This window comes from Puccinia triticina, chromosome 16A (genome assembly GCF_026914185.1).
Source record: "Puccinia triticina chromosome 16A, complete sequence".
Taxonomy (NCBI): domain Eukaryota; kingdom Fungi; phylum Basidiomycota; class Pucciniomycetes; order Pucciniales; family Pucciniaceae; genus Puccinia; species Puccinia triticina.
The window spans coordinates 4,167,463-4,238,910 of record NC_070573.1 but is presented as its reverse complement, the minus strand read 5'-3'; the positions used below and the strand labels follow the sequence as shown (position 1 = coordinate 4,238,910).

The 71,448-nt window shown below is 45.9% G+C and overlaps 8 protein-coding genes across 8 annotated transcripts; 6 read left to right on the top strand and 2 right to left on the bottom strand.

Annotated features, from left to right (window-relative positions):
- Positions 1 to 7,532: 7,532 nt before the first annotated feature.
- On the bottom strand, positions 7,533 to 9,786 carry PtA15_16A400 (uncharacterized protein; the record flags this gene model as incomplete). The annotated part of the gene is made up of 6 exons (XM_053164087.1): positions 7,533 to 8,421; positions 8,503 to 8,647; positions 8,752 to 8,988; positions 9,140 to 9,247; positions 9,351 to 9,522; positions 9,592 to 9,786. The coding sequence occupies 6 exons, from the start codon at positions 9,784 to 9,786 to the stop codon at positions 7,533 to 7,535; spliced, it is 1,746 nt and encodes a 581-aa protein (XP_053028047.1).
- Positions 9,787 to 9,848: 62 nt separating this feature from the next.
- PtA15_16A399 (uncharacterized protein) lies at positions 9,849 to 11,950 on the top strand (the record flags this gene model as incomplete). The annotated part of the gene is made up of 4 exons (XM_053164084.1): positions 9,849 to 10,140; positions 10,214 to 10,407; positions 10,471 to 10,546; positions 10,629 to 11,950. 4 exons carry the CDS (start codon positions 9,849 to 9,851, stop codon positions 11,948 to 11,950), a joined length of 1,884 nt encoding a protein of 627 aa, XP_053028046.1.
- Positions 11,951 to 21,548: 9,598 nt separating this feature from the next.
- On the top strand, positions 21,549 to 22,623 carry PtA15_16A398 (uncharacterized protein; the record flags this gene model as incomplete). Its single annotated transcript, XM_053164083.1, has 2 exons — positions 21,549 to 21,569; positions 22,474 to 22,623. 2 exons carry the CDS (start codon positions 21,549 to 21,551, stop codon positions 22,621 to 22,623), a joined length of 171 nt encoding a protein of 56 aa, XP_053028045.1.
- A 6,180-nt stretch (positions 22,624 to 28,803) lies between these two features.
- Positions 28,804 to 29,508, top strand: PtA15_16A397 (uncharacterized protein; the record flags this gene model as incomplete). The annotated part of the gene is made up of 1 exon (XM_053164082.1): positions 28,804 to 29,508. The coding sequence occupies one exon, from the start codon at positions 28,804 to 28,806 to the stop codon at positions 29,506 to 29,508; it is 705 nt and encodes a 234-aa protein (XP_053028044.1).
- Positions 29,509 to 31,945: 2,437 nt separating this feature from the next.
- Positions 31,946 to 54,379, top strand: PtA15_16A396 (uncharacterized protein; the record flags this gene model as incomplete). Its single annotated transcript, XM_053164081.1, has 6 exons — positions 31,946 to 32,314; positions 53,416 to 53,460; positions 53,531 to 53,651; positions 53,725 to 53,909; positions 53,987 to 54,196; positions 54,263 to 54,379. 6 exons carry the CDS (start codon positions 31,946 to 31,948, stop codon positions 54,377 to 54,379), a joined length of 1,047 nt encoding a protein of 348 aa, XP_053028043.1.
- A 1,258-nt stretch (positions 54,380 to 55,637) lies between these two features.
- PtA15_16A395 (uncharacterized protein) lies at positions 55,638 to 56,965 on the bottom strand (the record flags this gene model as incomplete). The annotated part of the gene is made up of 4 exons (XM_053164080.1): positions 55,638 to 55,772; positions 55,841 to 56,269; positions 56,357 to 56,800; positions 56,918 to 56,965. The coding sequence occupies 4 exons, from the start codon at positions 56,963 to 56,965 to the stop codon at positions 55,638 to 55,640; spliced, it is 1,056 nt and encodes a 351-aa protein (XP_053028042.1).
- A 287-nt stretch (positions 56,966 to 57,252) lies between these two features.
- PtA15_16A394 (uncharacterized protein) lies at positions 57,253 to 57,658 on the top strand (the record flags this gene model as incomplete). Its single annotated transcript, XM_053164079.1, has 3 exons — positions 57,253 to 57,277; positions 57,397 to 57,492; positions 57,627 to 57,658. 3 exons carry the CDS (start codon positions 57,253 to 57,255, stop codon positions 57,656 to 57,658), a joined length of 153 nt encoding a protein of 50 aa, XP_053028041.1.
- A 2,786-nt stretch (positions 57,659 to 60,444) lies between these two features.
- PtA15_16A393 (uncharacterized protein) lies at positions 60,445 to 62,148 on the top strand (the record flags this gene model as incomplete). Its single annotated transcript, XM_053164078.1, has 6 exons — positions 60,445 to 60,550; positions 60,619 to 60,701; positions 60,799 to 60,947; positions 61,039 to 61,911; positions 61,989 to 62,053; positions 62,126 to 62,148. The coding sequence occupies 6 exons, from the start codon at positions 60,445 to 60,447 to the stop codon at positions 62,146 to 62,148; spliced, it is 1,299 nt and encodes a 432-aa protein (XP_053028040.1).
- Between the last annotated feature and the right edge of the window lie 9,300 nt (positions 62,149 to 71,448).

The following is a 71,448-nucleotide window of genomic DNA, read 5'->3' as shown; positions in this document are numbered from 1 at the left end:
ATGCCATCTTATTTGCAAAAGTCATTTGGCATACTTATAGCAAGATTTCAACCTTAATACCCTCTGTGTTTATGAAATTCTTCCTACCATTACATGACTGAAGACTGGAGATCCATCAGGGATTTCAAGATGATGCACTCATGACAAATCAGATGATTGAAGTAATCCATCCAATCCTTTTACAAAATGGTCTTCAATGTGTGGATATCTCATATTGACAATGCAAATCATTTGAACAATCAGCAGAGATCAGGCTTTGATCAGATCATCAATGCATGCTATTCAGAACAACCTGCTTGCTCCTTTAATGATGGTCCAGGGGGATCTGGAAAGACTTTCTGATACAACTGCTTACTGGAAAATGTCAGATCAACCCAAAGAGTTGCTATCACAGGTGCAAGAAGTGGTGAGGTCTCATTTTCCCAGCCATACCATCTTGATTTTTATTCTCTCTGAACCCACAGGAATTGTAGCTATGAACATGCCATATGGCAGGACTGCTCAGTTGAATTTTGGAATTCCTCCAAAGCTTCTGCAAAATTCAGTTTCTTCAATCACAAAACATTCTCAAAAGGCTGATGTGTTGAGGCAATCAAAGCTTATCATTTGGGATGAAGCCCCAATGACACATAGACATGCCCTTGAATTGGGAAACACTGAGACAGATTACTCCAAGACTTGATGGATTCAGATCAACCCTTTGGTGGCAAGGTAATTGTACTTGGAGGTTATTTACATCAGGTTTTACCAGTGGTGTGGAAGGGAACATGTCCCTAGATTTTTGATGCAAGCATTGTCAACTCTTACTGCTGATGATACTTTCAACAAAATATCATCCAACTTCCAGACAACATGTGTGCAGCATGTGATCCTCAATTTCAGCAGTTTCTCTTATCCATTGGAGATGTGAAGTTATCACTCAATCAAACAACAAAATCAACCCACCTGCTTCTATGGTCATTCATGGGGGTTCTCAGGAGCAAAATTTGAATCATCTCATAAGACTGCAAGAATATTTCTTCAAAACAAATAAACTCTAGAATTCTAGAATCCATTCCATCTCAGGGGAGAACTTGCACAAGCTTTGATTCTGTGGAAGATGATCCCCAAAACCTATATTTTCAAGAGTATATCTAAGGGTTGAACATCTCAGGGTTCCCACCTCATATTATTCAACTAAAATGTGGAGTGCCAATAATAATGCTCAGGAACCTTGATCGGACAATGGGAATTTGTAATGGAACCAGGTTGATTGTGGAAAACTTGGGTCCAAATGTGATTCACACAAGAGTCATATCAGGTAACAGAGTTAATGATTCTGTGGCTATCCCTCACATTCCTTTCATATCTGACCCAGACAAGTCTGGACTGCCTTTCAAGCTCATTTGAAAGCAATTTCCTGTCAATCTGGCTTTCTCCCTGAAAATTAATAAATCTCAAGGTCAAAGAATTGGAAATGTTGGTATTGTGCTTCATGAACCTGTTTTTAGTCATTGTCAGCTCTATGTTGCACTTTCAAAAATCAAGTCAAGCTAAACTACAAATGTAGTGATTCCTCACCCTGAAATTGGCCAGGCTTCATATGAAACTTAAAAACATTTTTTACAAGGAATTTCTTTCTCATGTTCAGAGTTTATGAATTAATTACCTCATCAATATTTCCCCAACAATTGTCTTTCCAGCACAACTTTTGTGTCTTCTTCAAAAAACTTGAATTTATTTCACCAGTTTGCACTAATTTTGGTTTCTTACCAAGTTTTCATTTCAAATTTTCTTTCCTTTGACTGAATGCCTGTTATGTAGATAGTCACCCAGGAATTGCAACATCAAAGTTTTGAAAAATTTAATCTGTTTCCTTTGAGCTGTCACATTACCCTTTTACCTTTCACCTCCTGTGATTGACAAACCCCTATGACTTTAACACCCCCTGTAACCCCAGATTTGGGGGCTTCCCCTTGTAGTTACATAAAGAGGGGCCTGATAAAATCAGGGGTGTTTAATCCCTCAAAAGTACACACTGGGGCCTGTGAACAGGGGTGGTTTAAATCCCAGTAAGGAATGGCGGAGAATCTCAAGAGAAGGGGTTTAAACTTACTAGTAAAAAGCCCTTAAAGTCTTGAGGTTCTTCAGGGTAGAAAATGGGCAGTTGAAAGCGCTTGAAGAGGTTGATTCTGAAGGCTGGATGGAAACTGGGCAGTTTCTGGAGAAAGAATGAGGCTAAAAACAACTACTAAAGGTCTTACCAGGCTGGAAACAGGCTATTGAGCACATGTTGAAGGCGGGTAAAATATAATAGTGTAAATAAGCATGCAGAATCTCCTTTTGGGCGGAGAAAGAGCCCTTTTTATAGACTAGGCAGGCCTCTATGGGCGCCCAGGGGACATGGGGACATTTGTGGGCGTCGTCTGAGGCAAATTAGCTGCGCAGGAGGGCGCTGATGATTGTGGAACCCTGGGGCTTGGATACAAGGGATGCCAAGGACCAATTACAGAGGTTCTGCGTGATTTTATACCATCTTTACCACATCATAGGGGCTGGTTGGGGGGTTGTGTGACACTTATTTCCGTGGCAATGTGCCACAGAATGTGCTAGAACTGGATTCTGTGGAGTTGTACATGTGTAAGCAGTGCTTTATACATGCTCTGGAGGCGCTCATTGAATGCTGCAGTTCATTTGAACCATTCTATACATTCATTACATGTGTAGGTCATGTGTGCTGAGGCATAGGAGGAGGCTAGGGCGCCTTCTATGCTCTCCTGCACACACTACAAGGGGTATTCTGGTCTGGTGAGACGTGTAAGGTGTCTATGTTTTATGACATGGTTATTATACTTTATCAAGCTGTAAATCACATGTGTGTGGTACATGTAACACATGTAATATTCCTATTGGGGCGCATTCTGGCCCATTCTTGGGTACTGGTAACCCAGGCGCTTTGGTTGCGGGCTGGTTTATGCATTATGCATATGTGTACACCACGCGTGGGGGCTTGAGCTCCAGGCGACAGGGCTCTACTGTTGTCAGGTGCGCCTGGCTACAGAGCACGCGGGCTTGGCTGCGCCACACAACATTATTACTATCTTCTAAACTATACACAACACCTCAGTTTTGTCACTGAAACTGGGGTAAAAGCATATGTGGTTATGTTTACAAGCATACAGGTGGATTCACGCGGGACGTGGTACCCCTGTTAAACTCTTGAAGTCAATTTACACAAGGAAGGAATAACAATTAAGGGTACCTTGAAGTGAGGTACCCTAGGTTAAATTAGGCTTAGATTCAGAATATGGAGTAATATTCCAGGTTTTATATGTCTAATTATAAGTAATAGCAGTACTAGTGTATCTTTCTTACGTAATAATATTTCATGTTTGCTTTTGAGATTATGTCATGGTGGCTCTGACATAGTAGCCAGCTGACATTGATAAACGCATGCCCCCCTCCCAGGGCCGCGCCCACACCTACACCCTTTGAAAAGTGCGTGCGGGGCCATACACCTGCCCCCACGCCCTATTTTAGCCCTTTGTGTGGGACCCAAAGGGTGTGCAAGGGTGTCCATGTCCCTGCATGGGCGTGTGAGGGTGTGCACCCACATTCCCATTTCTATGTACACACACCAGGGGAGACTTTGACGCACTCTCCAGAGAGTGCCAGAGTCTAATTTTATGTTGTTCTGGGTCTGATGTGAGTCAGATGTGGATTAGGAAATGATTGAAAATTCTTCAGAGGTCAATGGGAAGTGTGTCAGAAGTGATGCGGAATTATCACAGGACCTTGTGCAATGTTGTATAGAACCATTGAATCTTCTAAGTATAACTGATTTAATCTTTCATGAAATCATAGTTAATTAATGCCCAATTATTACTCATTTATGGTGAATTTCTGTTGATCAATTTCTCTATGTCAAAGGGGTTCCAAACAACGTAAATGTGACCTGTGGGGGCTTTCATGTCTTTCTGACCAGTTTTTACTTGTAATGGAGCTGTGAAAGGCGCCTCCAGTGATCTGTCACTCTAATGTACGCGTGTACACAAAGGTGACATTGGCAAAGTGGAAAAAACTCACATGCATGTGCATGGAGACATTGGAAAAAAACAAACACACAAAAACAACTCACAAGCTTATATATTTTAAGAAGCCAGGATGTCTATCTGAAATCTGGGACCACACACCTCCAAGCTTGACTTGACTCATATTTTCACCCTACTTTCATCCTTTTTTGGCTCAATTCTAGATGATACTGGCCTTCTTTAGGGAAATATGCCAATTCAGATGGGCCTTTCACATCATTCTAACAGGGATGTCCATGTTGTTGATCTGCGGGAGGCCCGACCTGTGATTTTTAACAAACTTACACACACGCACATGACAGTTACATTAGAAAAGTGAAAACAATTACCACCTTCATGTGCATATAAATAATATGAATTGAAACCCAATAATTCATCTTAATTACCAAACAATTCAAATTGAATTATGCTTTGATTGTGGCCATTGCTTTGTAGTGGTTTCAACTGCATTCCAGTTGTGTTCCAGTTGACTTCTGCATGACTTCTGGATGGTTTATGCATGAATTTAGGATCAGTTTCAGATCATTTGTGGATTAGTTCCAGAATTTTTCATTAATTCTTACACTACTTTCATCAAAGGCATCCAGCACAGTTACAGAAAAAGGGTACAGTATGGTACTTTCTGGAGAGTGCGTCAAAATATCCCCTGGTGACAATGTAAATAGTACATATGTACTAATATAATGTAATATCTACATTATGTCCATAGTACAGCCCCTCCTGGCCAAAGAGGGCCAGGAGGGGCAATCTCTCTGCCCCTTTGGCCCTCCCTCCCCTTCTACTGGTGGGAAGTGGGGGCTTGGGGGGAGGGGAGGGGAGTTGGACTCCCGAGTCCCCACCTCCCTTCAATCGGCAAGCGTAAAGCCCCTCCTGGCGAAAGAGGGCCGGGAGGGGCAAGCTCTCTGCCCCTTTTGACCTCCTTCTCCTTTGACCAGCTGTGAGTGGGGGCCTGGGGGGGGAGTAGGACTCCCCAGCCCCCCCCTCCCTCTACCTTCCTTTGATTGGCAAGCGAGCCAATCAAAGGTGATTGTGGGGGGCTTACATAAGCCAACCTGGATTCCAGGTTGGCTTATGTGAGCCTATGTAAATGTTGTCTCCCTTCAATTGGCTTGCTTGTCAATTGAAGGGAGGTAGAGGGAGGTGGGGACTTGGGAGTCCTACTCCCCTCCCCTCCCCTCCCCCCCCCCAGGCCCCCACTCCCAGCCGGTCAAAGGGGCAGAGAGCTCGCCCCTCCCAGCCCTCTTTGGCTGGGAGGGGCGAGGTACGCTTGCCACAGGAGGGGCAAGGTACACTTGCCAATCAAAGGGAGGTGGTGACTCAGAAGTTCTACTGCCCTCCCCTCCCCTCCCCCCCAGGCCTTCACTCCCCACCGGTCAAAGGGGCAGAGAGCTCGCCCCTCCTGGCCCTCTTTGGCTGGGATGGGCTGTACTATTTACATTATGTTAGTACATAACGTACTATGTACATTATGTTAGTACATAATGTACTATGTACATTATGTTAGCACATAATTTAACTAACATAATGTACTATGTACATTATGTTAGTATATAATGTAACTAACATAATGTACTATGTACATAGACATGGGCCTGTTGGTGCACGCCCATGCAAGGCTTTACATGCCCTTGCATGCCTCTGCAGGGCCGTGCACACCCTTGCACACCCTTTGGGTCCCACACCAAGGGCTAAAATAGGCCGTGGATGCGGGTGTGTGGCCCCACATGCCCTTTTTGAAGGGCCTGGGTGTGGGTGTGCCCCAAGGAGGGGGGTGTGCGTTTATCAACACCCCACATGGAGGGAAGTTCCTCCTGGCGAGCTGGTATACACATACCAGCTTGCCAAGAGGGACTCACTCTCCTTCCAGCAAGCTGGTATGCGTATACCAGCTTGCCGCCTCCCTCACCCTCCTGTACAAAGCCTGTACATCCCTGACAATGGGCATTTACGGGAAAAAAGGGTGTGTCCCTCCACACACCCTTCTTTGAAGGGTGTGGGTGTGGGTGTGCCGTTGGCAGGGGGGAGTGCGTTTATCAACGCCCTGCTGAGGCGCACTCCTATTCTGCTATTATGGAGTGTGCTTTGGCACACTCCTCTTACCAAGTGCATGGGCACACTCCTATTACAGAGTGTACTTGGGCAAACTCCTATTACAGAGTGTGCTTGGGCACACTCCTATCACGGAGTGTGCTTGGGCACACTCCTATCACGGAGTGTGCTTGGGCACACTCCTATCACGGAGTGTGCTTGGGCACACTCCTATCACGGAGTGTGCTTGGGCACACTCCTATCACGGAGTGTGCTTGGGCACACTCCTATCACGGAGTGTGCTTGGGCACACTCCTATCACGGAGTGTGCTTGGGCACACTCCTATCACGGAGTGTGCTTGGGCACACTCCTATCACGGAGTGTGCTTGGGCACACTCCTATCACGGAGTGTGCTTGGGCACACTCCTATCACGGAGTGTGCTTGGGCACACTCCTATCACGGAGTGTGCTTGGGCACACTCCTATCACGGAGTGTGCTTGGGCACACTCCTATCACGGAGTGTGCTTGGGCACACTCCTATCACGGTTGGGTTTGGTTGTGTGTCTGTTCTGTGGAATTGCTTAGATTGTTGCCCACCTCAGTTTGCCGTTGCCATTAAGACCCGTGTCACACCACATAATTGACTGCCACTTGGAAAACTGAGATCAAACAAACACTTAGTGTCTTTGGCTTCCTCTTGACTATGTACTCCACACAATGACATCATAGACCCCCACGTAAAAATTCAATAGGGGGCCCCATGGGGTGTCACAGACCTCTACTATAGTCTTAGATGCTCTTCACAAGGCTGTATCAATGGTGGGCTGATGTGATGCATTACAACATATGGGCCAATTTTTGTAACACATCAGCTGTTATTTTTAGGGAAAAACTGTTAATTCTAATGAAAAATTGTCAAATTTTCAATACTCTACAAAAGATTATGATACATTTTTGGCTGTATCAATGAAAAATGGCCTGTATTGGCTGTTATAAAGGGTATTTTATGTTGTCTTTCAAGCTCTCACAGTTGCTGCCAACTTTAGTTAGCAAAATCAATAACCATATTTCTGGTATTGTAACTTATTTTTTGATAATTTACAATACTTAAAGTTAGCAGGTAACTGTAACGGCCAACCATTGGCTGCATCCAACACCAGGTAAATTTCCCGCCTGTAGAATGTACTTGTATTTTATGAGGCTCAAAGGAAAAGAGTGGATCTGTTGACGCAGATGTGTTGCAGCAAAAATATATCATTACATCTTTCTATCTAGAACTATTAATTTATTCAAACAGATCTACCCAACCAACAACAGAAAATCCAACAAACTTCAGTTTTGAAAAGTAATCGATACACAGAAGAAAACAGGAATTGCATACTGACTGAGGAATACATATGAGAAGCAGAAGAGGAAGTGGGGGACAAGGAAACTAGAGTTTGAAGGAGTTCTTAAAGCTTTCTTTGACACCCAACTTAGTGAACTTAGACCATTGTGTTGAGTGCGTGGGGTAAGAGGAGGAAGGCGGAGGAGGAAAGGGGTTCTTTGAATGGGCTTCGGAGGAGAGGAGGGAGATAGGGTGGAGGAAGTTCTGGGAGACGATCAAGCCGCGGATCACAGCCTCAAACTCCTCGTCGCTCTCGTTCTCCGAGGCTTCGTCCTCGGAGTCCTCCTTGGTCGCGACGAATGGGGGGCGGGGGTCGGCAGGGGCCTCAGGGCCCGGCGCGGCCATCGGCGTGTCCCCGTCGCGGTCCACCGGCCCCTGCCGAGGACCGGCTACCACCGGCGTCTTCGTCGTCTTCGCCGCCGATTTTGGCGGCACAACCAGATAGAAATCCGCGTCCACCTCGCCCAGTAGCTTGGCCTCGTTGGCTGCTGACAGCTTCGCAGAAGTCGTCCGTCCGTGCTCGCCCTTCGTCGGCTGGCCTGACTGGCCGCCCGACTTCTTCGTCGAGCCCGATCCGTGCCCTCCTTGGTTCCCACCACCAGCCGAGGACTTCGACGCCCCAGTGCCCGATTTTGAGGGATGATTGGCCGAGCTGGTCGCCTTATCCTTATCCTTGGCTTGCCCCGATTTGTTGTTGCCATTACCGCTCGATCCATTCCCTGATTGGTTCCTATTGGTGTGATTGGTACTCGAGCCGTTGGAGGCGTCATTCTGACCGCTTGTGCTGCCTCCATTATTCCCATTCTTGTTCACTTGAGTGGCGAGCTCTTTCTTCTTCTTCTTCGACAGCCCCGGCTCAATTCCGGGTCCTACTCGGGGTGTCACCACCTTACGATCGCCCCAGTTCGGATTATTCTTCTTTTGCCATTCATTTCTACATATTGTTTTCGAAGTTGGCACGTTGAGCCCATCGAACATGATTTTTTTTTCTTTTTTGATAAGTTTACGGACTTACAGTAAAACATCATAAGGAGCGCTTCGGCCGGGTACACTTCGCTTGGCCCCCATCGAATGAGTCTTACAGGTCAACGACCGAGCACAAGGGGTATTGTTGGGAGGCACCAATACTCCACATTGCTCGTTGACGTTGACCGGACCTCCTAGATCAACCAGCGGAAGACACCAAAAATCAGAACATCCGCTTCTTGTGCAAGCCAGCGCACGTGGACAGCGGCACAAAAAAAGATAATAATGAGCAGCGGACCTTTGGCCCGGCTGAGTTTCTTGGCTTTGCGGGCTTCCTCTTCCAGCCTCTTCTTCTCCTTCCGCTCGTTCTCTCGCTCTAAACGTTCGGCAGCCGCCAGGGCTTTCTTGATTTGCTTCTGCGTCATCGGCACTCCGTTGATAACGTTCGGGCCGTCAGGGTCGATCCCGCCTGCTTGGGTATGGTCAATGATCGTCGTCTTCTTTTTCTTCTTCATCGGTATCGAATCTAATGATACTTTTGTTGGTACACAGTTTGGAAAAGAAGAAAATAATTATGGAAATTAGCTTTCGCTCCTGCTAATTAGGAACGGTCAGGTTTGACATTGGTGAGCACAGTTTGGTATACTGTAAATGTTGATGTGTGACTGAGAGAAATCGAGCATTACCTTCCGAAGAAGCCCTCTTTTTGGAGTTGGACTCGAGATTTGAAAAGTGACTAAATTTCTTGCTGATGATCCCAATCGAGCCTGATTTTCTCAATATTTCGCAATTCACTGTCTCCGACCGGGATATTTTTCAGTATTGTAAATGGATAAAAAATAAGCGTGCGATTAATTGAGGAAGAAGAACAAGAGGATCTTAGAGAGTTGTACAGACGTTTGTGAGTGACACCGACTTTGGAGTTGGTCTCTCGCGTTAAGATTCCGCAATTGTCGCACTTGATCAATCTGAGTTGGTCGTTGAAGGGCCCGAACAAAGTTTCCATGCGTTGAGTCCACACAGGAATGGCCGGATGGTCACGCTGATGGTCGGCTTCGTTTGCTGCATTCTGTGAAGGTTTGGAAAGAGAGAAGAGAGTGATCAGAATCAGTACGCGGTTCGATAGTCTCACTCGTACTTGTTGGGTTTGCTGATGCTTCGTCAGTTGCTTGATCGTTTTCCATCGATCCCCCGGGTTCTGTTTCAGAGCATCTATCGCCGTGTTGATGGTCTTGAGTTTCGCCTCCACTTTGCTCGAGTTTGGTTTTAGCTGCATCTTGCCAATTGTGATGATTGTTTTGGACCTCGGCTTTTTCTTGATGCGAATATGCATGTTTCTGTGTTCGCAATCTGGGCGGAACTTCCTTCGGTCGTCTTGTCGCTGTCAGGAACAGGATGGTCATCAAAGCATTAAACACGGAAAACTTGAGAAAACTCGAACGAGAAAACACCACAAAGGTAAACGGGTCGAAGGACGGCAGGACCAGCATCATCAACAGATTCCTCAGCAACCAAACCCAACCCCCGCAAGAACATGATCAACAGCCAAGGGAGAATGTAAGATCCGTCGCCAATCGATCGACCGGCTCATCCGTCCCTTTGGAACCGCGAGTATCCCACTACTACCACCATCCCAAGGCACCAGCTCAGCAAGACCATCAATCCTCAGTCGTCGATCGAGCCGAATGCAAGTCTCTTCTTATTTTCTAAAAAAAATACATATTTACGCATTCGACATGATCTAATTTATAACACTTTAGTGCTGAGGTCGAGGGCGGAAATACGATTGGCAACGAAGAAGGATAAGAGAAAAAATAAAAAATCGGATATTCAATCCCAGAAATCGTCTCAACCAAAGAAAACCAAGAAGAAAGTCAGCGCACTCTCTTGGAGCATCAAGCGTCTACCGGATAGTCTTCCCAACCCAGGCAGATCTAAAAACCCACGACTGACGGTACGGTTCGGGCATCTTGAAAGGAGACTAGCTGTGGTGCTGATCAGTTTGGATCTGCCCCAGATCGACCGCCAGCTCCCCTCGCATGGAATCTTCCAAAAGGCTGTCTTTGGTTCGGCGGCTAGGCGTAACACTTGGGGTCAGTCTCGTCAATTCAAAATATCTGTTTTCATGCTTATTATTAGTTCTTTAATTGTCAAAAATGTCTCTTCAACTTCCAGGAGGGGATTTGACGTTCAACAAGCTGAGTTTCTTGGACAAGGAGTGGAAATCTCAGCGGAAAACAAAGGAGAAAGGCGCCTCCCTCTCGATCAGTTCTCAGAAAAAGAAAAGCACCATCGCCCAAGAAACGTCAAAATCGCCCGTCCGTTCCTCGGCTATCGATCCTTGCAAGATCCGCCCAGAAAACGCCCGGCCGAAATCTACCAGTCGGTCTACGCGCCATTCTAATTTGCCGTCTTCGGGCCACTCAGCTTACTCATTACTGATGCGGGCGAAAGCGGCGAGGCAATCTGGCCAACCTGTCCCCTCTACTTCTCATGAACCACATCCAGACAGACAGAAGTCCTCCTCTTCATCAAAACACCAAGCCAGCCCTGATAAAAACTCACAGGATGGACAGCCAACTTATCGTGTAGAGCAACCACCCGTTGAGGAAAGTCAATCGTGTGATAATCACCATCAGGGAGACCCAGATCAACCACCTCATCAGAGCACTTCGAGTCATACGCGCTTGATCATCAATCAGCCGGTCTCTTCTCGTTCGAGCTTGGTATATTCGGCGATCGGATATGGAAACAACTCGTTTACCCATGCAAACTCGTCTATCGGCGCTCTCAATCCAAACGATCATATATCTTCACGAACGTTCGCAGACGATTATCAGGGGATATCTAACAGTAATGATTACATGGACGAGGAGAATGAAGAGCTTGGGGGTCTTGATCGGTTATCTCTCTTACTCGAAGGCTCTGAGCTGGACCAAAGTAATGAAATGATGTACTATCCTTCGGCGCCTCATCCAGCGTATCTCAGTTCTCGACAGTTTCGATCCGGCGGAGCTGTTGGCTCGACAGAGGCTTACAATGAGTCGGAGGATCTGTATGGCGAGTGGGCAGAAAGCGACGGCTACCAGGAGGACGGCGGGGACGGCCGTCCAGACCTCGTATACGACCACTACGAGGACGAGGAGGTCGACGGATATTACGATGAAGATACTCTGCGTTTCGATGGTCGCGATCATCGCTTTTCTTCCTTAGACGAAAAAAGCCCGCTGTATCCACCCTATCGAGAATACACAGACTACGACGAGGAGGAGGAGGAGGACGTTGAGTGGCCGCAGCCGCAAGATCCGCCGATCGTCGAGCAATGGTATCCAGAAGACGGCCGTGGCGTGGCTGAGCTCGACTACGCCGAGATGATCTGCAGTCCCGTTCTTCGAGGCACCCAGCACGACAGGCTTCGACGCACCCAGCACGGCTGGTACTTTGGCGAGCCGGTCGCAAATTATTATCGGCCCAGTTGGGAAGCTGAGGATGATTGACATGTCTGCTCTCGGGGCTGGTACGAGTGAATTCTCTCTCTCTCCAAGTATGTCCCTCCTCAATTCATTTCGGGATATTTCTTTATAATTAATGCAAGCAAGCACATGAGAATGGAAAATGTTTGGTATCGGCGACCGGTGGTTGTTTGAAGGAGAGATAGACACAGAAAGGGAAACAATGGTTGAGAACAAGCTAAAAAGTATCAGGAACTGCGCTGTTTTTCATTTTCACAGTTGTCAGTAGGATGTTAGCAATGGTGAGCAGCAAGATTGGGAATTAACGGGCAGCGCGAATGATCCTAGATGGACACGCAAAGGCACTATACTGTATCAGTCAGAGCTACGACAAAAAGGCAACATAGATTGAATCAATGGTGCAACAAATGCAATATGTGTATTGTATGTACACCCGTTGGGTGAGAATGTTCGATGACTGTTGGGTGAGAATTTTTGATGACCATTGGGTGAGAATGGTGTACGCAGGCGGCGGTTTGGGGGAGGGGATGGCGGTGCGTGGGATGGATGGGCATGAAAAGGCTGCTTTGGGCGGAGGTACATATCATGTAAATTTTCCTAACTAGGTTGGAAAATTGCATGTATCGGGGCAAGCTGGGGGATTTACACCCCCTTGTAACATGGTTGTGAGCAGACAGGGTGTGAAACTACCGGATGTGGATGCGCAGGGGTGATTTTGCAGTCTGCTATTTACATGCTTCGACTTTACGTCCTGTGGTTTTGAGGCAAGTGACTGTAAAATTACGTGCGCGTGGGATTTTCAGTATTTTTACATGTGGTGGGCTTTACATGCTCGTGTCACTGTAAATGTGTACCATGTAAAATTCACCCACCCCGTATTGTATAGGCCTATACATTGTATTGTATTTATTTTTGAATACAGCCATTCTTGAAAAGCTTGCGGTTGGGTAATTTTGGACCACTATTTTCAGCCTCCAAGCCTGTATAGCCCCTGTATGACAGGCTGCATACAGTAATGTGATTGTAAGAAAATCACTACTTTCTTTGTTTTTAACTTTGGGGCCTCAAGGGTTGGACCATCGGAACAGTGAAGCTGTACAGGCCTGTGGCTGAAATAAAAAAAATCTTTTTTTGGCCTCGAGCCCGCAAGCTTTTCGAGAATGGCTGTACAAAATGTCTGGGTGTATTTGTATTACATTGGTCACCCAATACAATACAATACATTTCAAAAAAAGTGTATTGACTGTGCCAATCCACAAAATATTACATTTGGGGAGGGCAATACATTATGCAAAGAATACATTGTATTGTATTGGATAAAAAATACAATACAAATACAATCCAAGTTTATTGAATCCACACAATTGTGGAACTCAAGATCATGGTTTTGGCCTATTTGTTTCTCAAAAATCTGTGAAATTTACCCCCCAAACACTCCGGAGAGCACCTTGGAATCACCCTCCAGCCCATGCCGCAGCAACACACAAAAAAGGGTGGGTCAAATTAAAAATCAAGGAGGGCCTAATCAAGTGATGAGGGGGCTCCAGGGAGGGGGTAAGGGGGTAGGACAAAACCGGATCCCCTGGGGGGACAAACAGCTGTCCTTGCCCCTTCTTTACATAAACCTCTCCACACACCTGCTGCTTATCCGCTGACACTGTTGCCAGTCCTCCGCCTCACGTCTCCCTTGCCGCGCTTGGTCATGTCATCACCACGTTCACCGCCTACAGTATAACTGGACCCTGCCCCGCCCCTCACCCAACCATACCACATTTCCAACTCTGACGCTTGTCCCATTGGCCCCCGCTGGAATTAATCCTCAGTTCTGGAAGCTACACTACCAAAAAACAGTCACTGATGGTATCTTTCAACCTCCACTCTCCCCAGGGATTCGTTGGGACTGGTGCAAGTTGACACAAGCCTGACCCTGGCCTTGGCCTTTCTTGGAGCAGTATTTTTTGATGCCTAAGCCACCTCTGAATATCTGATTGGCAACTTCTTCTTGGATGTGTGAGTACCTTGTGAAGGCTTGGGCCGTTAACTCATTTATAATCCAGTTAGACCTGCTCCTTATCGAATTCCTCGGCTGATTCTTTTCTGTCTGCAACACTCGGAAACTCAGGCGGATGGATCAGCTGTTCTGCCTCAATGCGGAATGCAACACTATCAGTTTGAGCTAAGCAAATTGTTGCGGACAGTCTAGGCATCAGTCAAGCTATTGAAGTGAATTTATAAAAGGAGATGAATATGAACAGCCAAAAGAATTCCATATGGCTCTGTCTGCCAATTGAGCCGGCAAACGAGCCAAAGGAGGTGCAGGTAACCCTGTTGGGCAATATATTGATTTCAGCAGCTTGGCCTTTTTCCCTTCCTGAAACAGACACCAAATTCTGGTCTCAGCGCAGCACTCCTGTTGGCTTTCCCTCCATTTGCGGTACTGTTTTCTGGTCAGACAATCAACAAGCAGGAAAAAAACAAGTACGGATTGAATTCCGGCAACAACCACACCCTGAATTGGGTTGAAGTGGAGGGGGTGTGACCTTCAACAATGATCTGATGGGCAATGTTTCTCAAGTAGGAATTTCCGACGCACATGAGACGGTTGCGCTTGAGCCAACGGCCACGCTTGGGCTAACGGCCACTGGTGACGGGGAAAAATTTTCAAATTGCCACAGCGCCTGTATGCTTTGATGTTTCTCCAGGATTGGTTGGAAGGCTTTTTGATAGGGTCAGCCTAAATGCACTCCAAAAAAATCCCAAAAGCACTCAAAAAGTGAGTGTATGGAGTGTGCACTCCAATGATTGTTGGAGTACAGACTAGAGTACTCCAAGTCAATTGGAGTGCAGAACCGGGGACTCAAGACTCTTTGGAGTGCACCACAAAGAAATCCAGTGGCCAGGAAATGTAATGAGTGCCCATGAGTCTCACTCCATCAGATTGGAGTGCATTCCCCCAGCACTCCATTCCTGATACTTCTCATCCTCAAAAGGGGAGTGCAGTACTGTGCACTCCAGCCAGAGCTGGAGTGCCTACAACTTCAACCGGGCTATGTACAAACACACCCCACTCAATCCTCCTGATATCCATGACCGGTACAGACTGGCATTGAGCGGATTAACATCTTGTCTCAATGACCGGTCTGTACCGGACCGCCGGTCATTGAGGGAAATAACACCTCTCAATGACCGGTCTGTGCCGGTCACCAAGTGATTGCTGTGGGCACTCCAAAAAAAAGGAGACTTGGAGTGCACCCCAATGCACTCCATTTGGTATTTTCCAGCTGGAGTGCAAAGCCAAAATTCTTCACTGAAAAGGTGGAGTGCTTGGGCTTGCACTCCATTTTTTTTGGAGTGCATCTAGCTGCACTCCCCTATTTTTGTCAATTTTGGAGTACCCAGTTGTGTACTCCAATAAAAATGGAGTGCCCATCTGGGGACTCCATGTTTTGGGAGTACAAAATCAAGGCACTCCAACTTTTTTGGAGTGCTGGCCCCCCAAAGCCAAAAATGTGGAGTGCACGAAGTAAAAGTTTGGAGTGCATTTAGGCTGACCCTTTTGATATGAGTGCAGCCAAGTCAATGATGCCCGGGGGTGAGGTGATTGTTGTCGCGTCAATGTCCTTCTTTGTGCTCCAAATTGGTTGTTGAAATCACGAAGCATACCTGCTGGGCCCAGGTATGACTAGACTTGAATTTAAGTTCTTTCTGTCAAGACAAGAGGTTGTACATGCAGTATGCAGCATTCTTGTTGAGGAGCAATTATGGACCTCAAGGCTTATCTTTCTGTCACACCAGGAATAATCTATTACCATTACTGTTAAGCCATCCACATCAAGCGGGGATCTATTTGCACGCACAAAAACTGGATGCAAAGATGCTGTAGAGTTTTCAGACTGAGAGAAATAGTGACCATCCCATGACGAACGGTATGTACAACATAGGATAATCCAGTTACTGTTGTAGAATTTTCTGCGTGGGGCTGTATCTTAGAGCCGCAAGAATCCCGGTTCAGGGCCAGCTAACATGACCTCCATGCTCCCAATTTGGGAGGTGAGGGGCTACAATAAGATTAGACCTCACTGTTGAAAGAACATCAAAAATCATGAGCGTCCTGGGCAGTTTACCACAACAAAAAATTTTCTATAGGATAGAATTGATCACATTGAGTAACGTACAGAGGATGGGAAGCTAAATTCTACTCCAGATCGCACCAGTTTTTGACAAACCATGAATTTTACTCCTTTAAGGAAACTGCAGAGATTTATCAAATGAACCAATTGATTGCCTTGGGCATGACTTTCCATTCTTTTTCAAAAACTTTATCTATGTTTGTGGTGAGCTAATCAGTGTTTATTGTCCAATTGTCAATAAAACCTGAAAGCAATGTTGTTTGACAATACTTATAAGCCTCCAATCTGAAAGACGCTTTGCAAGTCAAGTATCATCTACAGGGTCAACTAATTTCTGCCTACAGCCAATTAAAACTCCACTTGGGCATTAAAGTGGCAAGAGGGGATAATTTTTCCATTGCAGGGTGCGGTTCCAGGAAATATTCTCTTGCTAATATATGATCATTTGGCCTTCAGCTGATTGCCCATCTGACGACACATCCTGGTGTTTAAATATTGCTAATGGGGGGCAAATATATTTAGGCTGTGTGGCATACCAGGAAAAATTATGCAGGAGTTCAATTATTTAGTTGGTTGGTCAAATTGGTTATCAACAAGACACAGAATTATTGATGCGTTCTCAAGACACTACAAGTTGTTTCTCACCTGAGATAAATGTCTTGATAGTCATAGCTTAGTCTGTCCTGGCTGTGTGTTCCCATTATCCTAATTAAGTCTGCTTTACTCACCAGATAAAATTCTGAGTGTTTGAGGGGTCAAATCTTCCTAGACCACACGCTGACAGATTTCAAAGCATTTTAGAATTTGCCTCCACACTGGTGTGAATGATCAAGTATGTGGAAAAAAAGGTGTACCCTGGGAGGTGAATCCAAGACGTGAGACATTCATTGATATTGGCGAAGCCAAAAAACTACCAATTCCTCCAAGGAGCTATTGAACCACACATGAGTGCTTCCAAGTTCCCTTACGCTTTGTTGGACACTTATTGATTTTACTGCCGCACTCTTGCAACAAACTATGTGCAATGTGAAATTTCAAGTATCTTTGGTTTCATGGTAGTACTTTTGCCCTAATTGGCAACATGCACGGGAAAAAATCCCAAGCTCCTCTTGAGATTGATCCTGCTTGGTGCACAGGGCAGATAAGCCCCATTTGACCTGCAGATTTTCATGTCAGATGGATTGCTGAAGTGTGGTGGTGATGGAGCTGAGGGCGCGTGGGAGGGGATGAGGCAGGTTTTTGGTGGGGGGGAGTGCCTTCCCCCTGCAGCGGCGAAGCCGCTTTGGACTCTAGTGTATATGCTATACAAAACAATACAATACGTGCCATATACAAATAAATGTATAGTATCTGTTGCACCGTTGATTGAATGCAATGGCAGGTGCATTTTGCGCCGGTCCTACTACAATATCAGTAGAAATATATGTATCTTTTGCTTAGCTGTTAATTAATTCAGTCCCTCAACACCATCTTGTGCAGATTAGCATCCAACCATTGACCTCCCCGCACCATTCCTGCTGCACAGATTCACTTCACATTCTGATCTTTGGGCATTCCACTACCATTTTTCCCATCTGATGTTAAGATTGTCCTTTCTCATCTAGAGTGAGAAGGTGTCAGACATGATTTTTCTCATGAGCTCTGCAATGTACTGGTTCTGGATTGCAGATTTGGGTGAGCATTCTCTGTCTGACAGCCTGTAGAGTCTAATTGGACAATCCTGTGTTTGCTCAAAATCCCACCAGAGAAGAAAACAAATCAGCATTATAAACAGTTAAAAAATCCTTTACATTATTAATTCTAACTACAATAAAATAGGGGGTTACTAAACGTACCTGGTTTTTCCATGTTCATACCCGGTTTTTGCGTACCCCCTTTTCCGCATCCGTACCCAGTTTTTTTCTGCATATTTTCACCATCAGTGGGCAGCTACGCTACACTAATCTATTTCAGTGCTACATGTTAGCGTAGCAGCAAAAAGCACCTACCGATTTTGAATAGCGTTAGCGCACTGTTAGCGCCGCTACGCTGCACTCATTTTCAACGGCGCTAACAGAGCACAAATTCTTTGTTAGCGTTAGCGCGCCGCTACATTCACTCCTACGCTGCGCTACAGAGTCTTTAGCGAAAAAAAAGGCCTTTTTTCCGCTAGAAGAGCTGTAGCGCAGCGTAGCGCGCGCTCTTTGGCGCCCTCTGTGTGTAGTTTTAGCGCAATTTCTCAAATCTGCGCTAACGCTACGCTAACAGCTAAATTAGCTACGCACCCTGTGCGCGTAGCGTTAGCACAGAGATGGTGCAATTCCGCTAACGCTACGCTAAAAGTTAGCGGAATTCCGCTACGCTAACGCTACGGTTAGCGTAGCTGGCCCACCGTTGTTTTTACACAACGCAAATTATATTAAAATCTATCTAAGTTTATCAAAACCACAGTTTCACCAAAAAAAAATTCAAGGGTTTCCCCTGTTTATAAAAAATCACTAAAAAATAACAAAGGTTCAATGCTAACAAATTAAAAATGAGCAATAACAATACAACAATATTCTACACATCTAACATACAAGAGGTTTGACTTATAACGATCCCCCAGCCTGTGACATGCCACAGGTAAAAAGGTCCCGGAGTTAACCCGCTCAGCCTGGCGCAAGTGCGTGGGGCAAAAGTCAGGGCTGGAAACCCCTCAGCCAATTGCAAGTGCAATTGGGAAGGGGGAGGATCTCCGCCGGTCCTCTGCAAATGCAGGGGAGGGCAAATCACCTGGGGCATAACTCTTGATGCAGATGATGCCCCCTTATATATTATCAACAGGTCATGATTGCAGAGCGCTTCAGCGTTGCCTTGGCCCAGGATGGCCCGCCAAGCCACAATATTTTTGTGACGCCCGCCGCTGTGGTTGCTAGACACTAGCTGTGATATGTGATACATTTCTCCAAGTCAACCAGCCTCCGCCAGGCCAACAAAAAAGCCGTCCACCCTCACAACCAAGCCATCACAACAACTGTTCACGATGAACTATTGATGGCCAGTTGGGAAGGTGCATATGTATGTATTCTTGATGGTCTCGATTCTGTCCCGGGTCAGGATACAGCGCTGGATATATTCATGTTGTGAGGATAGTCGGAGCAAGTGCGGGATCCATTGCGGCCAAATCAGCGATCATCAATCCCCACGGGCCAAGATACATTCGTCGGTGTATTCAGAATTAATGAGTCCGGCCGTAATCCAGCAGATTATGTCTTTGTTGACCCTGACTGGTGGGCTCAAGTAGTCTGAGCCGACGCCGAGTCCCGAGGATCCCGCGGGGGGGACGACGATGGCTGTGGAGCGGCCAATGGTACATATAACCCGAAGGCGGCCAGGAACGGCTCCGCAGACTCGCCTTCAATGCCCGCTATCTCTTCTTGGGGCTCCGCAAACTCAGGTTCATCGTCTACGGAGACCGGGACTCGCAGATCATTCCCTTGTTGATCTTCCATCGAAGGTAAGCACTCACCTTTTTCTCAACTTCCAAGGAGAGGAAGAAGCAAGACTAATAGAGAAGGATATATATGAAAAATGCTGCAATTCTCAAGGATGATGGTAGAGCGCTACGCAATTGTCGTCGTCATTGTTGCCTACCCGACGACCCGTCCCAGGTTAGCGCATAGCCTCTTTCACAAATCCCTTGCAGCCGAAAGCTTCAATGAAAGCTCACATCTGCTCAAAGGTATTTCTACTTGCAGTCCCGTACTCGTAGGAGCATCGGCGGTGTTCAACATGGAAGTTGGTGAGCCATTCCATATGAAACCCAGTGTGAAGCCTCAAACAGACACTGGAACTGATGGGTTAGAGCATAGCCTGGCTCTAGACAATTTTCCCACCTCTCTGCCAGCTGATACACCACCTCAGCTATCCGGTGACGCTGTGACCGTTGGTCTGGACAGGGGGAAGTTACACGGAGCAACGTTCTTGTTGTTTGGCTCGGTGGCACTCAAGCCCTGGCCGCTGGCCTCCCTCGCACTTCGTCGGCCCTCCTTCCCGCTCATCTCACCCGTCTGGCTCGCCAGTAATTCTCTGTCTTCCTCCTCACCCACCACCCACTCGCCAGCCTCTTCTCCCGCCCCAAAGACCACACCCCTACTGCCGCCCCAAAGACCACACCCCTACTGCCGCCTCCACCTCCCTTGAAGAGGTTTGTTTTGCTAGGCTGGATTGCTGTATCCTCAGCTCTCTCCACCTCTCTGACCTCACACAATTTTTGCTGTTTCTGAAGCTGTTGCCATGGCATGTCCTCTTCAACTCTGTACACAACTCAATCTACAATTTTAGATTAAAAAAACTGTAACTTGTGATTTTTGACTAAAAAAAGAAGGTCAAGTGACTCAGCTCAATCAGTTTATAGCCAATTAAACATAGATCATTATCCAAAAAGGAAACACAATGATATCAGACTGGGAGGGAGGCTCAATCTTATGAGTTTGTGCATTTTTTGATCAATGTGCATCACAACTGGTTCTACTGAGCATAATGAAGATATGTTTCTACAACTCTTGATCAACATGACCATTGTGGCTGTGGCACATCTCAAATTTTGGGGCAATAGAACGATGAAAAATTGATGCTTGTATTTACCTTGATATTTGACAAGAGCAGTGTGAAATTTTTAATGTAACATGGCCATTTCTTTGGGAGGTTCAATTGACATTAGTGGTCTTCAAAATTGAATCATATGTTGAAAATGGCTGGGATGATGAGAAGTGATGAGGAAAATTTTGATGACCCTCATGACTTCCCAAATCTGCTAAACATGCAAGTGATGTAATATGGGCCTTGGTGAGTCCCAGTTGTGCAAAATGGGCAGGTATGATATAAAATAACCACTGCCAAACAGGGCCTTATGGCAGGCCCCTTTGGGGGACACATGTGCCTCTTTGATGATAATGGCAAGAGCCCTGAAAGTGCAGCGGCGTAGCCGCCTTGGACTCTAGTACAACAATATTCTACACATCTAATATACAAGAGTTTTGACTTATAACAATCCCCCAGCCTGTGACATGCCACAGGTAAAAAGGTCCTGGAATTAACCCGCTCAGAGCATCTCCAGCAGAGCAGGGATGGTACCCGCGAGCTATAGCCGGCTGAGACCACCTTTCACACCACTTTCTCAGCTGTTTTACAGCAGCTCCACAGCAGACTGGCGATCACTCTGGGGGTGGATAGCCAGATTGCCTTGCAAAACGGCACGACTACCGGTATCTCCAGGATGAATTTGGTCAAGTTACTCAACTTCATGGACAACAACAACGGCTACCACATGGTTGATCAGATTATCTCAGGCAAGCATGATCAACCCCAAAGGGGAGGAGACTGGTGGCTTGATAAGTCTCCCAGCCGCATTGAGACTCCTTGTTTTTATCTCTCTCTCAGTTGTTGTTCTCTTTGTTTGTTTTTGTTTTTTCTCCCACTTGCAATCAATCAACTTGATTGTTAAATAACATAAAATGCACTTAAATACTATGTCTACAGAAGTGACAAGAGTACTAATAGGAGCTGGAGGGAAGCAAACCATTACATTTGGCAATCTCTTCTTTTCTTGCAGTGTAGAAAGCACGATAGATAGGATCCAGGTCATATCTTTAGACATTCTGGGTCATGAATAGCCAAGTGACTCAAATTCATTCTCATTTTCCTAGTCATCAGCATCTCTGCCTTTGACACTAGTTGCGGCGGAGGTTGGGAGAGAGCTCGGGGGTTGTTTTTCTTTCTTCAATCATACCGCGAGTTTTTCCATAGTGTCTTGCCACTTTGGCAAGTGATGAAGAATCAGGCAGCATTGATTGAGGTTGAACCCAAAACCCATCTCAACTTTGAACATCTCTTTAGCGTCAACGGCCTGAGATCAAAAAATACAGATGCATTATAAATGATCAGATCAGTGAGGAATGTAAAAAACTCACAATCTTGTCACAGGTCTTGCCACTTCCAATTCACCAGTAGAGGTAGCAGTTGCAGTGGACTTTTTTTTGGTCTTCCGTGTTTTTTTTGAAGGCTTGTTGGCTTTCTTTCCTTGGGTGGTTTGATGTTCTTCAACTTGTGGAGATGGTGTTCCTGGTGGAGGACTAGGAGCAAGATCTTCAAGAATTGGATTGATTGTGCTGTTGGTACAGTGGTGAGGAGTGGCGACTAGGCAATGTGTGGTGTATAGCAGCCTGTATTGCGGGTGGCAATAGAGAATAACAATTTGGACCCGTTGCTAGGTACCCGGCACCCGCCGCGCACCCGCCGGGCGGTGCCGGGTGCGGTGCCGAGTGCCTGTTTTTTCGAGAAAAGTTGGGCGGTACCCGCCCATTTGGCTCTATGGCGGGGGCGGGAGCAAGTACCCTGTGCCAGCCCCTCTAGTTGGGTCCCTCGGAGACTGGAGTCGGGTCCCCCCATTCTTAGTCACCAAGCAGGTTGCCGGATATCAACCAATCCCTTCTCCGACAACACCAGAGAAGTCACCATGGCTCGTGGGCGCAACCGATTGAAAAATCCCATCGTCAAATCTTTGCCGCCGCAAGAGGATATTCAAGATACAAGCAAAGCCGATGAAAATAACACTCCAACCAGCACCCAGCCCTTGTGTGGAGGCCGAGCATTGACCGATGAGGAGGAGTTATGTGGGTTTTCTATCTTTTGTTTACATGTTTTTTTTTTAAAAAAAAAATTGGTTATTCATTTACTGATTCTGTTTCTGCATCCAGTAAGGGCTCAGAAAGTCGCCTCAAACGCCGTCAATTTGAGCTATCAATCATATAAGCCACCACAGCTATCAAATCAGAAGGATAAGTTCGGCAGGCAAATGATTGCTTATGAATGCAAATTGTTAGTCAAGTTTCAGGCTCTGCAAACTGTTATGACCGGTATATATAGCTGATTCTCATTCCCTATTCCCGCTCAGATGTAGTACCAAGATCAACCGACCGACCTCCGACTCCTCTTGTAGTAATCTTAACAAACACGTGTCCATCTGCCTCCGCAAACACAACCAATCTCGAACTAGTAAATCTTTGGCATCTCTTGGAATAACAGGAACAGGAGAAATAGATCCGAAAGAAGTGAGTTCTTTTTGGTATTTGATTTTGATATAAACGATCTGACAGATACAGCCTCAGGTTCCTCAGCTATGCGCTGTATGGTGCGCTGAAGCTGCGAGGCCTTTTTCTGCACTTGTCGATGCCAGCCACAAGGCCATACTCCACCCTACGGTTGTCAAGCATTTACCCAATCCGCAAGTGGTTTCAAAGGACATTCACCTCCTTTACTCGGCTATCCAACATGAATACCGGGCTGCTTTGAATGTAAGAAATTACAGATTTGATTTTCTTTTCCTTTGTTTGTTTTTATCACTGACTTCCTTCTATTCTTAGGCACACAACGGTGCATTATGTCTAGGAATTGACACATGGCAGTCACCAAATGGATACAACATCTTAGGAATTGTCATGTATCAATTAGCAGAAGATCAAACTGGTGATATCAAACTCGAGTCCTTGCCTCTTGACTTTGTTTGCCTTTCAAAAAGCCACACGGGTGTCTACTTGGCCGACACAGTCTGCTTAGTAGTTGAGAAATTTGGCATTCAAAATAAAGTGTGCCCATTCATTATGTTTTTGTCTTGCTTCCGACGCTGATCAATAATCCTTTTGTTTGTTTAGATTTGTGGTATAGTGAGAGATAATGCAAAGAACAACAAAGTGATGGTACGTGAGATCAAGAAACTCAAGTGGCCTCGATTTCAAGGGGAGCCACATTGGATACAATGCTTCGCGCACATCCTAAACCTCATCGTCCAGGCTATTCTCCGTCCATTTGGAAGTAAGAATCATGCTAACAACAATCACGGCCCAACAGGTGCGGAGGAACATTCGGACGGGTCGGATTCTGATGATGGCAATGCTGAAGAGCAGATTAGAGTGTAAGTTGCCCAAGAATATATAGCTACTGTAGTGTTTAATTGTCTTATTTCTTTATTTGATCCATGCTAGGGTTCCACGTGGAGAGAAAGCCCCGTCAGAAGATGAAGATTCAAGCGACAGCAACAACTCATGTTCTCAACGCGATGTAGATGATGAATCACTTGATGAGGCTGACATAGAAAATGCGAGTGAAGAAGAGGATGCCAATACGTACACAACCAATTCTTGTAGACTCACATTGGCAAAGGTAAGGCCAAACGTTATTCAGGATTGAAAACAGTTTGATGGGATCTGACCCTTTTTGGTATAGTTTTGAGTGATTGCAAAGAAACTAAGGTACTCGCCAAATTCCAAGGCTGAATTCATCAAGATTTGCGCCGAGAAAGAGTGTGAAACTCCTCATAATATCGAAAGAGATGTAAGTACACAATGGAACTCCACCTGTGCGCAACTCAACAGCATCATTAGGTGTCAAGCTGCTGTGTAAGTATTCCTTGAGTTCAGATGATCCTTCCTGAATCAAATTTCTGACTCAATTGCTTTACTGTAAGGTTTGAGTGGCAGCGCCATAAACGGCATGGTGTAGACCGCAAGCATCAATTGAACAAATCCGACTTGGAACTGGCTTGTGATTTGGCGACGGTATTGAACACTTTTAACGATATCACTCTTCAAGCATCAACCGCAGGCTCAGCTCGCTTAGCAAACATAGTAGTGTACATTGACCAAATCACCAACCACCTATCCACCGTTATTAGCAACCTTAAATACCCGCCAGCATTGAGGAATGCCTGCCGGGTTGGAATCAAGATAACAAATAAATACTATAGCCTGACTGACAATTCACCTCTTTACAGGATTGCAATATGTATGTATTTTTTTCCTTTCATGATCGTCTAGAAGTCAACCTGCTTACATACCTTGTTTCAGTGCTGCACCCGTCGTTTAAGGACAAGTACTTCAAGCTGGCAAACTGGGATCCATCATGGACAGCTGAAGCCATATGCCTCGCCCGAGAGATGTGGGTATCACATTATAAGCCCCAACCAATCACCCCTGCCTCATCTGCACGAACTGCTAGCTCAAAGGTGAGTACACTTATTTAATACTATCCGAAGTACCTTGGCTCCTCTGGTTGACCAATTGAATGTATTTCGTCTTGTTTTTTCACAGCCCAAGACCGGAATGCTTGCCGGCCTTGGAAATGCCGCTGCTGCCCGAGGTGGTGACTTATCATCCGACCCATTGAACGAGTGGCTTTGTGGAAGACTTGTGCTCAACGGCGACGAACCTGTGGATCCTCTCCAGTGGTGGATCCAACAGAAACGGTCTGGCAACACCCATGGCGGCCTGGTACACATGGCGCTGGATGTTCTATCCTGCCCAGGTGAGCTGAATCTTTACCTACCAAATCCTAGGTTCAATTTTATCTGATTGATCTACATATTTTTAGCCACATCGGTTGATGTGGAGCGATCATTTAGTTTTGGTTGGGATTATGTTTCGGCGAAGAGACACCAACTTGCACCTCAATCTTTGAGTAGAGGTATGACTGTTGCCTTCTACTCAAAGAACAACAAGATCAAACCGGGTACCTTGGCCGATTGGAAACAGGCACTTAAGAACGGCAACAGGACTAATCTGAAGGCCAAGAGAAAGTTAATAGCTTTGGATGAAGAGGAATAGTTGTCATCAGCTTTGTAGATAGTTAGTCAATACTATTACATAGCTTTTTTTTATTAAAACAATATTTATTAAAAAAAAGCGCGCAAAGTACCGCCGGTACCTGCCCCAAGTACTGCTGGTACCCGCCAGGCGGTGCCGGGTGCGGTACTTGGTCCCTACTTTGGGCAAAAAACGCAACCAGTACCCGGGTCCAAATCGTTATTCTCTAGGTGGCAATGGGATGGGGAAAATAGCCAGCCGCAGTCTGCAATGGGATCAACTTGGATCAATGAAAGGCTGTTTAGGGGACCCCGGAAATGTTGAGCAACCTGCAGTGCCAAACAAGTCCAAAACTTGTGTGGTCCAAGGTCTGCTGGAGATGCTCTCAGCATGGCGCAAGTGCATGGGGCAAAATTTGGGGCTGGAAACCCCTCAGCCAATTGCAAGTGCAATTGGGGAGGATTTCCACCGGTCCTCTGCATCTGCAGGGGAGGGCAAATCACCTGGGGCATAACTCTTGATGCAGATTAAGCCCCCTTATATGTATATGATTCACAGGTTGTGATTTCAGAGCGCTTCATCATTGCCTTGGCCCAGGATGGCCCGGAAAGCCACAACATTTTTGTGACACATGCCACTGTGAAAGTTTCTATATAGACATCAGCTGTGATAATCCATCTGAATTTGGTGATACATATTATGAAGTACAAATTGGGTCCCTTGCAATGTTTTCAGTGTCTTGAACTCGTACACCTCAGAGTAAGGTTTATGAATGGCAGATTGCTTCCAAAGGGAAGCTGCCCAGCCAAACCTTTTTGCTTTCTCAGGATTTTCAAAAGCTGAATCTGCTGGTTTTAGTGGCTGATTTACAAAATCAGCCTTACGTGAACCCCCCTATTAGATATAAACACTCACCTTTTAGCATTACTTATTGTCTATTTCAAGAAGCTTGGACAAAATTCCAATTTTTTTGGTTTCATTATGGACATAAATGTGTGAAAATCCAGATCTGGCTCAAGGATCCAATTTGGCCGGCTTGCCTATGGATCTTCAGGGTGATGCAGATCCCACACCGGTCATGCAAATGAAATACCACACAACATTGCACCCAGCAGCAATAAGGTTGGCATGTGGGCCTGAAAACCTTACTGCACTACATCATCACATTCACAGCCCCTGGCCCCCTACCGCCGCCACTACCCATCCGCCCGCACGCCACCACCAGCCATCTTTCTGCCCGCCTACCACAACCACCCACCCAACCACCTGCCAGAGAAAATGGGATTCCAAAAGAATGTCCACCCCAAAGACTCATGAGGTGGGGCCCTCTCCCTTGGCATCCAACGCGACTGCCCCACATCAAAAGCAGTGAATCCAGCAAATTGTGAAACACCTTAAACTTATCTCCACATGCAATTCATGATTTTGTCTTACTTTTTTCTTCTCTCTTTCTCTATGTGGCATAGACCAAATGTATTTTACACAAGATTCAGTTGTGATGCTCTTTCTTTCTTGCTGATTTTCAACCATTTTCTACATATCATCAACCAGAATTTTTTTTCTCATCATAAGGAAGTTGTATACAACTAACAATTTTAGTAGATCATAGTGTGATATGTGAAATCAATAACACTTTAAATAAAAAAACAAAAAGTGGTGTATGGACGGACTTCGCAGTAGCCTTTTGGCTGTGGCGCAGACTTGTCCGGAAAAGTGTGCATGTGAGAAACAAGCGTAGACGGCTTGGATCAGGCCGGGGTTCATGTCACTCTGTCGCCGACGACGCAGGTGATGTACCTAAGTCTGGGCAAGAGCCACTAGAAAAAAGGCAACCAGCAATACTCAATTTGATAACATAATTCCAGTGTGCCACATCAGCAAGTCAAAGACTCAAACCAGTTGGCTGTTAGAATACACCAAGATGACAGTAAAGATGAAACACATCAAATGAAACACGTAACAAGAATCAATAATGAACAACTGAAACAAGTAGCAAAGATGAAGATACTCACACAATTTTTACTCGCAGCAAAGCCCAAAGACCTAACCCAAGCTACCGCCGACATCAAAAGCTGCCGCCAGAACCAACCAGTCTCTTTTCTTCACACGCTCAAATCAAAATGAAAACAAGTGAAGAAAAGAGACTGGTAAGCAAATCTCAAGTCATCAAAGCACGCGACTGTGTCAGGGCTAATTTCGTTTTTCTCTTTCTCCTTCCACTTTTATGTCAGATCAATTCCCTCTTCGCGTATCCTTCACTCAAATCTAATTATCCTCGCTGCGCTCGTCCACCGTGCAGGTATGCACAAGTTGTCCTCTCCCATATTCTTATGTTTATTCCTTACTTATTCTCTACTGTTTATATCTCATTACATTCTTGTCGCGGGTCAGGTGTGTGTGTGCTAGGTGTGGTCTAAGGTCTTGTCGGTGCTGTTGCTCAAACAGGATCTCATATTATCTTCATCAGGTTCGATCTATATTTTCAAATCTTGTCTCTTCCTTATTGTTCTTTTTCCTATTTCTATCATGATAAAAATAAACACGCTCAAATCAAAATAAAAACAAGTGAAGAAAAGAGACTGATCAATTCCCTCTTCGCGTGTCCTTCACTCAAATCTAATTATCCTCGCTGCGCTCGTCCACCGTGCAGGTGTGTGTGTGCTAGGTGTGGTCTAAGGTCTCGTCGGTGCTGTTGCTCGAACAGGATCTCATATTATCTTCATCAGGTGTGTGTGTGCTAGGTGTGGTCTAAGGTCTCGTCGGTGCTGTTGCTCAAACAGGATCTCATATTATCTTCATCAGGTTGTGTTTGCGGAAATTACTCCAATATTTACATTGGCTAGCTATGAAAATTTTCACCTTGAGTCTAGTTGAGTTCAAGTAGCTTTGTGGCCACTGACTAATGTGCGTCAAATAAACCAACGAACTGACTATGCAAAGAACGTTTTCCTTGGAATTTTTGCTCACCTAGGCTTCTCATATCCTAGTAGCCTTGGCCGTGCGCCCGCAGCTACCAGATCTTTCTCTAGAAAATGACGAAGATTTAACAGAGCAGGTTCAACAGTCCTTTAGACAGCAAATGAGCGCGCGGGCCACGGAGAGAAGCAGGTTTCCTTCTCCAGCAAGAGAAATTGTGCCCGATCCCACAATGACCCATACTGACCAATCGTCTGTGGACGAAGAAACCGATGAAGATTTATATGCTGCTTATCTGTGGCTAACCGAAAGCAAGAAAAAGGGAACTGTCTGGGATTTCGCGAACATGGATGAAGGCACGTTGATGGCACGATACCGCCATGCCCGAGAGCTTGAAGGCAAAGTTGCTTTCGACAGGGATACCATCATTTTGGGACATATGCCTTATAGCGACGAATACCAGGTACACCTCAAACCTGGACAGGATACAGTCTCATTAGATCAAGCTCTTAACTTGCTAGCCACCACGGCTGTCCAACCTGGTGAAAGCAGTGGCCCTGGTACTTCTCATCATGCCGGAACCGGCCGTGAACTTGGAAAAACCAGTAGTAAATTGATGAAGCTTAAGGGCAAGCAAACCAAAGACTACAGTCGCGAGGCTCAGCCTACCAATCATCGAAAAAATACCGAGAGTCACGACGGTAGCTCAAATCCCATTCCCTCCGAACATGAGATTTCGCATGTCCTATTAGGCCAGCAGGAAAGATGTTTCTGTTTGAAAAAATTCAAGTTGCATATACCAGACGAAGAGAATAGGTGGACATTCTCTAAAGTTGCACAATTCAAGAAGTGCCGACATTACTTCCACGTCAATTGTCTTCAAAGATGGATGGTCAAGCACTGGGGCAATAGCTGTCCATATTGTCGCGGTGCGTAGCCCAATCATTAAGAGCCAAGATTGCTACTGGTACTCTTGATAGCAATAAGAACTCCCTCTTGAATTATCCTGATCATCTGATGAACGTCACACTCCTTCCTGCAAAATAAGTAGAATTTGATTGCAATTTATCCTCATTTCACCTTTGCACTTACGCTGTGGTGCTCCATTGGCGTGACAATGCCAAAAGCACATTGCAGAGGTATTGAGACAGCATAGATACAGCTATCATTCATTATAAGAGGAGGAAGTTATATATAATACAAGCAGTGTATGTGTTGATGGGAGGAATGGATTCATTACAGATACAGACAGATGGATGAGGGATAGTGTTAGCACGGACGGAACGGCAGACTAGGATCATGTAGGATGGACGGCGTGATCAGGGATGGAATGGAGGACCATGACTAGGTAGGATGGCAGGGAGGTGGAAGGATGTTATCAATAGAAGAGGTGGAAGGTATTGGGAGCACATGTCTCAACCAGGAATGGAAGGGAGGATGGTGTGGTGTATCAAGTAAGGCAGTGTTATAAGGGTATATTACTTGTGTAAGGGTATATTATCTTTATAAGGGTGGTATATTACTTTATAAGGGTCTAGGATTCAGTATGATGGGATATGGATGTAAGTATTAATTAGGGAGGAGGAAGAAGGAAGGATGGAGCAAGGTGGGAGGAGAGGCTTTGACCCCCAATATTCTGGATGGAAGAAGGCAACAGCTGGACATGCAGGCATATGGTAGGTTACGGAAGGTTGTTTGGGTCACCTAGCAACACATGATATCATGCAGTGCAGCATATGCAGGCAGATAAGGTGTTCAAGGAGCCTGCCTGCAGAATCAATTACATCATTCTTTGGCAGGCAGTGCAACACATGCATATATTGCTGTGCAACTGATATCCCCTCCTGCAGAATTCATTACCTAATTGTTTGGCAGGCAGTGCAACACATGCATATCTTGCTGTGCAACTGATATCCCCTGCAGAAAATAGCCCTCACAAGGAGTTCCCCTGGAGCTAAATTCCCTCACCCTTCAATATATAAGGAGGCCTCTTTCCCCCCCTCATCAGATCTTTTCCCCATCAGCCTACAGAGGTTTGGTCACAGTGGTTAGTTTAGTTACAGTGGTAGTTTAGTGGTATTTTAGTGGTAGTGGTAGTGGTAGTGGTAGTGTTAAGTTTGAGTCAGTAGTAGTAGTAGTAGTCAGGAGCTCTAGTAGTAATTAAAGTGCCTTATCAAGAGATTGTTAAGGAAGAGATTATTACCAACTTCATCAACAACAATTATAACAAGTAGTAGTAGTGTAGTAGCAACCAGGAGCTCTAGTATTGATTAAAGTGCCTTATCAAGAGATTGCTTAAGGAAGAGATCATTACCAACCTTCTCATCAACAACCCAACATCAACAACAATTGTATTTTACATAATTGATCCCACTGGATTACATTATCCCTCCAGCATCAGAAGTTGTAACAGATCTGCAAGAATAGTGATTTGAGGAATCTAGGTCTGATAGAGATTACTATACAAAAGTAAGATCTATCTTGGAATCAGCCACATCTTTATAAATATTGATTACAAGACTCTTAGTTATTTGCATAGTACCATTAGAGGGGCAGGTCTTTCAAACCACCCGTAAGTTGTAATAGCCTTTCAACCTATTAGCAATTTATTTCCCCCTCAGAGGATATTTTCACCAAATAAACATTTAAGTGTCCCACAAGAGTCCCTACAACGCCCATTACAATACCAGCAACAAAAATAACCCAACGGCTGCAGTTTTCTGGCCACAAACAATTGGCCTCCACATCTACGAAAGATTGTATTGGGAAAAATAATAAGAAGAAAAGGGTTTTTACATTCTAGAACGCAGAAGGCAGGGCTTTCACCCTCATGGCCCTCAGTGACATGCAAGTCATGTGTGCTGGTCAGGGAAATAATCCTAGGCCTCAGCATACATGGTAAACAGACTCCCAGACTCCAGTTCATAGTGGTAGCACAGCTAATCATCGTATTATCTTGAAAAAAATTCCCACTTCTGTAGAGTGTAGAAGCTCAAGCCTCTTTCTGGAGTCTGGAGGAGGTTTTTTTACCCTATCATTTGTCATTGCCTGGTGTTAAACCTGTCCGGGGGAGAGCAGTCGCCCACTATATACAATTGTTTATTTGGGTGGTTCTCCTTGCAGACGTAAATTGATATGTTGAATAACCTAGCTGCGCTTGTAAAAAAAGTTAAACTGCAATGTTAATCTCCTATGGAGAGCCCTCGTTCGAGAGGCTTATAGATGTCACCTGTGAGATGGGAGTGGTGGACTGGGGCGAGTTCGAGAATACACATGGTATATGAGGTGTGATCGAAACCCAACCATCGCAACGGGAGCAACTTCGTCGTCAACACACAAAAAAAACTGGCCGCAAGAATCTCATTTCAAAGGAGATGGCCGAGCGGAAGCCAAGCCAAGCCGGACCTCAGAGCGACCAGTACCCATCAAGAACGGGAGGGCCATCGCAGGGAGGTACGAGTCGATCGGAGACCGAAGAGCTAGAGAAGATTGACTATGTGGACCCACAGCAATGTCTGAGGCTACGCCAGATCAACGGCACATCAAGGGACGGGGGAAGAAAGACGGCCGACGGGGAAGATGCGCCCGGCCAAGTCGATGAGGGTGTGCCGGTCAAGAGGATCACTGGCCCCGCCGACCTAGACACGTTCTTTAACTCGATCGCTCTCGACCGGATCCTTCAAGTCCTCCTCAACTTATCCAACCGGCTCACCAGGTTCGGCATCCTCGAAAATGACGCTCAGGTGGCCTATCTGAAAACCTCACTCGAGAAGGTCTGGAACAGCTGTCTTCCCCTGTCATCTTCATGCTCCCATCAAATTAATCTTTCCTTCTTGGCTCATGTGCTCCCAGAGCAAGACAATTAGGGCCGTCATCGCCATATTTGACCGTCTCGATCAATGGATAACGGAGATTCCATTGGACCCAAGTCCACAGAGGTTCGGCAACAAGTCGTTCAAGATTTGGGGCCAACGCTTAGAATCAGTTTCGTCTACTCTCCCTTGACTATCATTGGGTCGATATCAAATCGTTAATCGCCAAACGATGTACTTTATTTCGGATAGGAAGCTCTTCATTTACACACTCAAGCTAACCTCATCACCGATCATCACAAGCCAATCGAAGCCGAACTTTTACATCATTTCAAAACGTCTTTCGGCTCGTTTGGACGACTGGATTATGGAACGGGACATGAAGTAAGCCCCCAAGCGTTTACTTCTCCTCGATTTTCAAATCAAGATATTGATGTTCAACAACACAACAAGAGTAGTTATCATTCTTAGGATATCTATCGATTTTGCATTTGACGAGGATCCTGGAGCACAAAGACTTATTATTGACTGGATTGATAGTCTATCAAAAGTACTTCAACTTATGTCGACGATTACAACGGGTATATAATCTAGAGCCGGCAGGTTCCAAGGGCGTCTATGGCCTAGACGACTTCTTCCACGTGGTCTACATCTTTGGGAGTGCCCAACTATTGAGTTAAGTTGCGCTCATTACGCACCCGATCTGTGGGATCTGTTCTAACGTGGGAAGATGAATGGACAGACCATCCGACGATCCGGCCCAGCTCGATCCTGGACGAGAAGTTGATGGGCAGGATCAACGATACGAGTTCCGAGTCGGGAGGGCTGAGCGAAGCCTCGCGGGAGTTCCTGCGGCGCGAGGGGATCATCCCGAGTCTTTTCTTCGGGGCGGTCCAGAACACGCTTTCGCTCAAGACCCAGCCCAAGAGGACGACGGGGCCGGGGGACCCTGCGGGGCGCGAGGAGAAGGACAGCCGCCAGGGCATCCTCGACCATTCTCCGATCCTCTTGAATCTTGCTACGAACGTCAAGGGCTGGCCGAAGATCTACTCTGGCTTGATCAAGATGATGAAGGGCGAGATCTTTGCTAAGGTGCCCGTCATGCAGCACTTCTGGATCGCTGGCCCCTCCGCCGTTCTTCCTTGGCTTCCCCGAACCCCTCCTGCCTCTCTGCCCCTTGATGAGGATACACATGTAGACGAGCCCGACATTGACTACATCGATCATTATCGGCATCTTTCATCATGATTTCAAGCTTTCTCTTTTGTCCCTTGACTCCCATTTCCCTCATCTCTTCATGTATTCATTCTGTGTGCTTCATCCTATCCGGTAGTTTTGCCTTAACCAACATCGTTAAATGATCGCTTGATAAATCCTTTGTTTCATCCATTTGCATGTCTTAATCCGAGCTTGACGTTACACAGCCTTGGATTGATCGAGCCTTAGTGGCCACCTCCCATCTGCAGGCGCCCCTGAGGTAACAACGATCGTGAGGGCGACTGGTGAGAAAATCAGGCTAAAAGAAACAGGAACAAGGGTGATATGAGAACACTAGAGAGAACCAAACAACCACCACACACTAGGCCTTTTAAAGCTATTGAAGAGCACAGATACGCGCAATTGAGCTAACACTAAGCACGCAGGGCACAAAAGAGCGTGCGCTAAGCTGCGTCCGCCACTATCAAAAGTGTGTCTGCCACTATGAAAAGTGCGTCTGCCACTATCAAAAGTGCGTCCACCACTATCAAAAGTGTGTCCGGCACTCTGAATAGTGCGTCCGCCATTATGAGATATGCCTCCGGCAATATTGTAAGTGTCTTTGGCACCATGGTATTTTTGAAGGATGACCTCCTCAAAAAAGTATGGGCCAGAAATGAGCCAAAAGCAGTCAAAAACACAAAAAATGTAATTTTTTGGTGTTTTTAATGTATTTTGAAGGTTTTTCCGTTGAATATCTCCACATACTTGAATATTTGATGAATCAGTATTTGACGGGCCCAAAAGACGCGTTGAATACTACCGTGCTATGGTCTGCCAGGCTCATATCACAGCTATCTCTGGGTCAAAACCACAGGAATAGTTGGGTTGGTTTCTCAACAGGGGAAATCACAATGCTGCCTTATATTAAGAAGAGAGGAGGACAAAAATCAGGATGTGTTGCTCCAGACCTGAGTAAATGCATTGTGGAGGTTATGCTTGTTAAATACGGGAGTCAAGCGTGTAGGGGGATATTTAAACAAGCGAAGCATGAAAGGGAGTGGGTGTATTGGGGACATAATTTGATCTGATGGCAAAATAACTACATGTAAAGTGTTTAATGATGGAAGACAACTGCTGTAGGATCAGGCCAACATTTACTGTTATTCTTTGGGGCTGGAAAGGTAGTAGGTGTCCTGGCAGCCAGGTTGCCAATACTTGCACGTGCTTTGGCATCAACCATCTGCAGCAGGTGGGTTGTGAACACAAGCAAACAAGAAATAGCTCAGCGATCTTCTTCATGATAACAATCAAGAGTCTGCCGGGATGGACTTCACTTACGGTAGTCAAACAGATCGACATAGCCACCAAAGTCACCATGAGACTGCGTCTGACTGAAAACATTCTGGGGGCTGTTAGAGCTATAATCAGAGGTCAGTAGTAGTAGTTATGACACAAAGAACAAGCTGTGAGCCAGGGTAACAATCTAATGGAAGCTCACTTTGTGTGCGGAGGCTGATGAAGCAGTTGCTAAGTAAGATCTTGCAAGTGTTGGGGAGCTGATGATGGTGCTTGAAGGAATGTGTGATGATGTGGCTGGGTTCACTACCGGCTAACGCTTGGAGGATATGGGTTTTTATAGACGTCCCCAATGGGCTTCATGAGCAATTTGTTTATGTATTTATGTGCCTTTATCCCTTTTGTTTGCCTGTCTCAGACTTGTATTTATTTACTGTACGTATTTCTTTGTCATTCTCTGGCAATTTCTTTGAGGCCGGGGTCACATGCCAGGGTTTGAGGTTATCCTTGGCTGGCCATTGATGGAATTGGTGCAAGCTCAACCAATCCACTCGCATGCCAACTCCGGGGCGCTGAGCACTCATGATGTTGAATAATATGTATGATCTTTCCGGCGGGGGTGACATGCCGGCAGGCCTTAATTGTGGGCTGGCCATTAGGGTTAACGGCACCACAGGTAGTGGCGCGCCGAAGTGTGCGCCCCTGGCGCTCCTCATTTGGGAAAAAAGGGGGGTGGCGCGCCCTTTTAAACCTAATTTTCCAAAAATGTTATGAGTGAGTGTTCCAAGTCTTGGAGTGGCCACGGGGCTTGTGTCGCATGTCAAGGAGGACATTATGCAACTCTCAATGACACACATGAGATCCCAGAAATAGACCTTTATGGACAGCCTGGGGATAGTAGATGATGACAAAAGTGTTACCGTGGCACTGTGTCAGTGTGACTCAATCAAGACTGTGAGACCAAGTATAGGGTCAAGTCTACGGACTTTGGCTCTGGAGTCTTGAGTCAGAGTGTCAGCCGGGCTACTAGACTACGTTAGAGCCCAGCTAACTACTCTACATGCTATGCATACTATTAGCGGCGCAGAGCGCCAAGTAGTCGCGAAACCTACACAGCTTCAGCGACTACGACTTTCGGAGCATTGAGTGCGGCGCAGAGCGCCGCAAATAAGAATATGAATATGCAAAAAAGCCTCCCCTTGATCGATTGATAGAATCAAGGAGAGAGCGTACAAACTCCGGCCGCAGGTATCGGCCAGAGAAAGAATAGTAGCCATGATCCAACAACCCGTTCTCAGGCCAAGAGAACGGGTTTGCTATTGTTGAACTAACAAAAAACCCGTAGAACATTCTACAGGAAACGGCCGGAGGAGAGTAGCGAAGAAGTAAACTGCTGCGTCTCCCCCGGCCAAAGATGAACTACCACGAAAGCGTCATCAAGAGTGGAACTCTTCCTCGGACCGAGGAAGAGTAATACCTGCTGTTGAGTAAAGAGGACAGGAGCTATGCAAGCAATAGAACGCTCTACTACTCCTGTCCTAACTAGTTCTTCCCGCGGCTGAGAAGCCGCGATGAATTTGGAAATAGACCAGCGACCCTACCGGTCGCCGCAAGGATATATAAAGGGAGGCTTCTGAGCGAGAAGGGGCCTCCCCAGCTTCAGACCAACCACCTTGTCGCCGTACCAGCCCCGCCCTGTCTATCCGACCGGTCGCTCGCCTGTATTGTCACAATCTTGGTTTGTTGAGTCGTTTGCCGTCCTTTTCCGCGGACCCTCTTCACGAGTAAGTCCGCCGTTTTCATTTCTTTATTGGGATCTCTATCCCCTAGCCTGGGAACAATTATTTGTTTGAAAAACACCCTTAGTCGGGCCCCAGAAGTCACAGGTCTCATAACCACCCCTGCGCATCTATTGCGCAGGCCCTGTAAGACCATCGGAGGGCACTTAAATACCCCAGGCGCTCCTGGCCCCTCCGTTACAACCCTTTTGGGTTTCCTCTTAAAAATAACTTTAAGTTATTTTTGCCTTTCCACCGCGCTCCTATTGCGCTTACCACCGCACTGCGGCGCAGTCACCGGTGTAGCTAGAAGAGTTCACCTACTCTTGGCATCACCGCGCCTGACAATTGGGGGTCTGGCCGGGAACAAAACCTTTTTTACCCATAACCCCATAATCTACATAGTTTTTTTTGTTTATCCAACGAAATAAACCGAACCAAACCCACTCCTAAGCTTACTTAAGCTTACTTAACTCTTACGTCAATTCTAAAACTCCGCGCTCTGAGCGCAGTAGGCAATATTGCCCCTTTAAACTTAATTTATTAAGTTTAGTGCCGCTCCCTACCCGCTCTCAATCGCGTACTACCCGCGCTACCTAGCGCAACCTACTCATAGCACTCGTGCTCTCTACCTGCTCTCCGCAGCTCGCCACCTGCGCTACCTAGCGCAGAACTATCCTCGCGCTCTTTCGCGCTATCCAACCGCTCTCCATAGAGCAACCTAAACCGCGATCTCTTCGCGCGTATCTTCAGAAGCCTTTAACCCTTCTGTACCATCCTCTTTACCGCAGAAAAATAACTCCTTTTTCTGACAAAAGATTTCTTTTTTTTTCATTCTTTTTCAGTGGAATTACAGAGAAACGCTGAACTGATTCAGTATTATCTCCGTTATCTCAAAGAACAGAGAGAAGAACGTGCCCGGAATTACGTCCCTACCGCCTGGGAGAAGCTTTCGTACGCCAAGCAGCTCAAGATCGCCACCGACCGAATTGAACGCGAACAAAAAGAAAGTATCAAAGGAAAACTTCGATTTCAGCTTTTTTTACGTGAACACCGCGCTCGCAAAGCCAAAGCTCGTCTAGAACGCAAAAGTGAGCTCGAAATTCCTACCTTTTTTTAACTACCCTTGTTAAAATAAGCGCTAACCCTCAATCTCTTTTCTCTACAGTGGTTCGGAAAACCCAATCCGAAAAGAATCTCGCAGCCGCTGCTGCCCCGAAGCTCGAAGTAGAAGTTCCGTTGAAGAAACCTACTAGTACGTTTTATCTCGCTTCTATTCCGCACCGCCGGTAGAGCTAACAATCGTTCTTGCTCTGGTAACATTAGTGCCTGCTCCGAAACCGACCTATATCGCCGGTACTATACGCCACCCGAGAGATACTCGTAAGTAACTACCTCCTGCGAAATCACTCGCCCATCACCCCCTTTTACTGACTCCTCTTCTGTATTGTCGCAGCGGAAATCGAACCTGCTCCCGCTGAGAATTTAGAGGACATTGAAGTCAGCGACTCAGAACCGGAAGTCGAAAGTTAGTCCATTTCTTTTTACTAAAAAGACTGACTATTTGAAAATAAACACTAACTACCAAAATGTCTACCCGCTCTTCCAGACCTGACCTCGAAGGACCCCTTGCCACTCCGAAGAGAGGCAGCCGCAAAGGGTCCGCCATCGGAGGCTCCGTCGTCGGAGGATCTGTTGGAGGAGGATCCAGCGGACTTCGAGGTCCCGCTTCGGTTCAAGAAGAACACGGACCCAGCTCCGAGCACCTTGAAAGCCAAAGATCCGGTGAGAACGGCCAAGGAGCTGGAGGAAGAGCAAGTCAAGATGATCCAGAACTTGGTGTACGTCCACCGAGCCAACTGGAGACAATGCATCGCTCTCCAAGCTCAAGGATCTCCGGAGAAGCTCAAAGCCGCTCTACGCGCAGCTCAAGAGAGCCAAAAAGCGGCTCAAAAGTTCCTCTCCCAAAAGGAGTTAGAGGCCTTCGTGGAGGGTTGGAACCCCTGGACGGTGAAGAAACAGATCGCCCCTCCAGCGAGGACTTTGAAAAAACGAAAAGCTCCTCCAACGGATCAAACCAACCAGCTCCGCAGAGACCGCGCCAGATGGGCTCAAGTCATGAAGGCAGCGAACACCTTAGAACAAGCTTACGACCAGATGTAGTTGATAGAGATTTTATTTTCCATATGTTTGATAACTTGTATGGAAATTTGTCTACATTGCATAGTAACTCTAGCAACCAGTATAAGTTTACAAACAAGAAAATTGTGGAATGTCATACTTCTATTATTAACACTCTTGAATCTGCTGTCAGTCGTGCAATAAACATGTCTCAAGAACATTTTGTTAAAATCCCTGAGTTTCGCCAAGATATTGGAGAGATTAAGAGTAAAATGAGTGAGATAACAAAAAGCCTTGAGAATATGACTGGTACAAATCAAAGTCTACAAGACAAACTTACGGACATTGACATTGATATGGCAGATTTTAAAAGCCAAATGTTGTCTACCTTGAAAACTGAGGTTATCAAAGTAAACAGAGAGCGTGAGGAACATCAATCCGCCCAGTTACAAATTTTGATAGACCTAGTGAGTCATCAAGAAGATAACATGAAAGAGATGGTGAATAAAATTAACATCTCCACAGCAGAGCAAATCAGCTCTCTGAAACAAGAGATAAAAACTCTTAAACAAAATGTAGCAGGAATACAGACCCCCCCGCATCTGAGTCATAACCCCGAATTTGCTCAGACGGAGGAAGTTAGGTTTAACAATCCTTTACTAAATAATAGGAACAGAGTGTTCCAATACCAAGAAAGGTCTCCACCTCCTAAGGAAGAGGAACCAACCAGGTCATCACGCCCAAACGCGGCCAGTGATTCCCAACCTTACCAGGACCAACCAAGACAGACTACTTCTTTCATGAATAGTTTAGATCCAGTGACCAAATGCAAACTGATGCCGCCAATGAAAGAATGGCCTAAATTCTCTGGAGAAGGAGAATATGATCATATCCACTTCATAGATTACGTAGATCATCTCCTTGAATGTTACGAAGCTACTGACGAAGTAGTAACGGCCAGATTACCAAGGTTATTTGAAGGCGTAGCTTTAGACTGGTTCGTCAGAAAAAAGAAATCTGTCGGAAAAATAAGCTGGGAAGAGTGGAAAAAACTGATCCACAAACAGTTTGGTACAGACGTCTGGGAGGACAAAATGCTAGCCGCATATGAGAATGATTTCTTTGATCCTACCAAAGATGACCCATATAAATGGTGTCTGAGTCAGAAGAAAAGGATTGATTGTATCTATAACCAACCTGCTCAGAAATTTGTCACTAAGAAAATCTTGAAAAAGTGCCCTAATTACTTAGAACATGATGTAATGTGCAGGTTGAAAGATGCAGACGTAGACTTGTCTGAATTAGTAGCCACCATAGAAATAATTATTGTGGCTAAGAAATTGGACAGGAAACCCAAGACATACGACGAAAGGTGTAATCTAGCTCCTAGAGAAAACACGGCTGCAGAAAGAAAAAATGCAGAGGTACCTACTAGAAAACCAAATAGTATTGAGTGTTATAATTGTGGAGAGAAAGGCCATAAGAGACCTGATTGCCCTAAACCCCGTAAACGCATCAACAATATAGAAGTAAAGTCAGATGAAGATGACCTATCTTATACGGGATCCCAATTCGACATCATCAGTATAGAGCCTGAAGTTGGAGATTGCCTTGATGAACCAGAAATTAATGCCAAATGCAACGTAATACAAGCTGATCTAGGCGATCCATTGTGTATTACGGTAATCCAAGGAGATTCCAATTTGCCACAGAAATGGAACTCTTCACTGGGAGTTGGGCACGTATCAGACGCCAAACTGATGACAAATAAACCAGAAGAAGGCATGAGTTATACTTTGGGAAAAACTAGCTATACAACAGTTATCTTCGATGAGAGAGAAGTCAGAGCTCTTTTAGACATTGGAGCATTTTGTTCTTGCACTAGCACCAATTTACTAGACTCTTGTTACCCTGACTGGAAAAATAACCTTCTCCCTACGCCCAAGGCTAAATTTAGCAGTTGTAACTCAGCCCTCAAACCAATAGGGATAATTAAGTTACCTCTTATTTTTCCGCACACAAAAGGTTCTTTGAGATTACACATAGAATTTGTAGTCCTAGAAGATGCTGTGTGTGATTATCTCATTATAGGTAATGATGCATTCTGCTTATATGGAATAGATGTAATTCAAAGCAAAAACAGATACTACACTATAGGTGGTGATTGGAAAAGAAAGTTTGAGATATGTAACATTAGCTTTCAGAACCCTCCGGGTAAAAGTCATGAGAATAAAGAACTGATCAAGTTCAGTCAAAATTATATGTCTCAAGCTGCTATTAGTAGTAATTTAACCGCAGAACAACAATCAGATGTATTGCAATTCTGCTTTGAGCATGAAGAAGCTTTTTGCACGAAGGAGGAATCCATAGGGAATATCTCAGGCCATGATATTGAGATAGAACTTACGTGTCAGCCCCCCTACCCTCCAGCGTTACGGAGAGCCGCCTATCCTTCCAGCCCTAAGTCTAGGGAAGCCTTAGAGATCCACATCAAGGAACTTTTAGAGCTTAAGGTTTTGAGGAAAGTAGGCCATAATGAACAAGTGGAAATAACTACGCCCGTAATTATAGCATGGCATAATGATAAATCCCGTATGGTAGGAGATTTTAGAGCCCTCAATAATTACACCAAGGCAGACAATTATCCTATTCCAAGGATAGATCATTCACTGCATAATTTGGCGAAAGCTAAATACATCACGACAATGGATGTTCTTAAAGGGTTCCATCAAATACCTATTAAAGAAGAGAGCAGAAAATTTATGAGAATAATCTGCCATCTAGGAGTATATGAATATTTAAGGATGCCATTTGGTATAAAAAATGCTCCGTCACACTTTCAGCGTATGATGGACACGATATTTGGATCTTTTATTAGACAAAGTTGGATGATGATTTACATAGATGACATTATCATATATTCTATAAACTGGGAGGATCATTTAGAAAAAATAAGATTGGTCCTCCGTACAGCTATTACAGCGGGTTTGAAAATGTCAATCAAGAAATGCAACTTTGGTTTTCAAGAGCTCAAGGCTTTAGGTCATATAGTCTCCGGATTATCTCTAGCCATAGATCAAAACAGAGTAGCAGCAGTTCTGCTTAAACCTATGCCGCAGACAATGACAGAAATGCAGTCATTCTTGGGATTTTGTAGTTATTACAGACAACATATCCCTAAATTTGCAAACATCTCGAAAAGTTTATACGAGTTGTGTAGCAAAGATGTCTTCTTTGAGATGACGTACGGGAGAGTAGAGCAATACGAGCAACTAAAAAGGCTTATTACTACAGCTCCCGTACTGGCGCAACCAGATTACTCTTTGCCATTTATACTGTACATAGACGCTTGCTTCGAAGGTATAGGAGCAGCTTTACATCAAGAATTCATAATTGATAGTATTCCTGTAGAAAAACCTGTGCTGTTCATTTCTCGACAAGTCCGTAAGACAGAAATGAGGTATGGAGCCAGTCAGATGGAATGTTTATGTCTTGTATGGGCTTTAGAGAAACTACATTACTATCTAGAAGGTTGTAAGATCATTGTAGTTACAGATTGCATAGCAGTAAGAACCCTAATGAACATGAAGACACCCAACCGTCACATGCTCAGATGGCAGATTGCAATACAACAGTATAGGGGACACATGACCATTATCCATAGGGCGGGAGCTAAGCATACTAATGCAGATGGACTAAGTAGATGGGCCTTGCCTAATACTCCAGATAATCCTGCCTATGATCCGGAAGATGAGGATGTATTCCCCATTTTAGGAATTCACGTATGTGACATTGACGACGCATTTTTTGAAGAAGTCAGAATCAGCTATAGTGAAGATTTAGAACTTCTCAAGTTAATCAATATCCTGGATAATGAAAACAGTGCTCCAGAATTGATTGCTAGCTTACCGGATTGTCTATTGATCCCATACAAAGCAGGACAGTTTACTCTGCTAGATGGCATAATATATTTTAGACATAGACATTCCAGTGTGATAGTTCTGAATAAAGAAATTCACATCAAAAATATGTTGTATGAATGCCATGATAATGCTGGCGCAGGACACTTTTCTGAAGATAGAACTTTGGAAAGGGTTAAACAGACAGCCTGGTGGGTTGATTGGAAAAACCAAACTAAAGCATATGTTAAATCTTGCGAAACATGTCAAAAAGCCAATAAACAGACTGGAAAGAGGTTTGGATTATTGCAGACCATTGCAGAACCCAAAACTCGGTGGGAAATCATTAACATGGACTTTGTGACAGGATTACCACTGGGAGGAGCCTTCTCTTATAATTCAGTCCTAGTAGTGGTAGATAGATTTTCCAAAAGAGCCAGGTTCATTCCGCATCACAAAGATGACACAGCTATGGAAGTAGCTATGCCATTTTGGAACAGAATTATGGCTGATGTGGGTATCCCAAAAATAATTATCAGTGACAGAGACCCAAAATTCACGTCAGAATTTTGGAGAAATCTTCACGATATGTTGGGCACCAAATTAGCTTTTTCAACCGCGTATCACCTGCAGACTGATGGATTAGCAGAAAGGATGATCCAGACATTAGAGGATCTTCTCCGAAGGTTTTGCGCCTTTGGACTAGAATTCAAAAATAGTGACGGGTATACACATGACTGGGTTAATTTACTACCTGCCCTAGAAATGGCCTACAATAGTAGTAAGCACTCTACTACTAAAGAAGCGCTGTATATCTTAGAGAGGGGTTGGATTCCCAGACTACCAAAAGATACTATTAATGACAAATTACCACTAGCACATCCTACAGCTTTAGACTTTAAACAGATGCTGGAAGCTGCAAATAAACATGCGGCTAAATGCGTTCAAGAAGCAGCTGAGTACAGTAAGATGCGGTGGGACAAGAGTCATAAAGAACCAGAATTCCGTATAGGAGAGAAAGTCCTTCTTTCAACGGTAAATTTTAACAATCTGGGTGGATGTAGAAAACTTAAACCCGCCTTTGTAGGACCATTTGTAATCAAAAACCTGCATGGTAAAAATGCGGTAGAAGTAATCCTCACTGAAGAATTCAGTAGGAAGCACCCAGTATTTCCAGTGAGCTTAATAAAAAGATATGTTCAGAGAGAGAATGAACCAACTCCCAAACCTATACCCGTACCTATAGAAGAGCTGCCACCTAAGGAGCAACTTAAAGTACATAAGATCCTTAAAGACAAAAAAGAAAGGGTTTTAGGTAAAGACACTAGGTTGTACCTTGTAAGATATAGAAACCAATCAGCAGATAAAGATGAATGGCTCCCGGAAAATAATATCCCGGATGGAGCAATTCACCTACGCAATTACAGAGTTTCTAAGTGTAAGTAGTTCAGCTAAGTTACGAGTAACTTATCTTGGTGGGAGGGAATGTCAGCCGGGCTACTAGACTACGTTAGAGCCCAGCTAACTACTCTACATGCTATGCATACTATTAGCGGCGCAGAGCGCCAAGTAGTCGCGAAACCTACACAGCTTCAGCGACTACGACTTTCGGAGCATTGAGTGCGGCGCAGAGCGCCGCAAATAAGAATATGAATATGCAAAAAAGCCTCCCCTTGATCGATTGATAGAATCAAGGAGAGAGCGTACAAACTCTGGCCGCAGGTATTGGCCAGAGAAAGAATAGTAGCCATGATCCAACAACCCGTTCTCAGGCCAAGAGAACGGGTTTTCTATTGTTGAACTAACAAAAAACCCGTAGAACATTCTACAGGAAACGGCCGGAGGAGAGTAGCGAAGAAGTAAACTGCTGCGTCTCCCCCGGCCAAAGATGAACTACCACGAAAGCGTCATCAAGAGTGGAACTCTTCCTCGGACCGAGGAAGAGTAATACCTGCTGTTGAGTAAAGAGGACAGGAGCTATGCGAGCAATAGAACGCTCTACTACTCCTGTCCTAACTAGTTCTTCCCGCGGCTGAGAAGCCGCGATGAATTTGGAAATAGACCAGCGACCCTACCGGTCGCCGCAAGGATATATAAAGGGAGGCTTCTGAGCGAGAAGGGGCCTCCCCAGATTCAGACCAACCACCTCGTCGCCGTACCAGCCCCGCCCTGTCTATCCGACCGGTCGCTCGCCTGTATTGTCACGATCTCGGTTTGTTGAGTCGTTTGCCGTCCTTTTCCGCGGACCCTCTTCACGAGTAAGTCCGCCGTTTTCATTTCTTTATCGGGATCTCTATCCCCTAGCCTGGGAACGATTATTCGTTTGAAAAACACCCTTAGTCGGGCCCCAGAAGTCACAGGTCTCATAATCACCCCTGCGCATCTATTGCGCAGGCCCTGTAAGACCATCGGAGGGCACTTAAATACCCCAGGCGCTCCTGGCCCCTCCGTTACAACCCTTTTGGGTTTCCTCTTAAAAATAACTTTAAGTTATTTTTGCCTTTCCACCGCGCTCCTATTGCGCTTACCACCGCACTGCGGCGCAGTCACCGGTGTAGCTAGAAGAGTTCACCTACTCTTGGCATCACTGCGCCTGACACAGAGATTGAACAAACACTGAGACTTGAGTTCTAAGATCCATCCTTAATCTGTTCTAATTATCAATCAACATAGTGAAATTAACAATGACACCAATCAGAAATACTCCTACCACCTTGCAGGAATGGCTTGACCCAACAGAAAAACATGGCGCAAGGTGGATTGGTTTTAAAATGTCAAATCTACAAAACAATGAATCCAGACGACAAGAGGCAAAATGTACTCACTGCCATACAATTTTTCCTCATGGGAAGCCTCACATCATCTTCTTGCATATTAAAGATTCCTGCAAAGACATTTCTCCGGAGCAAAGATCTTCCTATCTTTGTAATGCTCTACCTGAATCTGAGGGAAATCAAAATGATACGGAATCCAATAATCAGAACAACGGTCGCATTATATCTGTTTCCATTCCCCAGAACAAAAAAAAAACCAATCTGTTTCTCCATAATTTCATCCAATGTCCAATGAAAAACCCATCACCTCTATGAGTTACTTTTGAAATCCCTGAGGCACCTTGAACAATTTTCTATTTGTCTTGATATCTCCTTGTACATATTTTTCTCCTTTTATACATGTGGAATCAATCTTTGAACCACAATCAAGCCTAATTTTTTTTTTTGGTGGTGCCGCCTGCCAAAGGCGCCATGCTCCGCCTAATGGGAAGGCGCCCCTGTCCCAAACATGGCGCCGTCAACCCTACTGGCCATCGTGCAAGCTTAACTAAGCCACTCCCATGTCAGTTATGTAAATACATCTTTTGTCGGTGATGGCCTCATGATGACCATCAGGTCTTTATCCGACACCCTTGTACACCACAGAGGCGCTGGGGCTCCCTCGGACCAACAACCCGACAACAGAGATCCGCCTGTCGGGCTGCATTGCAAGTGGAGCACGCCGTTGGGGCCAGTCACTCAAAAAGGTATTGAACAGCTCTCTTCCCCTGTTGTCTTCACGCTCCCATCAAACTAACCTTTCCTTCTTGGCTCATGTGCTCCCAGAGCAAGGCAATTAGGGCGGTCATCGCCATATTTGACCGTCTCGATCAATGGATAACGGAGATTCCATTGGACCCAAGTCCACAGAGGTCCGGAGACAAATTGTTCCATTTGGGGCCAACACTTAGAATCAGTTTTGTCTACTCTCCCTTGACTTTGCTGGATCAATATCAAAGCGTTAATTGGCAAAAGGATGTAATTTATTTCGGATAGAAAGCTCTTCATTTGCACACTCAAGCTAACCTCATCACTGATCATCTGCCCCACCGGGCATGTCCATACGGAAAGAGCCAACAGTCATCATTGACGAATTGAATTGATGTTACATTTTGCCAAGTGAGCGCCCTGCAGCTGGCGTGCGAGGGGCTTGGTTGAGCTTGCCCCATTGATGGCCAGCCCACCACCCAGCCCACCATTGTTGGAAGCATGGACAAGCAAGCATCCGACCCCGGCCGGAAAGCAATGTGGTCTGAGGCCCGAGAATGACGAGACAATCATACATTGAAGCCTGAAACAAGCAAACACAGGGCGCCGATAGGACCCTGGAAAGCGCGGCCAGAGACTAGTAACCAAAATCAATTCAAAACCGTGGGATTCATACATTTTTGAAAGAGGTTTTTTTGCTCTTGCCAACTTTTGCAACATGTTGGGGAGGATATGGCAGTACATTAGGGGGTTTCAAACAAACTTAACTAAGTCCCTCCTGGGCGCGAAGCGCCCGCCTCTGAAGGAGGGGCTTATGAAACAGTGGACTTTTTGGCATGACAAGTTTTTCAGATTTTGCAGAGAAAAATTTATTTCTGCAATAACTTTTTCAAAACAATAGATTTTGTGGCACCGTAAAGACCATGATGAAGGTCTACACTTGGCCTACAACCTCCCAAAAATTTGGGGCTGTACCACCCCTCCTTCATCAAACAATCAACATCAGAAGTTGACCTTTGAGGCACTCCGCCGGGTACCCCAAAGCAGTGAAGTACATACACTTCCTTCGAGGCAAAAAAAATGACACACCTGTCTGTTTTTTTTTTTTTCATAGCTCTGACAGGTATCTCAGCAAGTTGCCCACCGAAGCGGTCCACCATGTCTCAATTTACAAGTACCTTTTCCTCCTTCACCAGTCCTACAATCGCCCATCATCTTCAATAACCTCCAGTGCAACCACACAAAATAAGTTCAAATCAATACATTTGGAAACATGAACACTACATCCAGCTCTGCAATCATGCCTACCAGACCGCCCAAATTCCATACCAAAGTTGAAAAGGTGTTGTACATATGTGAAGTCCTTAGAGAACAGAATCTTGACCCCAAAAAATTCATCACCGCATTTCTCACACTCAATAACACCAACCTGGCTACTAAACACCAACACTGGGGCGGTAAAGGAATCAAAGGGATTTTGGACGTCATACGTGCAATAGGTGTGCTGGTTTGCCACCAGGGAGGCACGGAGGACTGGAAAGACTTCATCCAGACGCAGGTGAGTATGCAAGCCCCCTTATAAAATTGCCTCAAATTTTTGGGAGATGTTGACTGAAAGTATTGCTTGGTTTACATTCCACCACTCAGGCGCAGGTCTGCCTAAATGCTGAAGGAATATCATCTGGAAAATATCGCCGTGGACCGTACTTCAATGCAAAGAATATTATGCACAACAAAAAATTGTCTAGGGACCTTGCCGTTTGCATCATTCTGGGATTCAGGGTTTTCAAAGTCGCTTATATCATTCTTGCCGTTTTTTCTGGTTTGCTCAACAAACAGTATAGCAAGTCCGGGATTCCCACCTCGTCCACATTGTCCAATCATCTGGAATAAGGTTGCAGGGTCACCACGGCCAACATGAACCACACGCGCAACTCTTTGCCAGTTCTGACCCAGGCCTAAAGCCATGGTGCTGGATATTACCGGGAAGGCACCGTTAACAAAGTGGTTGACTAATTCCTCATTTGCCTTGTCTCCGGTACATGAATGGTAACGTCGAGCAAAAGTGCTGCGCGGGTTGTTATGTCCATTTGGGATTCTCCTAGCTTTGTGAATGACTGACAACACTTGCATTGTCAATGGTCTGGTAGTTGAATAAATTAAAGTTGGAACTATTTTATCATCCGGGATTATTGTCTGAGGTCCAAAAAGGCTTAGAAGATTGTTGCACAATGCCATGGATTGTTCCATTGTCACTCGTAATATAGTAATCTCTTTACGGCTTAATTCACCCCTTACAAAGGTAACCTTGTCTTCCTTCAGCTTCAAACTTCAAAGTATGGCCTTGACTGCGATTGGCCGACATGTTGCGGACTGAAGTAGAATTGGTACGCAAAATTTTGCCATGAACCGCTCAGCAAGCTGTCCATAGCAAGGTCAAAAAGCTGTAATGTCCCGATGCTTCCCGTGTGAGTTAAGTTGTTTTGATTCACCACTTTCAACCAAGCCCCACATGTAGACCATGTGGGCCTCATCAACCACAATCAAACTAAGTCGGGCCTGGAATTCCTCACTGAAGAATATGTGGTGGAAAATTGGATTGTTCAAGAGTACCTCAGGACTCTGAATACATGTTATCATCAGCCTAATGCTCATGGTAAGCAAGAGTTGTGACTAACCAAATATATGAACAAGTATTTCCCATCTATAATATCTTGTGCGGTCTCCATATTGAGAGCCATCTTGGTTAGATTGATTGCTGTTATATTAACCATCTCTTTTTCCGTAACCTGTGAAATACAATTATCTATCAATTAAAACATTAATTATAGATAGTAGGGCAATCCAGAAGACCTTACTTGATTATCTCCGAGTGAATCCAATGGATTAAGAACCATGACAATGGCCTTTTGAGCTTCGTTAAACAGATTGTGATACATTTCTGCAATACAAGTTTTTCCAAATCCAGTCCCAGCAAGAACAAATGTGTTTTGGCGCTTGGCAAGTGATACCACAGTCTCCACTTGGAGATTCTTTGGAGCCTGCTTGAATCAATCTTGCGCCTCTTGCTGGATAAGTTCATACATCCCTGTCTTGTCTAATTCTGTGAATCTTTCGTCCAACCGGACGGGCAGGGGAAGGTGTTTTGAGCTTTTTGGTGCCATTCCTTGCTGCGTTCAACAACAAGTTTCCGAGTTTGTTTTTCTGTGTCCAACAATTTTTTTTGTCAAGTTGGGTATGTACTGTGGATCTCGGCTATGTACATATGATGTGCAGAGGATGAGCAGTTTTTCTTTTTTTCATCAAAGCTGACGTCAAATGGATCATGTGTGAGACAATGCTCCTACACCACCAACCGCGGGTTGACGTGGGACCTGATGTCGAGACAACCCCCCCAACCCTGCCCTGAAATTTGGCTGTCACTCCAAGCGGGAGTGATCGCAAGCCGCGGGCGGGCCTCTGTTGGCGCAAACCCCCACGTGGGGCCGCGGTCGGAGAACTCCCCAATGTTGACCTGCCGTGGGTCTTTTGTCCCACATGGGGCCGTTGGCCGTTGGCAAACTCTCAACGGTGGCCTCCCATTGGGGCCCGGCCATGTGAGGACGTTCCGGCAAAAATGCTTCGCGCCGGGCAGGCTCAAACCCGGGCCTGCAACCAGCCCAACTGCCCCTATGAGGGAATCCACTAGCAGCTGCACCAGTGAGCCTTTGATGGTGATTCCTGTGAAAGTAAACGGTATAGTCCAATTTTTCTGAATCTTGTTAGACGCAAGATTTTGAAATATCACAAAGACCTGTTTTTTTCTTTTCTTTTTTTTTGCAATTTCTCACTTATGTAGCCTCTTTCCAAACATGGAGAGAGACTCAGAAAATCTGTTTTTAAAAAAACATTTTAGTTTATTTCTTGGTTGGCCTGACGCGGGCTCAACCAGAGTGCAATGTTGGCGCACTGCTCAGCACCAGCCATGATTGGCTTGGCCCACCCGCTGAGTGAAGCTGGTTGTGCTCTTGTTATGCCCAACCAGCTTCCGCCGTGGGCATGCTGATCAGAGCTGGGATGGGTTGGCTGGGTTAGCCACGGCCGACCCAGGTGAAGCCGCCTCTCCTGACACGACATGTCGGCTGAGTTGGCCAGCCCGCGGTGCTGGATGGGTCGGGTCAAGGGCAGCCCGACCAATCTTCAACGGAATCCGATCCCGCGGGCAGGTCGGCGCCCACCCGGGCCAACCTTTTGCCGACCGCGACGTTGGGTCATTGTCAACCCGAGCTCAAATTTGAGCGGTGGTGTAGGCATTGACAGGCAAAACCCCCGTCTTACCCGTTATGAGCCCTTCTTTGTAGCTGATTTCTTACCCATTAAGGTGGAGTGATAATTAACAAAAAAAATACTGATAGATGCACAGGCTTCCTGCCTATCCACAGAGCCTTCTATCCAGAAAATTGGATTTTTTTTGGCAGAGATATTGCCCAATGAAATCATGTACATTGAGGAAACCTGTCAGGCCAAAAAAATTCATTGTTTTGTAAGTCCCTCCTTCGGAGGCAGGCGCTTCGCGCCCAGGAGGGACTTAGCTAAGTTTGGGTTTCAAAGTTGGCCAGATGCAACTTGCATGCACTTTTGCAAGTTGGTGTTCAAGTTAATTCTTGAACACTGAGTTGCAAAAGTGCATGCAAGTCACATTTTACTACACCCCCCAACCCTGCTTGAATGTTTTTTTGAATGTTGGTGTTCAAGAAAAGCCTTGAACACCAAATTGCAAAAGTACATGCAAGTCATGCATGGCCAACTTTGAATCCCCCTATTATTCTCCCTTCAAGCATACATGTGCCCATCTTTTCAGAATTTGGGGTGTCCCCCGTCCAATGGAGGGACTTGGTTAAGTTAGAGGTGAACGGCTCTCTCTGGACCAGACTTGCAAGAGCTGCCTTTGTCATAAGGCATCATGCCAAACAACTGGTATCATCTTCGATTAGACAATGGGGGGGTGGATTGGAGACGACGTGTCGGTCTCTCTGAATGAGCGCGTCAGTGGAACGCAGCCTTCAACAACCTGATATGGCGGAAGTGAATGTTGAGCTTAAATGACAAGTGCCGGCGACATCAATCAGACCTGATGCCCAAATATGTAGGGTGTTTTGGTCACCCGTGGCCCACCGCCGCCGCTCGGTGGGTTGGCCGGGACCACGCGTGTCTGGTTGCGGTTACGTAACAAAAGGATTCAAGAACTGGGTCTTTTTTCAACCGGCAAGTCTGTTCACACCCGTTCACACCCTAGCTTAACAAAGCCTCTCGAGCGGAGGGTCCGGGGGACCCCGCCCGGAGGGCTCTCCGCAGGAGAGGCTTATGAGTTATGTCTTGATTTAAGCAGGAGCAGAAAGGATCTGCTACACTAAAAATCCCAACCAATATAGAAAAACTGAATACACAGAGTTTTAGTTTCTGTTCTTGCAAGGAATTTGAGCCACTCATTTATCTTGTAGCCAGAAAAACAACTCCTGGAGTCCCAAACAAGTGGAGCCTCATTTGGAAGACTTGTGCATTTTTTATCTTTTGAAAAGGTCAACAGATTGGGATAGAAAAAATCTGAGTAGACCAAATTGTAGAGAAAGAAAAGTAGCATAGGGTACAGATAGGGCATAGTGGTGGAGAGGCTGGGGGAGGAGCTATAAAATTTTTAAAAACCTCTCAGCCAAATGAACTTTCTGCTCCCGCGTAAAATTTGGGATAATGCGCAAGTCCCTCCCTGCGGGAGGGGCGGCTTCGCCGCCAGCCACAGCGCTCCCACCAGGGGGGACTTGTGTTAAGTTAGGTTCACACCAAACAATGCAATTGTAAGACACGAAGAAGTTTCTGTGAGTCGTGAGTGTGCGGGTTTTCCATCAAGGACATGAATACTCGGTCAGGCTGGTCTGAGATCATCGACGCCGGCCAGCTTTCATCCTTGATCTCATGAGCGGATCGCTGCAACACGATGATATCATCATCCCATCGGCCCTCCGGCTGACAAAGTCAGGCCTCAAGGAACACCCAGGGCTCACGTCGACAAGCCATCTCTGGCCTTGAGAAAACATTGTGCATATCTTCTGTCAAGAGAGCGTATGTACAAAATAGATTAGACTGAGACTGGCATTCTTTTTTTTTGATGCTCTGTTTTCGATCACCGAGTAGTTCTTTCCCCTTCAGTGCACGCGACCCGTTCGCTCGCCGAAACCGACCTGTGAGCTTGCATGTTCTGTCAGCCTAGTATAGTGTGTCTGCAATGCATCCCCTCTTGTCCCGGAGCCACACACACACGATCCCATAACGGAAGTTCAATCGACCACTATGTAAAAGGGAAAGGCAGATAAGCGTATAGGTCAGTGTAAACCGTTGATGAAGCTTGCAGAACTTCGCTCCCACAAACCGAAGCCGTTGCAAGCTCAACGACCTGCACTCGCCGGGGAGAGTCAGTTAACCGGCAAAGTTTCCCTTTGATGACGGGGTAAGAGTGTGACTGACGAAGCAGTTTGATTCTGGGATCGATTGGAGGAGTTCCATGCAGCAGATGAGCCTTCGCGGTTCTCAGATCATTTCAGACACTTCACCGGCTAAACACCCAAGTGCGAGTCTGAGACCGCTCCAGCCGTCCCTTTCGACAGTCTGCCGGTCTGTGCTATATCTTGCCCGAACAAAGTTGGAAATACAAGTTTGCCAGCTAGTTTTGGCGGGGGCGGTGTCCGAGTGGGGTCATCCTGGAGGGTGATGACGAGCGGGCGTGTATGTATGCTACGAAGCCCATGAAGATGCCTGATGACTTCAGTGGATGTGTATGAATGTAGCTCTTGGGAAGGCTTGGCCCGACTTGTATGTAGGGGGCATTTAAACACTCGAGTTCTCTTAAGAACAGTCCATTTGTTCAGTTTTCCCAGATGGTTTTGGACTTGAGAGAACTCGTGCCGGTCCTTTTCTGAATTTCAGCCGAGCCCTACACTCACATACCTCGAGCCGTCTATCTCCATACCCAGCCCACTCCACTCCACGCTCGCCTCCCTCGCCCTCGACAGCTCCTTCAAAGTCTAACTCCCCGTTCTTCTGCCTCCTTCCTCTCCTTACCCTTTCCCCCAAAAAATAACTATATATATCTTATCCCTCACATAACCAATCATCTAAATTATCGATAACTTAAACCGCATCTCTATCATCAACCAATCAATCCATCAACCCTTCTTAGCCTTTAGCTTATCGATTCTCATCCACTCTCGTCCTCTCCCATGGCTTCAAAGGTGCGTTTCAACTTCCTCTTGCTTCCTCCCCAGCACCATCTCATCTGACTTGTTGCACCTTGCATCACAGGCACAATTCCTACGGGAATACAAACTGGTCGTTGTCGGTGGTGGTGGTGTCGGCAAATCAGCCCTAACGATCCAATTCATCCAATCCCATTTCGTCGACGAGTACGACCCTACCATCGAAGGTGATATTCTTCTCTTCCTCCTTTCCCCGTTGACCATCACTCAAGCTGACCGTTCCTCTTTTTTTTGATGTAGACTCTTACCGTAAACAGTGCGTGATTGACGAGGAAGTCGCTCTGCTCGACGTGCTCGATACCGCAGGGCAAGAAGAGTACTCTGCTATGCGCGAGCAATACATGCGCACCGGAGAAGGCTTCCTACTGGTTTACTCAATCACCTCCCGCAACTCGTTTGAAGAAATCTCAACGTTCCATCAACAAGTTCGTTGGTTTTTCTCTTATTCCCAAAACAACTCGTCTGCTGACTTGTACCCAACTTTCAACAAAAATTACATTAGATCCTGCGAGTCAAAGACAAGGACTATTTCCCCGTGATTGTTGTTGCAAACAAGTGTGATTTGGAGTATGAGCGACAAGTAGGAGCCCATGAAGGACGCGAATTAGCCCGGCATTTCGGATGTCGATTCATCGAGACCTCGGCGAAGCAGCGCATCAATGTGGACGAGGCTTTCAGCTCGTTAGTCAAGGAGATCCGAAGATACAACAAGGTAAGACACTCCCTCACACCACCAGCCTCTCTTCTTCTTTCCACTGACTTGACTCCTCTTTCCCAGGAACAAACTATCTCACGTCCTGGGCCCAATGGACCCGGAAATGGCACCAACGGCTTCCAGGAAGAAGGCGAACAGTTCCAGTCTACCGGCTGTTGCTCGGGCTGCGTGATTCTTTGACCCTTCGACATCTTCTGCTCCCTCTGTCTTTCTCTCTCTCCCGTCTATCCCGAAATATCTCGCTCTTCTCCTTCTCCTATCCTCATACCACATCACTTTCTTTTCTCGCCCCGGAGAACAGGATCATCTTTCTCTTTTTCTTTCTCATCTTCATCTGCTTTTATTCGATCTCACCCCCCTCTCTTTGTTAACGACACAACCCCACCCCGGATTACTTGTCTCTATCTATCCTCTTTATTTGTTTTCCTTTTTTTATCTTTGTCTTTCCTCTTTTCGTTTCATGTCAAGTACCTTTTTTCCTTTTTCTTTCGAAGCCCCTTTTTGTGTGTGTGAAATCAAACGACCGGTAGTCTTTTTTAATTGTTTCTGATCTGAAATACATCCTGAAATCTTGCCACAAAATAACAGAAACCAACATGTGGGGCCTGGTTGATTGACAACCCAAAAGCCAAACAAACGGCCAGGCAACGGCAATAGGCGCCGTGCTAACCAATACCTTCCCATCGTGATCAAATCAAGTTTGAAAAAAAGAAATCCTCAAGAGGCATTCAACATAATTCCAGACAGACATGAGCAATCAATCAGACTCGACCTCCTCCTACACATTTCTGTCTGTAATAGAATGTATGCCCCCGTGAGGTTAGCCTTCACCCTAGCCTCTATGCAAGGGTTTCGCCAGTATTCGCGGGGAGACACTTCGTCCAACCACAGCCCAAAAGCCACACACACACACACACACTTCAAAATCCAACCAATCAGGCCTCAAACAACAAGATGGATCAAGTGTCCTAATGACTTAGCCCGGTTTTGTCGGGTATGCGAAAGGGTCCCTGACCTTGAATTTCTCAGACTTCTGACTTGCTCGGTCCCAGGACATAGGACAGGACATGACCTGATCATCCGGGGCATTATGGGAATTGGGATCCGACAGAGAGGCTGTTTGTGATAGAGGTCTGAACTCTTGAGAACCATCTTGAGAACCAATCCCGGGTATGATCACTCTCCGATGGGATCCAACTCTCCCACTCATCTCCCATGAGTGTGCGTGTGTCTGTGAAAAGCATGTGTCGGTGGTAGTGTCGGCTGGCTGAACCTTCTCCCCATCTGTGAACAGTGACACTTAGATCGGGCGGCCACAACGATTAACAGCCCCGCAGAGGCTGTCTTGGTCTTTGAGTGAATGTCATTTCAACACACAAATAGATTGATTACACAGCACACGGGTTTTTTGGGGAGGATCAGTTGAGAAGACGACCGGTCACTTTTTCTTGTCCGGGCCAGAATTTGAATCCGAGCTGTTATTATTATTGGCAGTACTGGTAGTAGTGGTTGAGGTGTTGGGACTAGATTGGGAATTACTGTCTAGTTGTTCGATAGCGTTAGACGAGTTTTGCTAGACAAATGAAAAAGTCAGGATTCGGTGAAATTGCGAGTAAAGGTAACAGAAGGTTAGAGACAAACGTTTTCGAGTTTGTTATTGACGAGACCGTGGAGAGCGATGACGGCGCGGATGAGGCTGGAGAGATAGACGACCAACAACTGGTCGTTGGTGACGACGGTCAAAGGTTTTGAACGGTCGTTAGCTGCAGATGAGGAAGGACTGAGGTCGATGTTGGGCAGGAGGTTGAAGATGTCCTGGAGGTTGTAGATGATCTGGTGGTTCACTGGTAGCTTTCCTGCAAGCACGCCCTCCAAATACTCGCTGATCTCCCCCAACCGGGCCTGTAATGCTCGCAGTGAATTCAACCGGCCGGTCACCCGGGTCGACAGCGTGCCCGTCGAAAGATCCTTGATGTCTCGTAACAGATGTTCGACCCCAATCTCTTCAGATTCTTCTGCCTCGATCGACGATGGGACATGCATGAATGTATTTTGGGTCGCCGTACCATCCTACATGTGTTTGCGGTCACAAAAGTTTCATATTCCTGAATGGTCGACAACAGAGACAAGGGAACGATCTGATGAGAGAATACGAACGTCTTTGATCTCCTCGATGGCGAAATATGCATCGGTTACGGAGCCTTTGACGACCCCACAATCGGCGCGAACGTCGACGATGACCATGACAGGACGAGAACAGTAGCGTTTGAAGACCTCGTTGATCTCGAGGTCAGTCGAGCGGAGTTTAGGACCGGTGTGGTACCAGCCGATGAGCTTCTCCTTGGCCGAGACCTTCTTGAACATCTCGCCCATCGACTCGACGAAGTTGTGGTCGAGGAACCATGACGGTGGCTGGCTCGTGCCCGTTGAGGATGAAGCTACCTCCTCCTCATCAAACGGTACCGCAAACGAGTTCGCTACATTCAGCGAGCTCCCCAAGTCCTGCCCCAGTAGTACTCCTACCACTCTCTTCGATCCACCCTTGGCTACTCGGGCCGCATGGTCTGTTACGGAAAGTAATACTAATGGATGAATGATCACCTAAGAACAATTTGATTCGAAGAAAGGCAATAATAGACAGCTGATCAGTTGTTGTAAGTCAGACTTTCTTCCTCCATCTTTCAAAAGTCAATGCATATTTATGATCGAGGGGCTCACCTGGGTGGTACTCAATGCGACCATCTCCTCTGAAGTAGCGGCAACCATCGTATCGGTAAATAGATCTGCTTGATGTTCTGGTTGGATGTGGCTTGAGAACGGTTGGTGAAGGTGTGAGCTGTCTCAGAAAATGTCCGATCGTAGACTGTTCTCCGCCAGACTCTGACGTATACTCCTTGGCGAGCGCGCGCGGGCTACATCGCGCACGGGCTCTTGCGCGTCCCTCTTCAGAACAATGTGACATGGCCGAAACAGGTCAACTGGCACGCTTCCAGTCAACGAGAAACGCTTGGAGAACAACCGCGAGACGAAAAACCAGACGAAATCGGCGCGACATGAGCTCGACTATCCTGCCCCTCGGTAAGCAGCACTTCATGGTTTGGACCGTGATCTCGCACATGGCACCTCTTAAACTGACGAGACTCTGTTACATTTCTCTGCGCATTGCTTACTCGACTTGCAATATATTCATATTCTAGAATTGATTGATCGTTGTATCGGCTCGCGGATTTGGGTGATCATGAAGACGGGACGCGAATTTACGGGGAAGCTGCTGGGCTTTGACGACTACGTTAGTAAGTTTCAGAAAAACCCAACTTGTAATTTGGACCCCTACAAGAGCTCCAGTGGTCCATATGATAAATTCTTTGCCTGGCTCTCTCAACAGCGTTTTTTTAACTGACTGACATCTTTTGCAAAAAAACCTTAGACATGGTACTAGAAGATGTAACAGAATTGTAGGACAAGCCAGTTTTTTCGATCAACCACAAAATACTCTTTTTCTCATGAGCGCTCCTGAATTCGATTTTCTCCGGCCTCTCATCTCATTCTTCTGCTTCTGGGGTTGACGAAAAAAAAAAATGATGATTCTACAACGGAAAAATGGCAGTGAAACGACGGCTGAAGGACAGAAAGTTACCAACCTGAAACAAACTCTACTAAACGGAAACCAAATCGTGCGTCATTCTATCCCTCTCAACACTACGCTCAACTAATATGACGACTTGATCAATTGGGGTGGCTTCTACTCGATCGATTGTCGGCAAACGAAATGTGACCGTTTATCGATAAGTGTATGGTACGCCAAATCAACTTGTTCTCACACTTTTTCCTATACCGAAAAACCTTACAAAAACTCACTATGTTTTTGTTCAATCGAATCTTTTTAACCCGTCACGCCACCACCATCAACTATCACACACCTGCTCTATCCTTATGTTTTTATCGCTTCTTGGAAATGATTTGTAAATAAAAGCTTGTACCGGGAGGAAACGGACCTGAAATCTCACAGTAATTTGAGCCCTCCTCCATCGATCGACCCCCTGTTTGTTTAATTCATTTCTTGCAGCCAAATTTGGTGTATCAACACAGCTTAGAAGGGTTTAGTACGAGCGACTGCGCTAAAGACAGTTACGTAGAGTGAAACTCAGTACATCACTACATAGATTAGATATAGGCCCTTGTACTTCATCTATCTTTGTACTAGCCTCTTCTTTTTCTCTTCACTCATCTTTGTTCTCATTTGCCCTGCACCACAAGAAACAGGTGCATTGCCATTTCCTTTTCCCATTTCTCGTTGTTGGCCTCCTAACAAATCCCCCTTAGCTCACCGCTGTGATCTGGCATTTCTCAACTTGAAAAGAAGCAGAAGAATCAAAAAAAATATCCAGAGAGGAACCCTTGTTCCGGGCATTTTACTCATTTAGATATCGGCACAGCTCATGTTTAATCTGCCAAACACAACTATTTTACATGAAGAAGGAGTAACAAATAGGGGTACCTTTAAGTGAAGTACCCTACCCATTACCAATTGACCGGTCTTATAGGATGACTGACTGGTCATGGGTCAACCAGTCATCATGGGGACGACCGGACATCGATAGACCGCACGGCAGTATGATGACTGGTTATTGATAAGATGTCCGGTCATCGATAGACCCGTCATCCACAGGATGACCAGTCATTGGTAACCGGTCATCGGAAAGCAGATGGCCTACCCTTGAAAGGATGACTGGTCTTTGATAGACCGGGCATCGGGTCATTGGCCTATCATCTGACTATGTAGGCTGTTTTGTGTTGCATAAATACATACATACATATTCATGTAGACACGAGGGTGGCGGCGGTGTCTTTTTCCAAATCTGTGTTGTCTACGAGCTGATACCTAGCGATGAGGGAGGCTTTTTTTCTTTAGCCAAGCAACCGAGCCTCGCGAGACTCGCTGGCTAGCTAAATATTTACCAAGACGGTGGTGGATGCTCTAACGACATTTGACAAAAATAGGGCTGGTTGGAAATGATCAATTGCAGGCTTGTGTCATTATCGGTGTTCGACTTCAAACAAAGGTCTTCATGCGGATTGCGATTGGGTTAAGCCTTCTCCGCTCGGGCGGCGGCAAGCGCCTTCTGAGTCCCGTGCTTAGCAAATTTCTGGTTTCTGTGTGAGGAGGAAGATGCACGAACCTGTCAGTTTGGTCTCTCAATCTGACAAGGATCGTCAAAAGGGGAGGATGAACAACAAAACATAGCACGTACCTCCGGAATTTAGGGTCAACCTACGATCGATAGCCATCACCAATAGAGCAAGTACTTCAGCCAGTGGACTTAGCTACTGAGTCAGAACTTGAGAAAGACTTACACCCTTCAAAGAGGGGTATCGGCAACGCAAGGGTCTTTTGATACCGTTCTTGTGGGCCTTCTTGTTTTGGTTGTGACTGAGAAAAAATTATACGGAGGGGCATTCGGCATTAGATATGAAGATCTGAGTACTGCGCTCTTGTTGATCGACGGAGAATTGGAGGCGAGGACAAACTTGGTGTGGTTCTTTGATTTGGCCATCGTAAAATTTCAAACGGTTACAGTTTGCTGTTGACGAAAAGGAAATTCGCAATCAAAAAGAGTCAGCATCCTGATGGATCGGCTCCCGCTGGAAATCGGTGCGTCTGTGGTTGGGGTGTCTGGAGATGGATCGATCTGAAGCGAAGTGCCTATTCACCTTGAATGGTTCCTTGGGGTTGTCCGGCTTGCCAAGCGGAAGGGTGACCGGATCGGCGATCACGAGAGGTTTGGCTTCGCAGGGGAGGTTAGGTTTCCCACTGTGGGCCTCGGTACACGCGATGGATAGACTTCCTTGTCTCATCATGCATAACCTAACCCTACACTTCAACTCCCGCCGCCCCGAGTGCGATATCCGGTAGACAGTCCGGGATATATGGTAGATGACCCCGGACCACACCGAATACCTGAGAGCCGTGGCTCCCAGGCCTGCAGATATGGGAGGATAATGCCGGATCATACACCAGGCACCCTGGGAAGCTCGACCGAGGGGCCCGGTATCCCCCGTGTCTGGGCGAACCACAGGTGTGACCAGCCCTGAAACCTTGTCCATCCTCCAACTATGATTTTTGACCCGAAACATTCCTTCATCACAGACTGCTTTCCTCAGACACCAACGGAACTGACATAGACTGCACCCCACCCCTCAAATACAAGCAAGCAAGACAAGAAGACCTAGATAAATATCTCAAGATGGTGGCTAATCAAGGAAGGGTCTTGCTCGCATACTCGGGTGGCCTGGATACATCGTGTATCCTAGCCTGGCTCATCGAGCAAGGATACGAAGTCGTAGCATTCAGTAAGCCTCATCAACCGTGCCGACGCGCCAGCTCTAAATTGACTTTCTGTTGGTTTGGTGCTTTGCAGTGGCCGACGTTGGTCAAGAAGAAGACTTCAAGGCAGCTGAAGCTAAGGCGCTGAAAGTGGGCGCCAAAAAATTTGTCTTGAAGGTTTGTAAGACTTCCTCATCTGGTCAAGAGCTCCTCGCAATGCAATTCGGCCAACCATTCCTCTCGTTTGACTTGTTGCTATCTTTGGTCTGTTCAGGATCTCAAGAGAGAGTTTGTTACCGAGCTCATCACCCCAGCTGTCCAAGCAAATTGCATCTACGAAGGTGTCTATCTTCTTGGAACCTCTCTCGCAAGGCCTGTCATTGCCCGAGGAATGATTGAAGCCGCCACCACCGAACAATGCGCGTAAGTGTCTGCCGAGTTCAGTCATCTCTGCTGACCGAGATTCCGCAGACTGGCCATAATCGCATTATACCAAATTTCTTGACCATTTCAGATTTGTTTCACACGGTTGCACCGGAAAGGGGAATGACCAAGTTCGATTTGAGCTTGCTTTCTATGCTCTGGTTCCTTCGATCAAGGTCATCGCACCCTGGAGGCTCCCGGAGTTCTACAACCGATTCGCGGGTCGATCCGACCTCCTGAAATACGCCGCCGAGAAGGGCATCCCGGTCGTCCAAACAGCCGCCAAGCCCTGGTCAACGGACGAGAACCTGCATCACATCTCGTACGAGGCTGGCATCCTGGAGGAGCCAGACGTGACACCGCCAAAAGACATGTGGAAGCTTACGAAGGATCTCCAGGAGGCCAGTGCGGATGGCCCGCAATGTATCGACCTTACCTTTACTCGAGGCGTGACTAGCGAATTGGTGGTTTACAAGCCCTCAACCGAACAACGGGAAGTCGTTGGTAAAGCCACCGACGTCCTAGATATCTTTCTCCAACTGAACTCTCTCGCCCGAGCACACGGTATCGGCCGTATCGACATTGTCGAGAATCGATTTATCGGCGTCAAGAGTCGTGGGTGCTACGAGACCCCCGCCGGCACGATTCTTCGTCGGGCGCACATGGACCTCGAGGGACTCACCCTGGACGGCAAGGTCCGAGCGTTGCGGGACTCGTTCGTCACCGCTGAGCTCAGCAAGATCCTCTATAACGGTTATTGGTTCAGTCCCGAACGGGAGTTCGTGCAAAGCGCCCTCGAGGCCAGTCAGAAAAACGTGAACGGCCGCGTCCGACTGTCCCTCTACAAGGGCAACGTCATCGTCGACGGACGCGCATCTAACGAAGGTTTGTATGATGCCAAGGAAAGTAGCATGGATGAAATGGGCGGCTTCGAGCCCACGGATACCAGCGGTTTCATCAAAATGTTAGTCCCATCCCTGTCCGATTTTCCTTCTCCAATAGCAACCTCACATACGTCTCTTGATTTTGATGACTGTCCAGTGAATCGATCCGTTTACGAAAATGGGGTGCTCAACGTGAGGCCCAAGGCAAGGGAGTTACCGCCGGTTCGTTTTCCTTATTTTCTTCTCTCGAGTATGATTTGATCTCTAAACTGATTGATCTTCACTGATTTCTAGACCAAGTTTACATGAAGCATTGAGTTGTCTATCTCCAAGCTTCAGGATCTGTTTCTCGAGTAGGTCTAAAAGGCCGACTAAAAGGCCACAATACCCAACCACTCACAACCCGCAACTTTTTCTTGTGTTCTTGCATCCTTTCCTCTCTGACCTGCCCCTCTTTTCGGTATGATTCATCGTTACTCTTTTTTTTCTGGTGCTCTGTTTTGCCTTTTGTCACATGTTCATAAATGCATGATAGATAACCTTAGAACCAAATGAAAACATAGTTGATCAAAATCTCCTTTGATTGTCAATGTATACAAGACAAAGAGATTTTGACCCAAGACATGTTAGTCAATGCTAACTGCTTCTGTGCCAGAATCACCTCACCTGTAAAAAACAGGACCAGGGAAAAGGTTTTGGGATTGTTGTGGTTTGTATGCAACAGACCCACGAAAGCTTGCAACTTTCGTTGCGCGCTTTGAATCTTGGGGCCGCAGCGGCCAAAGTTCGCGGAGCAGAAATTGACTGCGCGTGGGCCTTGATCGGGGTATAGCGGCAAATTAGCGTCTTGCTGCAGGTTCCGGCTGGCTTAGATCAATGGTAGATCGTCTCCCTCCTACTTCTTCCAGGGTTGAGGAGAAGGCTGCGGGTTCGAGTCCCGTGGTCAGTGTTGTTTTTACTGCGGGAGGAGGGGCGCTTTACGAAGGCACCTTAACTCAACACAAGTCCCTGGTGGGCGCTGTGGCGGGCGGCGAAGGGAGGGCCTTGCGTATAATCACAAATTTTACGCAGGATCAGAAAGTCCATTTGGATGTGAGGTTTTTAATTTTTTATGGCTCCTTTCCCAGCATCTCTGTAGGTCTGTTATGCTACATTACTGTGCGCACTGCGTGCAATATGGTCTACTCAGACTTTCTTTATCACTATCCATTGACCTTGAATAATCTTTTGAAAAATTGAAGAATGTACAAGTTTTGCAAATGTGGGTCTACTGGTTTGGGACTCCGGGAAACAGTTTTCTGGTTTTTTCCTTTTGGTGTAGTAGATACTTTCTGCTCATGCTTGAATTACGGAGAGTGCTCCGCGCAGGTCCCCCAGACTTCCTTTTGAGTGGGTTTGTTAAGCTAGAAGGCACTATGTATGTAGTGCAACATTCCAATTGATTAGAGTGTGTTTACCAGTGGTTAGTTTAGCTTGCAGCTAGCTAGTTTAGCCATCAAACTCAACCACACCAGGCTGAGCTAAGCCTCAGCTAAACTAGCAAGAAGCTACAATTTGAGCTAACCCTTGCTACACAATTGAGCTAACCCTTGCTACACATAGCAATGGTTAGCTCACAAGCTAGCTATCTACCCATGAGTATCACAAAGCTGACAGACCAATACGTTTAAATCACACCTTGCTACTTTAGTTAGCAATATCTGCAAGTCAAACCTTGCACAAACTTAGCTCAACTGGTAAACATGCTCTTAAACAAAATCATCAGTTCTGTCCGCAATGACCTTGAATTTTTTAAAATCTACACCCCTACCCCCCTATCTCACAAATCACCCCTACAGCTCAACAGAACTTTGTCCCTCCACCCCTGCCCCATGCCTACTGGCTACCTCCCCCCTGGCAATTGCTCTGATTTTGTACAGGTCCTGTTGGACCTGATCCATAACCCCTGAGACGTGCATGCCGCCAACAAGGTGTCAACTGATATTATGATGACCACTGCCCCCTTGAGGCTTTTCTACCAGCTGCCCCTGCAATCCCAGCATCAGAATGTCAGCTGGCTATGCAGCGCAAGCCAGCGTAACACATCTAAGAACAATTATAAATAATGATTAACTTATATGTCATATATGAGTTACTAGGAAGTAACATTTTGATTAAAGATATCTATGTAAAAGACCTGTCACCTGTAAAATAGATGCATAAAAACATAATAATTAAATAAATAGGTAAAAATAAAAAGAGAATAAAACATAAAGTAACAACCACTGCAAAAAAAACTGTGTCAACTGTGAGCAGTTGACATGCGGTAACTCTGAGGAAGCTTGTGGTGTTACACCAGCCTTACCCAAGGTTTGACTCAACCAAAGCTTCAATGCACAGTCACTGTGCACCTTGCACAGTGACTGTGCACCTTGCACAGTGACTGTGCCAACAAAGGCACTTGTGCATTCAGGTGGAGTTACAATGGTAGCTTGGCTTGAGTATCCTGCATGTCAACTGCAAGCAGTTGACCAAGTTTTTTCTGCAGTGAACATGTGATAAGAACATAAATATTAATATTCAAAAGGTATAAATTATGATCATTGGAATGTGCAATGTTCATGAAGTATAATCCATATAAGCACACACTCAAGAAGTGAAAAGTCAGGGTGGATAATAATCCATAAAATACTCATGCACTGCAAGAATAAGAGCTGGTATGTCAGTAGAAATGTCCGCTAACCGCCCTCTTCAAGAATATATGTGTCCGGGCTGTGTGATTATTGGGGACTTGGCTCCGCACTGCTACTATCCGCTAGCCTTCAGCGCTTCTCTCTGAGCCTGATCTATAGCGTAATAATCCGCAAGTGAATAAAGCTCCGCACTCCGCAAGTAACTCCGTGTTGGGTTTTTTACCACAGAGCTCATACAAGTGATGACAAGACATGAGCCAGAGGCTCGAGAAAAGGGCAGTGAGGATGGTGATCTTGCTGGATGTGGCTCAGATGGGGCACGGAAAAAGAAGGAGAGAACGAATGAAGATTGATTTCTTGCACAAGGCTAACTATAAGCAGACTATTTACAAGCATCAATCACCAGGGGGGGATGTGTTGCACTCTCTAGAGAGTGCCAAGACATAACTTTATATTGAATTAGGTCTGATGTGAGTTCAATGTTAAAAACGGTGGGCCAGCTACGCTAAACGTAGCGTTAGCGTGGCGTAGCGTAGCTGAATTCCGCTAACTTTTGGCGCAGCGTTAGCGGAATCGCGCCATCTCCGCGCTAACGCTATGCGCACAGGGTGTGCAGCTAATTTAGCTGTTAGCATAGCGTTAGCGCAGATGCGAGAAATTGCGCTAACGCTACACACAGAGGGCGCCAAAGAGCGCGGGTTACGCTGAGCTACAGCGCTTTCAGAAGAAAAAAGGGCTGTTTTTCCGCTAAAAGCGGTGTAGCGCAGCGTAGCATAGCTTAGCGGCTGTAGCGGCGCGCTAACACTAACAAAGAATTGGCGCGCTGTTAGCGCCGCTGAAAATTAGCGCAGCATAGCGGCGCTAACTGCGCGCTAACGCTGTTCAAAATTGGCGGGCGCTTTTTGCCGCTACGCGTTAGCGTAGCGCTGAAATAGCATAGTGTAGCGTAGCGGCCCACCGTTGATGTTAACTTTGAATCTTTTTTCACTTTATTTCCAACACAGGCATAACTTTAGTTCAAGTTGTTTTGGAATAATATTTCACACAATTCCAACACATGAATATATCTCTGCTGAAGTTTTGTGCTGGGTTCATCATTATCACAATTGTGGAATTGAGCTTCAATGCACACAATTTTATCCAATAATTCCCCTATCCTTATGCTCAAATATATCCTCAGCCAAGTGACAGGGAATATTTTGCATTGCAGAATTTTTCATTCAAAACAAACATAACATCAAATTATGAAAAGTTCTTGTAAAATATAGCAACTTCAGAGGATCAGCCAGCTGCAAGATGAATCCTTTGAGCATATTTATGTCATTCCAATTCCCATATCAAATTGGGCAGAAAGTAGTTTGAAATCAATTTGTATTCTTCAAGTATCAAACCTTACCATTTTTACCAAGGTATGAGCCATAAAATAATTTTCAAGTTGGAAGTGTGAATAGCTGTTCATTTGTGAATCTACATCTTTCCTAGTACATGAATACACTTGGTACAATTTCTGAAACTTTACCTACAACTGACTGGAAAACGCACGGCCTAGAGGCCAAAATAAAGCTTCTAAAGGGAAAGGGGGGTATATTTGTGGATATTGACAGGGCCACCAATATTCCCTTGCTCCTGGAACCAGCTGGATAAATACTTCAACAGCTGGTCTGAGAACTCCACAGTGAGCAGTCAATTCTTAAATTTTCACGCACATCCCAGTGTGGGTAACACCTTTTTTCTTGTAGATTGACCATATTCACATCTTCTCTGCAAATGTTTTCCATAAACTTTCTCCTATTTGAAGCATTATTTTATCACATGTACCTTTATTTCCATGTGCATGGTTCAAAAAAGTAGTACTGATTGCTCTTATCACATACAGGTGCTTACGTAGCACTGGCTTTTAATTATGAATTCCGCACTGTGGGCCTGCTGTATTGAGACCACTCAAAATCATTGGCCTTAGGATAGCAGGAGCAGCATAATTATGTGAGGACAAGTATTGAAAAAATTGTCTCTGGGTGTTTGAAGGTTGGCACATGTGAGCTATGGCCAGGTGAGGAAATTTGGATTGGCACAGCATGGCCCTTATTCACTCGGGAGGGCTTTTTTACTTCTGTAATGTCCACCCTCATGTTCGCGTGAACGTCAGGGTGGACATTGGCCAGCAGCTAACACCTGTACCCAGACTCAATGAACAGGTGGTGCTGTCCATCGCGCTGGGAAATTCCTGGCTTGTTGACCACAACATGCTGGCCTTATAGCTGGGCTTTCCCGAGCTCTTTGGACAGTATATGCTGTCAAACAAGCTCGGAAATGCCAGTGCGATGTCCAGTATCTGCTGGTAGGGCTTCCCTGACTCGGGGACCCCTGTCATTTGTCCACTGCAATGTTTGTCCAAGTGTTGTGGTGGACAGCCATGGACACCAATCCGCTGCCTATCCAAGCTCAAAACCGATGACCAGTACCTATTGGTCATTACATGGGCAAAACCCTAGCGCAATGACCAGCACATACTGGTCATCAAGCCGACATTCCCAAGCTCTATAGGCAGTATAAAGTGGCGCCCCAGCTTGCAAACGCGCCGCCAAATGGCCAGAATTCACTGGCCTTTTAGCTGGGACTTGCACAGCTCAATGTACAGTAATGGCTGGTTAATCAAGCTGGTAAAGAGACTCATCAATTACCTACTTGTACTGGTTGTTGAGCTGGTCCTTTCACAGCCCAGTCACCTGTAATCAAGTGAAGGATTCCTGCACCCAATGGTGGGTATACAAAAGTAATTGATATAAGATGCTCTCCACTCAATGACCATAGAAACTGTACATGCAGTGGAGGATTTCTCCACTTGATGGGCTTTATACATGGTCATCAAGTGGAGGATTTTTCCACTCAATGGTCAATAGCAAAGATCATAGAATGGAGTATTTCTCCACTTGATGATCTTCTAAACCAGTCATCAAGTGGAGGGTTTCTCCACTTGATGGGCATCCAACCAAGTAATTGAGCGGAGGATGTCTCCACTTGATGGTGGGTACAAATTGGTTGGTGGAGAATCACTTTTTGTGCACTGGCCACTGAGTAGAAATACCCATTAGTTCAGTTTAACTTGCCAGACACAACAAGATTAGATACAGATAAGATCAGTATGAGTTGATTATAAACATAAAACCAACCCACAATTCAGTCACACATGAGGCAATGGAACATATCTGCCAGAATTCTAGATAGAAATTACGGTCTGGCACTCTCTAGAGAGTGCAACACATCCCCCCCTGGTGAATCTGTGGCTGAGAATAATAATGAATCCAAAACTTCTTGAACTCATTGTGACATGTCAAAATGTACATCAATATCCCCAGCAGAGAGTGCGCAAACAAGAGGATAAGCAATAACAGTGGTGGGCAGATACGTTACAGTACGTTACAGGGGCAATTTCAGATACCATAACTATTTTTAGTTATCCACATCTGCCCTCCAGGATAACATACATTATTTTTTACTGTATCGTAATTTAACATAACGCACAGATGGGGTACTGTTTTTGCAGCTATGTTAACGTAAATTTGCCCTGAATCAGGCGCAGTTAACATAATTTGGGAGCGTTACAATATCTGTCATGTCAAAAAAACCCTTTTTATACTAGTGTCGAGGCACACACAGCCACACGGGGACTATCTACCCCCTCCCATGGTGGGAGTTGAACGCGCAACATAAACAGCAGCTGGCAGGCACCTAACTGACCCCTTACTAGCTGGTCTAATTCACACACTACATGCATGCAGCTGTCGCTGCGGGATGCAGAGTCACCCTGTCGTTGAAAGCCCGCGTGACTGCGCAAGTAGGCGCAGTCACTGTGGCCGCGACCCCAAATGCAATGTCAGGTGACGCTGCGCGCCGCAACAAAACCTATTTGCCCGTAGTGACACTTGTCATACTGCGGATAACGGAGCAACTCAACGATTACAATATCCAATATCTTAACTTAAACTGCATTATCCAATTTTGCAAATTGGATAACGTAACTCAGCCACCAGTTATTGGTAACTGGGCGGTAACGTAACTGTAAAGGTTACGTTATGGGCAGAGTTATCCAAATTGATAATGTATCTGCACACCACTGGCAATAAGATGGAAAGCTGACAATCTAATCTAATCAGGGATCAAGGTCTACAAGATAGTGAGAAAGCATACATGACCATAATAAGAGACAGACCTGAATGGATTGGGACTCATAAGTGTTGGATATCTTTGATCTGAAAACATGCCCATAGAGGAGGATAAAAAGGGTGGAATGGAGGGAGTATAAAGTGTAAGGACTTTTAGGGATGAGTGGAAACAAGACTGAAATTCAACACTCCGTAAGTAAAGATAAGGTCATGTAAAACTCTCCTTGTACTCTAGTACATCCGTAAGTGTAAGTAAAACAATGAGTAATCCGCAAGATGATAGGATAATAGGATAAGGAAAAGAGAAGAGAAACCGTGAGCCTCCCCCGGGTCCTTTTTTTGCCCGAATCAGACACCTGTTGGGCGGGTACCGCCGGTGCTTGGGCGGTGACCCCCTCCTGTCAGGAGAGGAACATAATTAACCCCCTCAATGGCCAGTACTGGCCATTGAAGAGAGTGCTGACTCTCCTGCTGGCCAGCACCGGCCCTTGGGAGAGTCCATTGACACTCTTGATTGCCAATACCAGCCATCAAGGGAGTTCCAACTCTCCTGTTGGCCAGTTCTGGCCCTCAGGAGTGTAAGAGCTCTCTTGATGGCCAGTACCAGCGATCTGTGAAACTCCATAAAATATTATGTGTCCTGTGGGAGTTGAACCCAAGTCTCTTATATCCATTTCAAGTGTACTAAGGATGCTTGGATATGAATGGTTGCAGGTGGGTGAAAGAACATCCACTGGTGTCACTTGAAGATTCCTAATTGAGGGTAAGACCTGTAAATGACAGGTCATGAATGAGTGACACCAGCAGGTATGATAAAGCTAAGAGCAGCAGAACCACAACCTGACGCATGTCACCATCAAGAGTGATCATACACTCTCCCAAGGACCCAAAATGGCTGACCAAGGGACATTCCACCCAATCACCCATCCAGGAGCGTATTGGGGCTTGAGGCGGGTGTGGCCGGCGGGTACCCGGGTATGTTTCCACCAGCTGCAAAAATTCAGGGACCCGCACCTGTACTTGATACCGCCTGGTGGGTGTGGCTGGTACCCAATTTCCATCTTTAGTAAAGAAAGAACTTCTTGTATAGTGTATTATCCTTAACCTAAGGTTGCTGGTTCAAATCCTGCCGAAGTCAATCATTTCCGCTAAGTGTCTGCAAAATGCATTGTTAGTTTTAACAGAGATATTGGGGGTTGTGTACGGAAGGCAGTGCAGTATCACAAGAATGCTTCCTGTGTGATATGTGGATGAGGGGGACTATCTGAGGAGCCATACGGCCTCAAAGCTGGGACTGGTATAGAGCCCGGAAAGGTTTTCCTCAGTTTAGAACCTCCTTTAGGGCCTCCGGTGGAGGAACTAAACGGGGCTTGGGTAACTAAATTTGGTTTAGGGCCCGCGGTGGGGATGCTCATAGAGAATCTACATCAGTGGCTAGATTAGTGGCTAACTAGCTTGGATTACAATCGGAATAGGCTATCCAATTGGCCATCTGCATCAGTGGGTATTAGCAGGTTGAATTTTATATTTTTAGGAGCCTATATGTTATGTTTTTGGCCCCTAAAAACATAAAGTTCATGCTTGTCAGCATCTTGAATATGCATTCTGGGTTTACAGTTGCGCGCGGCATTCCACTGTACAAGGTTTTGGGCTGGTCCCAAATGTTGGGGCCCAAAACCTGGAACAAATTCAGTTTTTTCACATATATCACCATGGGAGTTTCCTCAGCACTTGCATGCAAGTGCCATCTCTGAACTCAGTCATAGATTTGGTTGGATCTCACTTAGATGCTGGTTTGAAGGCAAGGTTCATGTCTGCCACAAAATATCCTGAAATGACCTGGAACAATACTTGATGTATTGTGTAATATATGCTATACCTACACCAAAAACAACGCCATTTGAATCATAAGTTTTGCTTGATCCTCAAGCTTGACCAAAGTTCCTCATATTTCAATTATCATGATTTTCAACCTATTAGGAAACCTATTCCCAGTAGGTTTCTCTGAAACGGTTTTTTATTTATTTTCAGGGCACACACCAAAAAGCTGCCAGTTCTTTTTAAGTTGTTTCTATTACACATGGTGAAAACTTTGTATGGAGTGTAGTGATACTGTGGGAGGTAGAGCTGGTCCCTAGTACCTGTTGGCAGGTACCCGCGGAAGCGCGCAAGTATCTGCCAGGTGCAGGTGCAGGTGTCCAGTCTGGGTCCAAATTCAGGCAGGTACCTGTGCAAAAATTGCCATTCTGCACAGCTCTGCTTGCCCCTAGTGCCCATTGGCGGGTACTAGGTACCCATGTAAGTATGCAGGTAACTGCCAGCGGGTTCCGGGTGCCCATTCTGGGCATTCTGGGTCAAATAAAGGCAGGTACCCACACCTGCCGCGGGTAGCCGGGTGCAAAGTGTCAGCTCTAGTGGGAGGTCTGATTTTGCTCTGGTACTACGGTTTGAATTTTGCGCTGTGGGGCCAGCTGTCACACAAACATGTAACCTGTGCGGGTTTCTGTGAAACATTGTGTCACACAAACGTACATGCGCGCGTTTGTGTGACACATAGACCATCACCCAACCATATCATGCCAAGATGAGTGCCCTGCAATCCCAGGGGCAAATTAGCTGAATCCTTGAAGAATTGTATCTGATTTCCATTCATCAGTACAGAAATCCTGTTGAGGAGCTTTTCTGAATTCATTCACAAACCCTGGGTAATCTGTGACTCCCCTGGACTTGTCCCAGAATTCCAACTCCCTTGGGACAAAATTTAGCAGCTGAAGAATGTGTC